This window comes from Microcebus murinus, chromosome 7 (assembly GCF_040939455.1).
Source record: "Microcebus murinus isolate Inina chromosome 7, M.murinus_Inina_mat1.0, whole genome shotgun sequence".
In the NCBI taxonomy this organism is placed as follows: Eukaryota; Metazoa; Chordata; class Mammalia; order Primates; family Cheirogaleidae; genus Microcebus; species Microcebus murinus.
Window position 1 is genome coordinate 60,034,190 of NC_134110.1, and position 72,089 is coordinate 60,106,278.

At 45.9% G+C, this 72,089-nt stretch overlaps 1 protein-coding gene across 1 annotated transcript; it reads left to right on the forward strand.

Annotated features, from left to right (window-relative positions):
* The first annotated feature begins 50,158 nt into the window (after positions 1-50,158).
* Positions 50,159-56,985, forward strand: KLF10 (KLF transcription factor 10). The gene is made up of 4 exons (XM_012784315.2): positions 50,159-50,355; positions 53,521-53,754; positions 53,863-54,772; positions 55,379-56,985. Exons 1-4 carry the CDS (start codon positions 50,320-50,322, stop codon positions 55,636-55,638), a joined length of 1,440 nt encoding a protein of 479 aa, XP_012639769.1. The 5' UTR covers positions 50,159-50,319; the 3' UTR covers positions 55,639-56,985.
* The last annotated feature ends 15,104 nt before the right edge of the window (positions 56,986-72,089 follow it).

The window sequence follows — 72,089 nt, forward strand, 5'->3', positions numbered from 1 at the left end:
TTCATGCAGGCTGCAGACGAACTGGGTCAGCAATGCCTGGTCCTTCCTTGGCCAGCCAGGGTGAGACTCCCCACCCCAGAAAAATGCACGTACCCATGCATGCGTGGTTTCCGCACACTTTTTAGGGCGTCCACAACTCCTTGACGCCCACAGCACACTGGCAAAGCCTGGCTCCTTGGAGCACTTTTCTGTGTCCTCACCCCCAAATCTGTCCTTTCCAGCTCCCTGAGCTGATCCGTAATCTTACGGCAGCCGTTAAGGTGGCCCCTTCTTCATTCGAAAAGATTTTCATAACATGCAACAAATTCCAAATTTTCAGATTACTTTTTATCAATTGCATTCAGAATCAGCTGCTTCCAGATACCTCAGCGGGAAAGGTCCCTTAATCCCGTTTGTGAGTGTGGCTTCTCAAAGGCTCTTCCTCCTGACCCACAGCTCATGCCTGGAGTCTGGGCTCCCCAAGCCTGACCAGATAAGGACAACCTTCCAACCAACTCCCCCGATGCCGGCCTTACAGGCCTCTGGGCACGGAGCCTCCGCTTGCCGGCCTATTTTTAGGATGTTCCCTTCACCTCCCACCCATGGAGAGATTATCTGGTAAGAATTCTCTTCACTTCTTACACTTTGTCACTTAATGCATATTAATGAGGTAGAACATGGTCTTCATTGATTTAGTCAACAAATGTTTGCCAAGCCCACAGCATTCCAGGTACAGGGCTAGATACCGGATGCGGGGGGCTGACGCCTGCTCCCTGCACCCCAGGTGTGCTTCAGAGACAGCAAGATCCCCACCTGAGTGATCCCAGGGAGTTGACAGCATTTAGAAGCATTATCATGTGACTCTCCACAGAATGTTGGATTGAGATGGTGAAAAGTCTTTACTGCCATTAAATAGCTGTTTTATGTCTATAGACATGGAGGCCTGTGTAAGAGCAGGAGACCAGGGGATGGGAGGTCTGGTTACCGTTCTCCAGACAGGAACCAGAGACAGAGGCTAAAGCTGCCTCCAACCCCACAGGCTACAGGGGAGGGCCCGGGGACAGCTCCAATGCTCTACCTTCCCCATGGGAGGACAAAGAACTGAGAGGAAATAGGGGGATACAGGCAGAGAAAAAATAACCTGGAGAAGAGTTGGTGCAGAAAGAGGAGAACAGGCGATGAAGTGATGTGGGTAGAATAAGCACCAGGCAGAGATGGAGTAGAATCGTTGAATGAACGAAGACAATCAGAATGCCACTGACAAAATGAGAGAAAATTAGCCAGGTGTGATGATTCATGTCTGCAATCCCAGCACTTTGGGAGGTCGAGGTGGGAGGATCACTTGAGGCCAGGAGTTCGAGACCAGCCTGGGCAACATAAGGAGACCTTGTTTCTACAAAAAAAAAAGAAAAAAAGAAGAAGAAGAAGAAGAAATAACCAGGCATGGTGATGTGTACTGGCAGTCCCAGCTGCTTGGAGAGCTTAGGTGGAAGGATTGCTCGAGCTCAGGAGTTTAAGGTTGTAGGAGCTATAATGATGCCACGGCACTTTAGCCTGGGTGGCAGAGTGAGACTCTGTCTCAAAAAAAAAAAAAAAAAAAGAAAGAAAAAAGAAAACAACAGAGAATTCCTTGTGCGTGGGTGCCATGGCCAGAGGCAGACGCCGGATCCTTGCATGAAGGGTAGCCCCTCACAGCCCTGCCGTGATCCCATCCTGACCCCTTTCTCTCATTCCTCATATGTTCAGCCCATGTTTCAAGGAATCCTCTCCCTAACCCAGGACTCACAGCCCTGACTTCTCTCTGACCTGCATTCCCTCTGGTCACCTCCACCAGGGCTCCCAGACACCTTAATGACAACATTTCGTTCATCTATTCAAAAATGTTCTTTCAACCCCTATTGTGTGCTGGGAACTGCTGTGCCAGACCCAGAAGGGACAACCGACAGCAAGCAGACTGGTCCCTGCCCTGTGAGGAGGGAGATAGCTAAAATAAGCAACAACTTTATCATCGTGAAGTGTGAGGACCTTTTCCACTCCAAGCCTCAGATGACCAGCATTGAGCCAGCCAGAGTCCTGGGTCCCCTGCCCTCTTCTTCTCCGGCATGCCCCTTTTCTTTCCTCACAACCTCTGCTTGGACTCCCAGGCTGCTGCCACCAGTCTCCAGCTCCAAACCTCCTCTGCATTTCATCCAGAGCCTTTTATAGAGGCAGGGTCTCACTCTGTCACCCAGGCTAGCGTGCATGGGCAATTCTAGCTCACTGCACCCTCAAACTCCTGGGCTCGAACGATCTTCCTGCCTCAGCCTCCTGAGGAGTTAGGACTACAGGCATGCACCACCACACCTGGCTAATTTTTTAAATTTTTATTCTTATAGGGACAGGATCTTGCTATTGCTCCGAAAGTCTCAAACTCCTGGCCTCAAATGATCCTCCCACTTTGGCCTCCCAAAGTGTTAGGATTACAGTCGTGAGCCATCACCCCTGAGCTTTCTTTCTAAAATCCAGCATGATCATGGTATTCTCAAGATTGAGAACTTCACCAAAAAAAGCTACAAGAGACACAAGGTGAAGTGGTAAAAAATTCCTTAGTGATGGAAAAATTTAATTCAGGACTCTTGGTCCATGAGAGAATGAGTAGACGTGGATACATACCCACATATACATGAGCGAGAAGGATATGAAAGAACTAATAACACAAGTAACAAGGTAGAACTAATTTATGTACCGATATTCTTCTCTAAAGATAGATAATACAAGTGCCTGTGGAACATTCACCAAAATTGACCATATTGTAGACCATAAAAAACCTTAATGGATTCCAAAAAGTAGGCAGAGTACAATCTTCTCTAAGTCCAATGGAATAAAACTAGAATTTAATAACTATCAGAAGAGTAAAAGTCACTACCACCTAGAAATAGTTTTGAAAAAAATTTATCTAAAACAACTTGAGCTAAAGAGCAAATACAAACCAAAACCTGAAGATTATCCAGCAAATAATAATACATGCTTGAAACATCAAGAACGACAACATAGAACCTTTCTCAAAGCCCCCTTTCCCTTACCATGGTTGAAAACGCCCGGTCTGGCTTGACCCATCTGCTGCCCTCCCAGCCTCTCTCTCTGTTCCCTGTGCCTTGTTGGCTCCAGCCACTGAATTTCTCAACAGCGCTAGAAACTGCTGCATTCCTTTACCTCTCCACACCTTTGCACATTTATTTCACTTGCCTGGAATGTCACTTCCCTTCTTACCTGCTTGGCAAACTCTTGTTTATTCTTTAAGAAGCGTCTCGACTGCCCCCTCCTCAGTGGCACCTCACGTAGGACTGTCCACTCCCTTAGCGCCTTCCTCTGGAGCCTCTGGAGATGAGTGGGAAGAGACCCTGAGCCAGGAAGGCCTCAGCCACGTCCCCCAGCCCAGCGATCTCAACACTGCGGTCACTTACACCCACCTCCCCTGTCCCCTTCCCCTTCCACCCTCCTGGCAGCTGGGTGCATTCCTATTGCCTGTTTTCCTCCAGGTCAGTTAATATTGCTGGATAAAACAAAATCAAAACAAAAACAGGAAATTATGTTAATTCTGTGCACTAACAAGTTCATCTATACTTAGCAGACCCCTTCCCTGGCTGTCTCATGAATATTCTCTTCTTGAGCCCCTCACATGGTGGTTCCTAGAGTACCCAGATTTCAGGTGTCCTTTGAGATGTGAACAGTTTGGTTTTTGATTTTCTTTTTCTTTTTTTTTTTGCATGTGTTTTTGTTTTGTTTTGTTTTGGAGGAGGGTAGGGAAGGAAAGGATTCCCACATATATTTGGGAAATGCCAGGTTAAAAAGAGTTAAACTGGTCTTTTGTGGAATCTCTTATCGGAACTTTTCACCCACCTACTGACAAATGTCATGACACACCTAATAGCCTGCACATTGCACATTTCCTGAATGTACTTGAATGTGGGGTCCCTTTGTCAACCGTGCTCTATCACATCTTGAAGAATAGTTACACATTTTGAAACACAGAGTGGGAATTGCTCCACTGCCTGTCCTCTCCTTGGGCAGCTGACTTGATCTCCTAGTTTACTGAGGAAGTTGATGCCAGGCAGTACTCGCTGCCTGACACAGCTCCCTCCCCGACACACATTCTCCAAGCTCTTTCCTTTCTCCTTCCTGTCTGTGTAGATTCAGAGATGCTTCCCTCCTGTTCTTGGGGCCCCGTGTTTCCCTGGCCCCTTCGTGTCCTCATTCATCTCTCTCCTCTGCTCTCACTTCTACTTGCGGTAGTTTGGGTAGTTTGGATTCCCCTCGCAGCAGAGGCGGGAGGTGTCAGGAACATGGGTGGTGTGAAGGGGGCAGAGTGGGGAGGGAGCAGTCCAGGGAAGGAAGAGTCACCAAGGACAGGTGCAGTCCTATGCCAGGCACCCCAGTAAGCAAGGAGAGCTGGACGGTGCGGGCAAACTGGAGACCATCTGCAGACACGTTCCTTAGAAGTGTTCCAGGGAAGGGGTGAGGAAGCTCCAGTGTTTCTCTGTATGCATCAGGGTTGTCCAGACAAACGGACCAATAAGAGATGAGAGAGAGAGAATTGCCACAGGAATTGGCTCATGTGATCATGGAGGCTGAGAAGTCCCACAGTCTGCCATTTGCAAGCTGGAGACCCAGGCTCGGTAACAGTCTGCAGCCAAAGGCCTGAGAACCAGGAGCACCGACACCTGGGAGCAGGAGAAGACGGATGTCCCAGCTCCAGAAGAGAGAGCTATTTCGCCCTTCCTCTGCCTTTTGTTCCACTAGGGTGCTCAATGCATTGGATGACGTCTCCCCTGGTGGGCGAGGGCAGATCTTCTTTACTCAGTCTACCCGTTCAAATGCTAATCAATTCCAGAAACACTCAGAAAGCACGCTTTACTAGCTACCTGGGGTTCCCTCAGCCCAGTCAAGTTGACACATGAAATCAACCATCACATCCTGCCCATGCCTCTCAGGCGTTGGTCAAGGGCTGCAGGGGATTGGGGGAGTGTTAATTCCCAGGCACTCCTGTCCTCCCTGTGCTTGCCAACGTGGCTTCCACACACTCCAACCAGTGGTTCTCAACTAGGGGTGATTTTGCTCTCCAGGGGACACTTGGCAATGTCTGGAGACATTTTGGTTTGTCACAACTGGGCATGTGTACAGGGGGTGCTACTAGCATTTAGTGGGTAGAAGCCAGGGACGCTGCTAAGCATATTATAACACACAGGACAGACTTCACCCCAAACTACCTCCCAAGAATGATCTGGCCCAAGATGTCAAGAAAGCCAAGGTTGAAAAACCCCACCTTGAACAGCAATGCGGGCACTGGCGGCTGGAGCCTCTGCGAGGGTGCTCAAGACTCTGGTCTAAAACCAACAAAATTCTCCCAACCTTGCTCTACCCCTCAAGCTCCACTGCTTCTCTCTCCTTCCACTCTGGCACAGCTGAAGCGCTGCCACCCCCCGCCTGCACGTCCTCAGTACCCAGTCCCCCAGCCACTTAGCATCTAGCCTGTCTCATTGTGCCTCAGAACGCCCCCCACAACCCCCGCCAAGATCACCCTTGAAGTCATCACTGCTAAATTGAATAAATACTTCTCAGAACCTGTTTTGCCTCATCTCTCTGCAGGCTTGGAAACTCACCTCCTTGGCTTTGGGACACTCCATGGCCCTGGTTCAGCATCTACCGCTCTGGCTAAGTGAAGACCAGCCACGGCAGGCAGGCGCAGGGGAGCTGGCAAGGATTTGGAAACCGTGGAACCTGAGCCCACATAAATGCAGGGGATTAAGGCGGCCTCAGTGAGTCACAAGCCAATTCAGACAAGCGAGTCTAGAAGACATGCCCTCAGGGCAAAGCCAGGAGGCATTCCAGAGGCAAACAGCAGCCTGGTGAAGCTCCCAGGAGCACGTGATGTGCTGTACCAGAGCTGGACCTGCCCTGACAGCGAGTGTCGGGGACCAGGCCACCAGGAGTGTCACCGACTGAGGGAGCAGGGTGGGTGCCGGTTCACATACAGAGCGGTTCACTCATACAGAGTGGTCGTGATGTGCTAGACACTGGTGATGCAGAGATGATTCTTGGGTGGGCGCAGCAATGTAATATCTTATTTTGAGAAAAAAAGGAAAGATAAAACATCTTAGGGAAAAAAAAAAGGAGAAGATCCTCAGGGAGTCACAGCCAGATAGAGAAAGCAGTGAAGAAGGCAAGCGATGCCACCAAATGGGGCAACAATAAAAGCAGGCAGTGCCCAGGTGGCAGATGGGTGGAGTCAAAGACAGAGCCCGAACTGAAAGTCGAAGAGGCCATCAGAAGAGAGGACATGGGGTGCAAAGGCTGAGAGCTGGGTCAGAGCCGGTCCTGAGGCCCGAGCAGAGGGAGAGGCGGAGGGAACGCGCATAGCAGTTCACCGAGGTCCTCAGCGCCACGCCAAGGACCCAGGATGAACCTGCGGAAACTTGTGAATGACTTTTAAGCCCAGGGGAGGTGTGACCAGATTTGACCCCAGACAGTTAAAAGGCTGCGTAGCCTTTTCTGAACAGGCAGAGAAAATGAAGGTGTTCTTACAAGAGAAAGGCGCGGGGAGATGCGGGACACAGAGACACACCGAGAAGAAGGCCACGTGGAGATGGAGGCGGAGGCTGGAGTTCTGTTGCCCCAAGCCAAGGAGGGCCTGGGCATACCGGAAGCTGGAGGAGGCAAGGGAGCATTCTCCGCTAGAGCCTGCCCAGGAGTGCAGCCCTGCTCACGTCTTGCTTCTAGCTTTGTGACAATAAATTTGGTTTTTTTTGTTTGTTTGTTTGTTTTTTGAGACAGAGTCTCACTCTGTTGCCTGGGCTAGAGTGCCATGGCATCAGCCGAGCTCACAGCAAACGCACACTCCTGGGCTCAAGCGATCTTCCTGCCTCAGCCTCCCAAGTAGCTGGGACGACAGGCATGCACCACCATGCCCGGCTAATTTTTTCTATGTATTTTTAGTCGTCCTGCTAATTTCTTTTTATTTTTAGTAGAGATGGGGTCCTGCTCTTGCTCAGGCTGGTTTCGAATTCTTGAGCTTGAGCAATCCGCCCAACCTGGCCTCCCAGAGTGCTAGGATTACAGGCGTGAGCCACCGCGCCCGGCCTGTTGTTTTAAGCCACAGAGTTTGTGGTGATTTGTTATGGCAGCCACAGGACACTAACACAGACCACTCCACGATGAGTACAGGGAGCTGAATGGAGGTGTCACCTGGGCAGGTGGAAGTGAGGCGCTCTCCCAGAAGCCCACAGGTGGCCATCTAAACTAGTGTCATTTCTGAGGGGGAACAATGCCAGTTAGAAAACCCCTCTAGAAGCTCTTTTTCAGAAGCACAAAACAAAAAGCTTTTTAGATTCTTCTTTTAACAGATTTCACTCACTGATGGAACCAAACACCCACACTATCTAATCAATGAAATGCAATGTTCATATCAGAGAATATGTGTATATGCCTTTTAACAGCTCCCGATAAATTACATTTTGTCAGATTACTTTCCTAAATCAGTAGCAATTGCGCCTCCTTGCACTTCCTCTGGCCTAGAGCGAGGTCGGCCCATTTTACATCCGACACAACTGAGAAGGTGTAAGGAAAGGCTGGCAGAGGCGAGCCTGGAAACTGTATTTATCAGTATTAGCATTGTGTCGCATAAATTCCTCCCAGCGCCTCTGAGTGGGCTGAGGAAGTGCTTCTGTTGCACAAACTGCCTTTCCACCTCCTTTTCTGTCACTTCCTTCAAAATGTGTCCACTCGTAACTATTGCAAAAGTGTCAGCCCCCTTCACACCTGGCCTGCGCTTAACACTTGCCAGGCCCAGGGCAAGAATATAACTGCAGGCTCATATTCCACATGCCTAAGTACGTACAGAGCATTGATCCACAGAATGTTAAACACAATATATGCTGTCTGCCTACCTTGACAAGTACCTTCCCAATGCCCGGGAAGTGAGGATCAAACAGAGCTCTCAGGTTCCTTGGAGTTCCGCTCCGGAATGTGGAGTATGGGAAACCGGGGTGGAGGGAAGAGAGGAAGATTTACTTCTCTTGTCCCTCTCAGATATGTGATAATTTAAAAAATTGACAGTGTGGTAGTGGGCGGTGTTGGTTTCCTGTCCCTCGCCCGTTCATTCTCCATCTCCCCTTCCTTCCTTCAGGTACCCGTCAGCCTGCACACAGCCCTGGGCACGTTCAGGGGAAGCTGACTGTAACTCTGCAACGTGGCTGTCAGAGAGAGGGTGGGTCCTGATTAAAGATATTCTTTGTACGTATATTGTCGTCACTCCCCCAGACCGGGGGCATAGGACCCCAGCTGATCCAGTCAAGCACCTTCTCTTTCCCCCTAGACGTGCTATAATGCCACCCGTCTCTCCCAGCCATCTTGCAACCACAAAGGAAACTAGCCGGGGACAAAGCTCTCGCTGAGGATGGCAGAGCTGAGAGAGAAACAGAGTTCGGGTCCTCGATGCCATCTCTGTGGTGCTGGTTACAGGGTCCATTCAGAAGCCTACCCTATGTCTGCATGGCTGCTTCGTTCATTCCTTCATTGCACAAATATTTATTGAGTGCCTACTGTGTGCCAGGCACTATTTTACATGCTGGGGATATTGCAGTAGGTACAAATGGATGACAATTTCTACCTTGTGAAACTTACATTACTGTGTGGGAAAAAGAGAAGTGACAGAGCTTAAAAACAGCTAAAATAAACAAGAAATAATATGTCAGAAAGTTATAAGTGCTATGGAAAAAAAACATAGCAGTTTGCCAGAACGGATTCTCAAATACTGAATTCCTATATGTATTGAGCATTCTTTTCGGTTATAAATCAAAACATCCCTTTTGAAAGTTGACAATCTTTTTGTTTGCAATGTATAAAAATGTATAATCGTGCACTGGAGATAGGCTTATGCTCGATTTTTTAAAAATTCAATTTACTCCATTGTGGATAAGTGGTTGAAACAGTGACACTTGTGATTTAGAGGGGGCATTCTTAGGGATTGATTTAAAAAGGCATTTGTCTTTGGACAAGTGTGAGAAGCAAAGCAATGAATCTTATGAACTATTAGTGTTTCAAAGGTATCAGATGCAAAAACAAATGACAACAAAGTAGACTAACACACACACACACACACACACACACACACACACACACACACACAGAGTAGTAATTACTTGAAATCTGGATTACCAGTGGACTGGCAATGAAAACGAACCTATGCTGTCATCCATTACACATTTTTAGAGATGCTCCTAAATTCTGGGATAAATTTATTCAATTTCAAGCATCATTTTGAAATTTACATAGAATACCACATAAAAACTATCAAAATAATTTAATGTTAGGACAAGAACACAGCGTATTAGGAGATAAAAATGCAAACTCTGTGAAAGCTAAATTTATGCCATCATATTTAATTGTGAAGTCTGGACCTGCTAAGTTTATTAAGTTGTCAGTTCTGACGCCAAATAAATGGGTTGAGTGATGATAAGAGCAATGTTAAGCCAAATGATTGACAAGATACCTCCGTCCAGGAGCTGCCTCATCACTGAATTACAGAGAGGTAACTTATTTACTTTGCTGCTGATATAAGGCACCGCAAAGTGAAATGAGTCATTGCAAACTGACAAATCCAATGATACTCTGAATTATTGTGTTCTGTTAGGGTCGTCAGCCATGAGCTGAGTAAAGAAGTGCATGAAGATGTTTTATGCTGCCAGCCTTTGCAACTTGATCAGACAGCCCCCTGATCTGTCACTGCATAGACTAGCAGTGAGCATTTGGGATAGGCATGGATGGATCAGCTGAGCCTCTGGTTGGTACCACGAGAAGATCTGTTTCTGTAGTCGAGCTGTTACACCAGAACTGTATCTCCCTCCTCAGCGTCATTCTGTGCATTGAAACAGACACTCTCCCGAATAGGAATGTTGATTTACGACAAGTACTTAATGAAGCCCATGAAATTGTCAATCATGTCATGAGCAGGCAGTGAAATACCTGACCTTTTTTCCTAGACTTTGTGAAGAGATAAGCCATGGCTACAAGGCACCACTGTTTCAAGTGGAAGTTCATTGTCTTGATTAGAAAAGATTTTGTTCATTTCATTTAAGTTATAGGAAGAACTTCATTTTTTCTTAGAAAACTTTCCCTTTGTGAGATATTATGACCGAATGCATCTGGCTTTACAAATTAATCTACTTGCTCATTTAAACCCCTATGTATATTGTCACGAGGCAAGTGTAGGAGTGTTCCATACTTAAGACCAAGAGAGGCAAGTCTGGCACCATGGGGCAAAGACTTTGATTTGGGGGGTTGAGATTCTTTCCATTGCCTGAAAGATTGGCTATTAACTCATCTGAAGACATGTTAGGAAGAGATACTTAAAACACTTAATAAAAAAACATTCATAAGTAGTTTCCCCAAACTGGTGGTGGTTTAGTGTATAAGAAAACCTTTATTTCCTTATTTTAGGACATCACCAAATAACTAGACCTTCTTCAGAACAGATTCTGGAGACACTTGCGGATGGTTTCTTGAAACATTTTTTTGGTTTGTTTCTTTTCTTTCTTTCTCTCTCTCTTTCTTTCTACAGTCATTTACATCATTTTATTCCACTTACATCATTTTAAATGGGAATCATTTCTCAGTAACTGAACCTATCAGAGAAGAGGATTAAACATAGTAGTAGTCAACATTGACTAGCACTTTCTTTGCATACAGCCCTGTTTGAAGTGCACGTATGAACTCATTTAATCCTCAACAATCCTATGAGGTAGGTATTACCTACTAACTAAATAAATGTTATTGTGTCCATTTTATGAATGATGAAAGTTAGACACAAAAGGTTAAGCAACTTACCCAAGATTGCATAGCTAGGAAACCCAGGATTAAAACCTAGACAATTCTGGCATCCAAAGGCAAGCTTTTAACTATTACACTATATATTTTAAATATATAAATGTGTATGTGTATTTAAAATGACACCTTATTGCTGTTGCAATAAATTACTACAAGCTTAGTGGCTTAACACAATACCAATTTATTATCTTAGATTTCTTTCTCTTTTTTTTGAGACAGAGTCTTGCTTTGTTGCCCAGGCTAGAGTGAGTGCCATGGCGTCAGCCTAGCTCACAGCAACCTCAATCTCCTGGGCTCAAGCGATCCTACTGCCTCAGCCTCCCGAGTAGCTGGGACTACAGGTATGGTGGCGCATGCCCGGCTAATTTTTTTGTATATATATTTTTAGTTGGTCAATTAATTTCTTTCTATTTTTAGTAGAGATGGAGTCTCACTCAGGCTGGTTTCAAACTCCTGACCTTGAGCAATACCGCCTGCCTCGGCCTCCCAGAGTGCTAGGATTACAGGCGTGAGCCACCACGCCCGGCCTATTATCTTAGATTTCTGGAGGTTACAAGTCTGAAATGAGTTTCACTGGGCTGGAATCAAGGTATAGCCAAGGCTGCGCTCCTTCTGAGGCTTGATGGAATCCTCAAGTGGGAGGATGGGAGTGAAGGATGTTTGAGCATCCTTCACTCCCAAGGATGCTTGTGATCACCCTGGGCCCACCCAGGGTAATCTCCTTATTTCAAGGTCAGCTGGTTAGCAACCCTAATTTCATCTGCAACCTTAATTCCTCCTTGCCATGCAATATAACATATTCACATGTTTTGGGGATTAGGACGTGAACGTCACTGAAAGGTCATTATTCCGCCTTCCACAATTTACCTAGGTCAAAATTCAAAAATTACAAAAAAAAAAACAAAAAGGATATAGAGTGGGAAAAAGTCCCCTCTATGTCTGCCTCCTAGCCATACAATTCCTTTCCCCAGAAGCAACTGATATCATCTGTTGTGTCCTTCTAGATTTATTTTATACATATAAGAGCAAATATGCATATTTGCTTTATTTTATTTCTATTTTCACTTTTACTAAACACACAGTTCTACATCTTGCTTTTTTTCGCTTAAAAAATAGGTCCCAGAGATCATTTGGGTTGACATATAAAGATCTACATCTCAGTGGCATGTGCCTGTAGTCCCAGCTACTGGGGAGGCTGAGGCAGGAGGATCGCCAGAGCCCAGGAGTTTGAGGCCAGCCTGGGAAATGGCGAGACCTCATTTCTTTAAAAAAAGGAAAAACAACAACACTGCATCATCACAGATCATATTCCTTGTCTGCATCGTGTTCCATTGTGTGGGTATATATCATAATGTATTTAACCTCAGTTGTCACACTGGACAGTTGGGGGGGGTCTCCAATCTTTTAGCTGTTTTCCATCTTTTGCAATACAGACTATGCTGTAACAAACAGCCTTGAACCCTGGTTATTTGGCAAGTGTGTACTTCCGTAGGATCAACTGCTAGCAGCAGAATGTCAGGGTCAAGGGGTGTGTGCCTTTGTCATTTTGACAGCTAGTGCTAAATTGCCCTCTTTTACTCTTTCCAACTAGAAACCTTTAAAAAATATAGAACCTTATGTTTAGCTAACAAATTTAATAAATATTTCTTGATTACTAGATATGCATTTTTGAAAAATAATTTACTGTATTTTTCCTTTTCATTGTTTTCTTTTAATACCTTTTAATTTTTAAAATTTAACAAATTATTTTTATTATAATATTTAAATTTCCTTTTTTATGGCAAATGATACTGGTTTTCCACTTATAATGTACTATAAAATTCCATTTAAATATATTTCTTTACATTAAAAAAGGTGAGACAATTTAAAGAAAAATAATATGTAATTAATAATATAGATTACACTGATACAACAAAAATTATGAGGGAGCTATCCCAGGGCTGCTCCATCACACCAAACAAGCAAGCATCATTTGTTTAGTTTTTGTGGGTGTTTTTCTCTTAACATAAAATCATTGTCAACGACAAGATCCTCAATCAAGGGAGGAAGAAGTGTCAAAGAGGCAATTTTGCAGAAGCTGGCTGCTTTGGGAGCAGATTGCCATTTTCTCTTGTGATATTCTCTAAGGTTTTTAGAGCTCATATCTCGTGGACAAAAGCCAGAAATTTAGGCAACCAATTGAGAAAAGTCAATTCCAAATAGATAAATTGAAATAATTAAAATCAGACAGTCCTAGAACATTAGGCTTCCTGCACCTGGGGAGGTGACAGCTTTTAGGAAGATCTAGCCTTGATTCCTGTGCTGTAAATGTGCTCATCTTTTTTCACCCTTTATTATGTTTCTGTAAACATTTAGCCTGTCTTTCTTACCCCAGTTGTACATTGTGGGTGGCAAACTTTAATAAGGTCTTGCAGGAGTAGGGAACCTGTGGCCTCAAGACCACATGTGGCCCTCCAGATCCCCAAGTGGAGACCAAATCCAAAATTCACAGAACAAATCCCTTCATTAAAAAGGTTTGCTCTGTAAAATTTGGATTCGGTCAAAAGGCTACACTCAGGGATCCAGAAGTCCACATGTGGCCCCAAGGCCACAGGTTCCTCACCCAGTCTCAGAAGGGACTAACCTTATTCACATTTGCCTAAATCGGCATTCCCCAAGAGTGGTCTACAGAAAATAGTTTGGTAGCACTTCAATGAGTATTACTTTAAAAAGGTAATTCAATAATTGTTTGGGACAGTTTGAATTAAACAGGTTTCTTTATTGCCTGCCTGCTCAAAGTATTTATTATGCTCTTTGGCTAGAATAATGCACTTGCAGATCATCTCAAGAGTTTCATGGACTAGGCTTTCAGTTGTACTAGCCTAGAGGAAACATAATTAGGAAAGTAAAACTTCGCCTAAATCTGAAATGCATGTCTATTTGGGCTGCTATAACAAAATACCATAGAGTGGGCAGTTTATAAACAACAGAAAAAAAATTACTCAAATAAACCAACTGTTAAAAGGCATTTTTTGAGACAACTGGAGAAGAGTGAACCCAGACAGGGTAATGGTAGGTGTGATGATAGTATTGTGTTATTAAACTACCTATTGGATAGAGATAGATCCTGAAGTATTTGCAGATGAAATGACATGTCATCAGGAATTCACTTTAAAATACTCCAGCAAAAGCAAACAAACGATGAAACAGAATTGTTTGGGGAGGATAGGGAAGGCGAAAGGAAACAAATAACCTGGAAAAACGTGGACAACGATGGTTGAAGGTGGGTGTGAGTACCCGAGGCTGCACTGCCCTTCCCTCTATATTTGTGTAGAGACAGTTGCTTACAAGTGTCCAAAAAAGAGTCAAATGAATAAAATCAGTTCAAAAAAAATCTTGAAAGCCTAACTGAAAAGTTTGCTGAGTTCAAATCAGATGGAAGACAGGTAGCTGGTGAGATTCTAAGAAGGTTTCCAGCAGCAGCCCTGGGGAGCCCCGCTGGGGCTCCCCAGGCCTCTGCTACCCACGAGCACGCATCGGAAGGCGCACGCACGGTGACCGTAAAACTGTCTATTTGACACGCTGCGCTGGCTTTGATGACGTCTAACTATCTGTGGAGCTATTAAATTATTAGACTCAAAGCTGTGAGATGGCCCAGTTTACACGCGAAGAATCCCTCTTCCAAAGCTGCAGCGGCTCCGCCAATTCCCCTCGAAGTCATAATTACTCATCCGGAGTTGTTCCCAATCAAGTTGTGTTTCTGATGAATTCCCAGTGCAGTCCTCACCCTTCCCTGGCGGTGAAGCTGTTTATGTGGTTTCAGCACGAGCGGGGGGGGGCGGGGCGGATCAGCACTGCCCCTCGGTCCGGCCTGGAAGGGTCTGTGTCTTGAGTTCAGGTGTCTACTAAGAGGGGCCCCTATTGGACTAACGGGACTAGGCTATTCCTCTCGAAAGGCTCTGATGAGGCCCAGAAACCCCCAGTCCCTGTGTTGAGGAAAATGCGCCGCCTGGTTCTCTGCCAGCATCCGGTAAGGTCAGAGAAGAGATCTCAGCGCCCCAAGGGGCAGGGGTCCAGCCCCCTCGAACAGCAGTGAGGGGAATGAACAGCTGGGGGGTGAAAAGCTACTGCGCTGAGAACCAAAGACCTGGGCTCTGGGCAAGACCCCAAATGCACCCAAGTTTCAATGTCCTCATTTTAAGATGGGAGCTGGGCAAAGTGCTTTCAAAGACTCCTTTCCAAGGGGGGCTCGATGGCTCAAGCCTGTAATCCCAGCACTTTGGGAGGCTAAAGCGGGAGGATCGCTTGAAGCCAGGAGTTTGAGACCAGCCTGAGCCAGAGTGAGACCCCATCTCTACAAGAAACAGAAAAAGTATCCGGGCATGCTGGCTGTACCCCTAGTTAATCAGGGAGGCTGAGGCAGGAGTATGATTTGAGCACAGGATTTTCAGGTTGCAGCGAGCTGTGATGACGCCACTGCACTCCAGCCCAGGGAGACAGAACAAGACCCTATCTCAAAAAAAACCCCAAAACAAAAAAAAAAAAAAAAAAACAGAAGAAGAGAGGAAGGAAGGAAGGGAGGGAGGAGGGAGGGAGGAGGGAGGAAGGGAGGGAGGAGGGAGGAGGGGAGGGAGGGAGGAAGGAAGGAAGGAAGGAAGGAAGGAAGGAAGGAAGGAAGGAAGGAAGGAAGGAAGGAAGGAAGGAAGGAAGGAAGGAAGGAAGGAAGGGAGGCTGTGGCCAGCTGGCTTGAGTCCAAGTGCGGTTACAGCACTCACCTGCCCATGGCCTTGGGCCTGTCTCCTAACCTCTTGAACCTTGGTTCCCCTTCTGTAAGAGAACAACGGCAGTACCTTCTTCACAAGTTTCATGAGAACTAGGGAAATTAATACATGTGAAACACGAAGAACCTAAAGGATAAGTACCATATCAGTGCTGCTATTATTTTTATCAAGAAAAGTAACTTTACATGCCTTTACAGCCCTAGGAATCCAGCATGCGCTTGTTGAGCTTTTAGAAATTAATGAGTTCTTCTCGTTAATTTTAGAGTTTAGAAGAAAGGTGGTGCTATTAAAACCCTGGCCCTGACAGTGATACTTTTATGATATTGAGTAATACACTTTATTTGCTGATCTTGTTTTTGAAGTTGGGGGGTTGGAAGGACGTAGAGTTGAAAGGACCCCTAGGATTTCCAGCCCAAGCCTCAGTCAGAAGTTCAATTCCCTCTGCAACATCACTGGCAAGTGACCCTCCACATTCTGCTTGAATTCCTCCAGGGACGTGGAGCTTACTACCCCCTGACAGAGCTGCTGTTTGAAACCTGCCCTAAGCAGAAAATGTTAAAAGAACTGAGGGCCTTTAAACTGTAAAAAAAAAAAAAAAGAATTTCATGGCAACTTAGCTGACTTCAAATATTTGAAGAACTGTGATTATAATTACTGTTAACCTTAATAAGATTAACATTAGGTATTGTCACTGATATTTTGTTATGGTGATCATTTATTGATCTCATGCTATAGGCCAGACACCATGCAAAATGCTTTCCATGCCTTTTCCTTTAATCCTCCAACACTCTCATAAGACAATATTATTACTTTGATTTTACAGTTGAGGCAATTGAGGTAGAGAAGAGTTAGGTCAAACTCTGCCCAAGGATATACAGTTACTGAGGGATAGAAATAGGACTCAAACCTAAATTAGTCTGACTTTGAAAGGTAGAATATAGCACATCTTATATTTTCCTGGATAGAACTGGAACCCATACTACTAAGTAAAGTATCCCAAGAATGGAAAAACAAGCAGCGCATGTACTCACTCACCAGCAAATTGGTATTAACTGCTCAGCACCTAAGTGGACACATAGGAATTACATTTATTGGGCATTGGGCAGGTGGGAGGGGGAGGAGGGGACGGGCATATAAATACATGATGAGTGAGATGTGCACCGTCTGGGGGATGGTTGAGATTGAAGCTTAGACTTGTGGGGGGTAGGGGGACAAGGGCATTATACGCAACCTTAAAATTTGTAACCACATAATATGCTGAAGTAAAAAAAAAAAAGAATAGTTTTGTGGAATTTTAAAGGACCCAAAACGGACTGTCTCAGAAGAGAGTTTTGGGTCAACATGATGAGAACTTTCAAATGAGACTGGACTCACTCATTTCAGGCAATGGAGTATTAACAGGGCTTCTCTCTCTCTCTCTCTCTCTCTCTCTCTCTCTCTCTCTCTCACACACACACACACACACACACACACACACACACACACCATGCTCAGACAAGTACAGCTTCCCAAAGGGGCAATGGGTGGAGAGGCAAGGGCTGGGCCCTGGGAGGCTGGGAAGGAGAATAGGGTGTCCATGCCTGGATAGGGCATTTGCTGCTGCAGAGAAGACCCAAGTGAGACAGGGTGGTGCTGCTGCGAACGGGTGGTCTCCAGTAGCAGCCGGCCTCCCTGCTGCTCGCTCAGTCTTGTCGGTGCTGCCCCACTCCTTTCAGCAAGTTGCCCTTTCACTGGCCCGATCTCTTAAGACAGTGACCGCACTTCCTCCTTCACAGAGAAAAAGCTTACTGGGCATGAATGACCTCCACGGCCAACCTCTGTGCTAAAGAACACAGCTGCACCTTTCTGCGATCCTGCCTCCTCCAGTGAGAGCCAGGCACCCCCTCCATTCGACCCAGACAAACCCGGCTGCCTCCACTGTGGGCCCTGCATTCATCCCATCCCCTGTGGCCTGCCCGGGGCCTTCGCTTTAACACTGTCCACTCTTTTTCCTGATCCTTTCTCTCCATGCCTGTCCTTACTCCTTTGCACGGCCCTATAACCACACTCAAGAATCAGGTGCTTTAAAATAAATGACCCAAGGAAAAATAACTCTTTGACCCTGCATCCAGCTCCCAGTAAGTATCGTAGGTTTGCTTTTCAAAGCTAAACTTCTCAAAGAACAGTTGGCACTTGCTCTTTCCACTCCTTCTCCTGGCATTTGCCCTCGTGCCCCTACCTGGTTTCCAGCCACCCCACTCTAGGGAAACCAACAGCTCCCACCTACAACACCACTGACCTCGCGGTTACTAACATCCAATGGACACTTTCAGGCCTTTATCTGACCTGATCTGGTCTGTTATTCACTTTCTTTTTATGAAACTCCCATTTTTCCTGGTTGCTATAAAACATTCTTACCCAGGTGCCCCCCTCCCACCTTTCTAGCTCTTTCTGGATCCTCTTTCACTTTGGGATTTATCAGAAGCCACGTGAGGCCGTGTTCCAGGACTATCCACCCAAACGGGGCCTCCCCCACCACGTCCACACTGACCATCCTCTCAGTCTAGAGATCTGGTCCCTCCCATGGTCTACATACAACTGCCGCCTAAGGCGGTGCTATGGCTTGACTATGTCCCCTCTAAACTTCAGATACTGAAACTCAATGGTCAAGGTGATGGTATTAAGAGGTGGGGCCTTTAAGAGTTGATTAGGTCAGGAGGGCTTCTCCTCTTGTGAATGGGATTAAGGCCCTTATAAAAGAAGCTTCAGGCAGCCTTCGACCCTCTTCACTTGCCCTTCCGCCCTCAGCCGTGTGAGGAAACAGTGTTCCTTCCCACAAGAGGGTACAGCAAAGAGCCGCCATCTTAAATGAGGAGAGAGGCTCTCACCAGACAACCAAACCTGCTGGCACCTTGAGCTTGGGACTCCCAGCCTCCAGAACTGTGAGAAATAAATTTCTGTTCTTTATAAATTACCCAGTCTTGGGTATTTTGTTATAGCAACACAAACAGAATAAGACAGGTGGCTCTGTACCCTCCTTCCAGAAAAATCACAAATTGCAACACATAAATCTTCCACCAACTTTAAGAAATTCCTGAAAGACTCTAGAACATTTCACAGCCACCCTACATGCTTTGAAGTTTCACAGCTTAGGAGGCTCCAGGCTCAGCAAAACCTAGTAGGCTCCTCTGGCCCAGCTCCCTCAACGCCTCCTCCACTTCTCAGGATGGAGTTCTAAGGCCCCCGGTTTTGACCTAGCCTCATTCCTCCAAGGCTGCATTGTGACACATTGTCTTTCTTCCACTGCTTGCTTTGCTTTGGTCCCTTTTCTCAACCCCCTATTTTCTCACTTTTCCAATATCTACATTCCCACACAGTGTTCTTTATTGTCACCCTCTCCCTTTTCTTCTTCTGTACTATTTATAGAAGCCAAACAAATTATTACATATCACTTATCTTTCCAGCTCACTTAAAGTTTTGGGGAGAATAGAAATGGCTCACAAAGAGACAATGGAATGTGATAGATCAAAGTCACCAGCGAAGATCACACATCGGTGCTTCCCACCCCTCAGCACAGACTCTGAGCTGCTCCAGGGGCTGCATAGTGTGGGCGCCAACGTACAGACTGCGTAGAGAAGAAAACAGTGGCCCTTCTTGAAGAGGAGTCCCAGCAGAGCCAAAGCACCCAGGATCTCATAAAACCAGCACAAGCCTCATGGCAATGCTGAGGGTGGGGGAGAGGAGGGTCGCTTTGGGCCAGCTTTCCCTGTTCCCCAAGCCTCCCTCTGCGCCCTTGTGCTCTGTGGCCTTGCCTTCAGTGTCCGTCCTGTGTCAGGAGCAGTTCTGGCGCTGTGGATCACCTGTCTCATTTCCTTCTCCTCAGGCCCGCATCCCCGCACGCCCCACCCTACCCGCTCCACCCCTGCCTGCTCAACGGGCTCATTTCAGCCCTGGGCAGCGCTCCTGCACTGGGCTGTACCCTGCCTGCCCTCTCCCTCTCCTGAGTCCCAGAAATATACTTAGAAAGTATATTTTTAGATGGTGTCCCTGGAAACTGCCCCTCTGTCCCCTAAGCCCCAGGGGATATCACCAGAACAGTAACCTCAGGCCAGACAATTACTGCCTGGACTCCCCAGATTATCACCTAGCTGGACCCTTGACAATGCCATATGGATGGTCTGTGTTATATCTGAATGGCACTTAATAAATTACATAATGAAGTTTATTAAAACTAAAAAATTACTCAATTTATTTTTAATAGAAAATTTAAATTCTTCCATTGTCTGATCCCATTCTTAAATCTTGCTGAAACCCACTGTGACTTGGACGGCTTCTAGGGGCAGCTGCGTCGGTCCTTTAGGTCCCGCCCCTTGACGCAGCCCACGTGGGTCCCAAACTGAGCTGGGCCCATCAGGTTCTCTCCATCATTTCTGTTCCTTCTGAAATTTGCAGGTTCATTCTTCCTGAGATACTCCCCCAAATAACAATGACATTATTATTATTTTTTGAGACAGAGTCTTGCTCTGTTGACCTGACTAGAGTGCAGTTGTGTCAGCCGAGCTCAGAGCAACCTCAAACTCCTGGGCTCAAGTGATTCTCCTGCCCCAGCCTCCTGAGTAGCTGGAACTACAGGTATGCACCAAGACACCTAGCTAATTTTTCTATTTTTAGTAGAGTCTGGGGTCTCTCTCTTGCTCAGGCTGGTCTCGAACTTGTGAGCTCAAGTGATCCTACCACCTTGGCCTCCCAAAGTGCCAGGATTACAGGCATGAGCCACCTCTCCCAGCCAAGCCAGGAGATATTTATTCTGCTTTATTAACTCATTGTTCAATAAACCAAATCTTATTTTGCAACAAAGTCTACCTTTCTCTCAGAGTACCGCTCACATTTCCTCTCTCCCTTCATCCCAACACTTGACTTGAAGCCTGTCCTCAAAGCCTGCAGTGTCCTGTCCAAGACTCTCTGGGCCTTGGAGATGATTGTCACGTTTCTTCTGGCATAGGATTTGTGTCCCCACACAAGTCCCTGAAAATAAGTAGTAGTTAATGGACTCAAAACAGCTTTGGAGATGCTTTACCAACATCCCGTGTATTTGATCCACGAATAATCCAAGAATAATTACTGAGTGCTTACCACGTACTCTGCTTGAGTTACCTCATTTAATCCTTATGCAATTCCATAGGTAGGTAATACTGTTATCCTCCTTTTACAGAAGCAGAAACTAAGGCTCAGAGTGGCTAAGTAGCCTGACTCGTGTCACAGAACTAGGAACTGGTAGAGCTGCGTCCAGAGCCTGTGTGCCCAACCGTCAACGATGCTAATTTACCAGGCAATTTACCACCTGACAATAACTCTCTGGCCTGCCCTTAGTGCACCAGGAGGCAGCCCTTCATCCTGGACCCTGCACCTATGGGGCTCAAGGGTCCTTCCTTACAGCGCCTGGGAGCAGCTTTTCTCCCAGAAAGTCCCAGTTTGTGCTGCCTACCCCTTCATTTAGAGTCACTGCTCCTTCCTCACTGTGGCTCATTCGCCTACATACCATTTACATCCTCGGCTGCTTTGACTTCTGGTTATTGAGCACCTGTGCTGTGCTGCATAAATGACCAGAGTGTCATTCACAATAAATACTCGCTCCTGTTTCCATCATTGAGTTACACACATACACACACACACACACACACACACACACACACATGCCCTCACAATGGCCCTCATGGCCCTGTGTGATCCAGCTCTGTGCCACCTCCCTTCCTCACAGGCTCCAGCCACAGCGGTCTCCTTGCTGTCCCGAACACCGTCTAGCATGCTCCTGCCTCAGAGACTGGCCCCCCGCCATTCCTCCCGCCTGCCTTGCTCACCCCCCTTCTTCAGTTCTCTGCTCAAATACTCCTTAAAAATTGAGCTGTGCCCTTTTCATAAATGATCGCATTTCATCCTCATCAACCCTATGACGTAGGCACCGTTGTTAGGTTGTGCCCACATGACATTGACAATACTTGGCAATAATTTGACCATTACATGAAAGCAATTTCATGCGGTTCAACCTAATCATATTCCTAGTTTACAGACGAAGGAATAGAAGCTTAAAGAATTTGGCGAAAGTCACACAGTTATTAAGTGGCAGAGTCAGGGTTCCATCTTAGACCTCTCTTATCCTTAAGTCCATGCTCTTAATGTCTAAACTGCACCATTTTGCCTCCCAGACCTTCACTATTTTCTTCTTGGATTTTTTTGTCCTTTTATTTTGTCCAGGAATATGTCACACACTCTACTAAGCTGGGGTACAGAGATGCCGAAACACTGACACTCCCTGATTTAAAAACCGGGAGCCCTTCCGTCAACACAGGTGCTGCCTACCTGGACAGCCCCATCTCGGCCACTGCCCCACTCCAAAGCCCCTGGCAAGTGAGCGCCGTCAGCCAGAGGATGTGCCTTGCAGACTAGATTTGTACTTTCTGAAAAGGGAAGAGGAATTATGAGCTCTTAGGTGTTGGGCGCCTTGCCTAAAAACAGAGAAATGACTCAGAAACCATGAAGGGAAAAGAATGCCAGAGAATTAAAAACCGCTTAGAAGACAAAAGCTCTGTAACTCTGTCTGATGTAACCCTCTCACCTGTTCAGAAGAAACCTCCTGAAGTAGTAGGCATAGAGCCAGGGGTTCGCAGAAGTCTCTGAGAGTCATTATCAGAACAGTGCAGCGGCAATAAACATAAACTTAAGGCCTTTAGGGAACACCAACCACCATCCACATCTTCCCCCACAATCTTCTTGTTGTCTGGAGGCCAGATCTGGCCTTGGGTTGATTTTGTTGATGCCATTTTGACCATCACCCCCAGATAATATCGTGCAGGACAGAGTTTACAAGTTATAGCAAATCTCCTCAGGAAAAAAAGTGGCTCCCATGCTCTGTGTACCTTGCTGGGTTTCCAATTTTATCAGATGATTCTTTATTGTCCTGCCAGGTCTTTGACACCTTTAAGATTTGGAGTATACGCTGTACCGTGGAGCTCAGTCCGAAACCTGTCTCACCATATTACATGAATGCAAGTCCATGACATGTTTTTGAGCGCAGGAGTCACAGAGTATCAGACCTTTTGTTTTGGGTTTTTTTTTAAAGATAATTCTGTAACCCTAGCACTTTGGGAGGCCGAAGAGGAAGGATTGCTTAAGACCAGGAGTTCAAGACTATCCCGAGCCACATAGTGAGACCCCATCTCTACAAAAAATAGAAAAACCAGCCATGCATGGTGGCACATGCCTGTAGTCCCTGCTACTTGGGAGGCTGAGGTGGGAGGATCACTTGAGTCCATGAATTTGAGGCTGCAGTGAGCTATGATCTTGCTACTACACTCTAGCCTGTGCAACAGAGTGAGACCCTGTCTCAAAAAAACAAAACAAAACAAAACAAAACAAAACAAAACAAAACAACTCTGGCAGTTAGGTGGAGAATGAACTGATTAGGGCGTGAAATCTGAAGACAAGGACCATTTCAGAGCCCACTGCAGTACTCCTAGTGTGGACTAGTATTAACTCGGCCTGGCCTGGAGAGGTGGCAGTGGAGGGAAACAGAAAAGAACCAATTCAATACGTATTCCCTGGTGAACTACTGATGGCTGCTGGCCACCTGCCTCTGTGGGTGAGCTGAGCAGGTGCTCCAAGAAATCCATCCTATTATCTCAGCCAGATAACTAGTTGGACCAAATGACCTCTGAAATCTTTTCCAACTCAATGATTCTCAGATTTTATATAGAATAGCAATTTAATAGTTATGACACATTTCCACCTACATGGTCTTGTTAGAGCCTCATCGCAACTCTGGGAGGTACATATTATTTTTCCTATTTATAAATTAGGAAATTCAGGGAGCTTTCATTCTATTTGCAGAATGGAGGCTGCCCTGATTAAAAAAGAAGAAAAAGAAGGAAATTCAGGCTCAGAGAGTCTGAAGTTTGAATGATTGATTCAAATTAGAACCTCTTCAAATCCAGGTCTTCTGACTCGAGAACCCATCTGTTTCCTCTCTGATGACAATTGATAACTTCTGAGTAAAAGTGCCAAGGAGACCATACAGTTGAGATGAATAAAATCAATGCTGTTATTTTTAAATAAATAAGCATTCCTTATTAGTAAATTGATACATGTATAATGATAACAGCAGTCCATAATTGAGTGCATACTATGGGCCGGGAACTGATCAAAGCACCAAGTATATGGTCATATTTGGTCTTCAGAACAACCCAGAAAGATAGGTACTATCATTATCTCCATGTTAGATATGGAGAACTACACCACAGAGGCTAAGTATATTGCCCAAGTTCACCTGTGGAACTGGGATTAAACCCCAGGCCACCCTGACACCTAAGTCTGCACTTAAACTATTGGAGCTACATGGCCTCTCAAGAGAGAACATATACATATGTGCTATTATTTGCACAGAAAACTTCTGAAACTCCCTTTAGGGAGAAAGACTAGAAGCCAGAGTAGGAGGGAGGGATGCCAACTCTCACTGTCTACTCTTTTGTATCGCTTGAATTTTTTACACTGTAGTGACCACAACTGTTGGCTAGCCACCAATATCCATTTTCCCTTTCTTCCTTTAATCATAGAAATCTTGAGTTTTAGCTAGGCACGTGGGAGCCTGACTAGATATCATACTTCTCAACCTCCCTCGTACTAGATATGGCCAAGTAACTATGAATAGGTTCTAGACAATGGAATGAGAGTAGAAAGGATATGTGTAGCTTCTGGGCCATGCCCTTAAAAGGAATGGATAAAGCTTGCCCTGCCTTTTACCTCTTCTGCATCCTTGGGATGCAGGCATAATGGTGGGAGCTGGAGCAGCTACTTTAGACCTGGAGACAGAAGCTACATATTGAGGATAACAGAGCTGCCTTATCAACTCTGGGCAGCCTACCTCTGGACCCCTACCTGAGAGAAAAATAAACTTCTATTTTATTTAAGCCACTCTATTTTTAAATCCACTTTTAACCAAAGTTTCTACTGAAGTCTAACACACATATGTATGTATGGCTTTTTCAATTAAAAAACTAGTTAATTAAAAAAATGTCATGATATGGGAACACAACCTACAATTATATGATATTTAAGATAATTGTTTGATGGGTTGGTAGTAAATGTTCAAAAACAAGCTCTCCAGGAGAAAACAAAAATCCTGATTTATAGCATTTGCCAATTTTCCTGGTGTAAATACTCCACCAGGGCTGATATCAAACCACCAACATGAAGTCACTGAGCACAGGGCTGGGAAGAGAGGCACATAGCTGGCTCCTGGCAGCTGGTATGGGCCACCTCCAGCAAACCGCTACAGTTATCCTTGTGACCTTTGTTATTAATTGCAACAAACTGTGGGCATGATCACATAGGAGTCTCAGGAACCTCCGGTACAGATGAATTAGAATGATTTTTTAAATTAGAATGATTTTTTAAAAGTGCTTCTTTACCTGTGACACATGCTCAGGCTAGAAAACTTTATAAACCATCAAGGATATTTAATTTCAATTATAAAACTATGGGTTTGTTTACTGAGGGGCTTTATATATAAAAATGAAGAAAAAGCAAAGTATGGGTTTGGACTCTTTTAACTTTCATACTTATTGTTAAAATAGTAGCACAATTATATGAAGGCTAGAAAGGATGCTTGAACACTTGGTCATTCAACAAACATTTATCATATTCTCTGGCATGGCAGGGAAAGAGATAAATCAGATATGGCCTTTGCCCCTGAAACATTGTTGGCTTTAACATTCAGTGCCTAGAAGTGAAGCTACATTTATGAGTTGTTGAGATTTATGATAGTTACACCAAAGAATATTTCCCTCCTTCTAAAAGTAATTTTTTTTTTTTTTTCTGTCAGCTGGGCTAGAGTGCAGTGGAGTCATCATAGCTCACTGCAACCTCGAACTCCTGGGTTCAATTTGATCCTCCTGCCTCAACCTCCTGAGTAGCTGGGACTACAGACACACACCGCCACTCTCAGCTATTTTTTAAAATCTATTTTTAGTAGAGATGGGATCTCACTCTTGCTCAGGCTGGTCTTGAACACCTGTCCTCAAGCAATTCTCCCAGTTTGGCCCCCCAGAGTGGTAGGATTATAGGTGTGAGCCACTGCGCCTGGCCCAAAAATGCAAATGAAAACAAAGTCTTCCTTATGGATGATTTAAGTCAATTTTACATAAGTCAAATCCTCCTGATCACAAACAAACAGTGCCAAAGTCTGCCAGGGGCACACTCCACAGGACAAACTGGACAGTGGGTACCTTGGGGAAGGGCTGACTGCACAGAGCAATCGCCACAGTCGCAGCATTTTAAAATCTGAAGGACAGCGAGGTTACAATAACACACGGTGGAAAGCCGCGTGGCTTCAAAATTGAGTAACCTTTTCCCTGGGGATATGGAGGAAGCCCTGTTGCCACACCAAGTCTTGAAGATAAATTCCAAAGAATCTGAGTGCACAAACATCAGCTGCTCAAATTTCCACAAACCTTTTCCCAATGGACCAGTTTTGAAACAAAACAACATATATCTATGTGAGACAGCTAAAGGAAATACTATATCCATGGTCTGAATTCTTCTTTTACTTAAAACAATCCTCAACGGCTACAGCTTGCTTTCTCTAGACCAGAATCAAGTATTTCAGTCCATAGCTCTGACAACCATGTCCAGTTAGGACAACGTTCAAACATCAACTGCAATCCGTGGGAACAGATGTCCTTTATGTCATCGCTGCACTCGGAAGGACAGGAGCTACCTCTACTCTCTAGGAGTCCCAAAGAGAGGGAGAAGCATATTGGATCCCAGGCTTTCTTGCTACTGGTGTCTGATGTATTGCAGGGGTCACCAGTGGCCCGGAGTAGCTCCAACTGGCAGATGGTTGGATAGCCTGCGGGGCTGTCCCAGACTTATCTTCTTGTTGGCCACGAGCCTCCCGCTCCTGTCCAGGGTTGCGCTGGGGCTGTGGGCCTGTGTCCCAGCTGCCTGATTCCATCCCCGAGCCAAGGCTACCCACCACTGGTAACATCCAGCCGGTCAGCAATGAGCTTCCAGGAAATTCTTTCAAGAGACTAGATCGACACCTGGAGCCAGACTTTATCAGACTTACCTAAGTTTGACCCTTACAAACAGGTCAGTTTTCCAGAGTTTTCTGGCTGCACGTGGTTGAAAGCAGGACTCTGCCAAGTTCTGAGTCTAGCTTGGAAATGTTTATCTGCTACCACTTGCTCCAGAACACGAGGTGAGTAAGTGGCCAAGGCGTGTGGCCAGGTATGTGTGGGGCTGCCTGACACCCCAGGGCATGTGACCACACAGATGGCCACCAGCTATGCCTCTGGGCTTTTAGCCCCTGTAAGTTACCGTGATGGCTCCTCCGACAGGCTGTGGCTTTGGATAGTTTTGGGGGACTGTGTTTTCTTGCTCCTGTTGCCACAAGGAAAGCATTCTATATTTTGTGCATATATATAACACTGTTCATCAGAGTTCCTGGGGGTTAAAGTGCAGTCATAGTGATAAAACCAACTTGCAGTACAAATAATTACCTGAACCCTGGTCAACAAAGTTACTAAAGCCTTATAAAAGCGAGGTGCTCTTCCAGGAACTGTGATATGGGGGACGAAAATACAAAGAAATTATAAAGAAAAATGGTCCTAACGAGTAAGATGTGCAACGTTTGGGGGATGGACACGCTTGAAGCTCTTACTCAAGGGGGGAGGAGGGGCATGGGCAATATATGTAACCTTAACACTTGTACCCCCATAATACGCTAAAAGAAAAAAAATTTTCAAAGACAGTGTCTATAATGTGACATTAAATTACATAATACCCTTATAAAAAAAAAGAAAAAGAAAAATGGTCCTTATTTTTAGGGAGGGACCACACAGTGGAGACCTGAAACACACGTTTCCTTTGTCTCTCCTCTGTGAAGTCTGAACGTTGTCACCCCAACCTAGTCCAAGTATGTAGGTTAAACCACATTTTGGGGTGAACCATACAAAACTGCTGTTTTTCCAGTCAAAAAGGTATAATGTCAACAACTTCATTTGGTTCAACCTAATAATCAGGTCTCCCAAGGCACTGTGCCCATCCTCCATGGTGGCCCTGCTTCAACTTGTCTTGTGAATAATTAGGTATTTATTAATACATGACCTTTTCCTCCATTCGATTACAAAGCTCCTTGACAGCAGGGACTTTAGCTTTGTGCATCTCCAGCTACGTATGGCACTTCACAAACATAATAGATGAATAAATGAATAAAAAACCAACATAGGTGTAGATACATAGTTTATACATACATACATACACGTGTGTGTGTGTGTGTGTGTGTGTGTGTGTGTGTGTGTGTGTGTGCCTATGCTTCTTTGCTGTGTGCTGGGGATGAAAGGCTGAATCAACAAGGTCCCTGTTCAGGACGAGCTTGGGCCTCAGTGAGACCCAAGGAGAGACTTTCACTCTGTCCAGCAGGGTTTTTCAACAGTGGCACTACTGGCATTTTGGAACAGATAATTCTTTGTTGTGAGGGGTGGCTGTGCTGTGCATTGTAGGATGTTCAACAGCATCTCTGGTCTTCACCCACCAGATGCCAGTGGTACATCCTCTGTGCACCCTACCACCCAGTCATGACAATCACAATGTCCCAGACATTGCCAAATGTCCCCAGGGAAACAAAATCCCCCCAACTGAGAACCACTGCCATAGATATGCTAAGGCAGCAAGGCGCTGCTTAATCCACTGTGGTGGTTCAGAGGAACTTCCTGGAAAGGATGACACTTAGCGTAGGTGTTGAAAGATGAGTAAGAATTAGCCAGGTGAAGCAAGGCAGAGGCTACTGCACAAGCAAAGACATGACAGCTTACCTGAACTTCACATTATGAGGCACAGGAGTAACCCACACAGAAGTGAAAGGCAGGGCATCCAAACCACAAAATCACTACACGTACTCTCTTCTAGAAAAGTAGACCCTGCCAAGCCTCAGTTTCTGATAGAACCTTCTTTCCATGAATTCCTCTACCTTTCAGCAATGCATGGCCCAAACAGAAACCGTACAAATTAAGTGAGATGACCTAGAAGAGTTTCAGTGCTAGTGCAGAAGCAACATCAAGAGTTACAATAATACTGTTGTCTTCCTTTGTCAAGATACTTCACAAGGGTTTTCTCTTTCTACTTTTTCTCTTTGCATTAATATTTAAAAAGTGCTTTCAATAGATGTCAAGTATGTACAAAAGAAGATTCAAAATACAAACACACAAACACACAGAGTAGCAATAAAGCATGTACTCACCCTGCAGCCTAAGAATACCACCTCCACCTCTGAAGCCCCCCGTGTGCCCCTTCCTGATCTCATTCCCCTCACCACCCCCAGGAGAATAAGATTTTTGTGTTCACTTTTATTCATTCGACAAACACTTTACCAAACACCCCACTGTACTTGCGGGTCAGCCTATAAGGTAGTGCTATAAAGCAGTGAACAATACAAAAACTTTCCCCTCCCTTACTCAAAGCACTTTCACATTAGCCCTTTCAATTTTCCTATGTTCTCAATATCCCAGTGAGATACATACAAGCAATTAATACCTGTAAGACTACCCTCCACTTCCTTTAACAGATGAGGAAGTGGAGGCTCAAAAATGCTGACTTGTCCTTGGTCACATGGTTTGTAGGTGGCAGAACAGAGGCAAGAAGCCAAGCACTAACCTCTTGTCACCTCCTTCCATTGTACCACGGTGCCTCGTCCCTTGTCACCTCACCTGACAGCATGCCAGGGGTTCAACTCACTGCTTCCCAATGCCAAGCTCTACAGGTGAAGCCAGGAAACTGCAGGGCAAGGGGATGAGCAGGATCTTGAGACCCGAACAGCCGGCATGTGTATGTGTGTGTGTGGGAGGGGGTAGATTTCTCTACAACAAAACAGTCCCCAGTGGGGACAGCCCTAGCCCCAGGCACTTGGATCCATTCTAAACCCCCATGTTAAAGTGGCACCACGTCATACAAACCAAACCATCTTTTTGCCTTTTCCGCTTGATTGGGGAAAAATATGTTTTGTTTTGTTTCCTTTTTTTGTGGTTGGCTTATTGGTTGCTTAAGCTGGATAAACTTGGCCCTATTTATTTACAACTCAATTTCTGCTTCCCTTGTTGGTATGCTTTGGTAAAGACCTCCCCATAAACAAAAACATGGAAGCCTCAGATGGTGCAGATGACAGCAAGACAGAAATGAGAGGCTGCCCGAGGGTGAAAAATGGCTTCCATTCAGTGTGGCCACTCTCATCAGACAGCAGTAGCTGTCTGGGGTGTTGTCTTGAGAACGTCCAAGGGCTGCAATAAATTAGCAACCATAGACTCTGGAGGACGAGGCAAGAGCTCTTGTATTACATATTTATCAACGCTGATGTAGCCTGTCATCAGCTAAGATTGACCAGGCGCCACTGGGGGCCTCAGCTCAGTCGCATGGTGGCCGGTAGTGGGCCTGTCTACAGCGCTGTCTCTCAGTGTGGGTGCCACACGCTCTAAGGGAAGCAAAGATCTGGTGCTTGGGTCCAGATACAGCCTGATAAGAAAGCCCTAGCTCCAAACCAAGTGTGCTCTCTGCATGGTTCCTTCACTCATTCCACAAATATTTACTGCACGCTCCTCTGTGCCAGCTGCTGTGCTGGACGCTGGGATCCAAAGGTGACTAAATCAGAGACACTGTCCTAAGGGTGCTCACAGAGCTTGTTCATGTGGGTGGTCAGAAAAAGATGGCTACCCACAGCACTGGGGCAGAGAAAAATCTTACAATGGGCCAAAGAATTCCTATCCCTCCTGGAAACATTTTGATGGGGCCATCTTGTGATCTGTCTATGCTTGATGATAGTAGGAAGAAGTTACAGGCTGGACTCGGGTCCTCCTTTCGATAAGTGGCAGGATAGGTACCTAAAACTGCCACATACTGTTGTGCAGGTTGTGGCCTGAACAAGGGCACCTGGCTTAAAGGGAAAGGCAGGAGGAAAGAAAAGGGTGACTTCTACTACTTTCGCCCAAGGTACTGTATTTGCTAGAAGAGAACTTGGGGGAATCACAATTTTCAACTACCCTATAACCATGAAAGGTAAGACGGATGGGTTGCCTTTTAGCTGCCTTCATGGTGTTTGCACATCTTAACACCCCATGGACGTTCCTCTGAATCTAAATGGAAGGCTAATTCCCAAGTCTTGCTTTAGTTCAGATGGGGGAAGTGTTTCTTGACTGATTGATCTGGGTTCAATCAGGGAAGCAGAACCCATTTGAGTTATGGGACAAGGACTTAGTATAGCAATTAGACCTTACGACACTGTGGGAGGACCTGGGAGGGGAAGGCCCAGGAGGAATCGGAGGATCAGAAGGAGTCACCAAGCAGTCAACTGCACAAGCTAAGCACATCCTGCCACCGCGGAAGGACTGCAAAGAGAAGCCCATGGGCAGGTCTTTGGGGAGCTGTCCCCTGTGAAGTCCCTCCTCTGTGGAAATGCCACCAAGCATCTGAGGGGGGCCTGGGCTGCTGTCCATCCTAGCATCATCAGTCAGGAAGGGAACTGGACGAGGAGCAGGGGAGAGCAAGGACAAGCTGGAATCTGTTGACACCACTGTGTCTGTCTGTCACCACATCTGACCCTGGCGACCTTCAGAAAGTAATGGCCACCGCCTCACATCTTCCAAATCCTGTACAAATTCATCTTCTGGCCAACTCTAACTCAAAACCACACAGGAAAGGGGATCTAGAGAAGATAGCTCCATCTTAGCCAACCTGACAGAGTGCAAACCACCACACTTGAAGAAAAGGCCGTGGGTGGTAGCAGAATATCCTGCTTTTATTAAGAAACAAACACCGCAGAAGTTCCTAGTTCAAGGAAGCAGAGGTTCTCATCCTCGTGTGTGTGTGTGTGTGTGTGTGTGTGTGTGTGTGTGTGTGTGTGTGTGTGAATTGCATGGGGAGTTGTTGAAAAGATAAATTCCTAGGCCTCATCTCTTAAGAGTCCAGGGTGGGGCGCCTGTTTTAACAAGCTTAATAGGTGACACTGATATACATAAAAGCTTGAAAACCACTGTCCTCAACCTTATTGAGCAAATAAATAGGTTATCAATCAATTCAAGTCTAATCGCTGGCTGCCGAAAGCCCTCTATCAATAAACTGCTATTTAAGGACACCGGGATGGTGACCCAGATGCCTACATTACCCCAGATTGCCTCCTCAGCTGGACTTTGGGTCCTCCATCTCCCTGCCTGGATACTTTAAAGAACAAGGTAAAATGCAGACACAAGACCCATTCCTAACTCTGCTCCTAGGGAGCTGGGTATGGCTGGACAGCAAGAGGAATCTCACGCTGACACCGCCAAGGGCTACTGGATTGGGAAAGCCAAAGGTATGCTCCATCCTGCAAACTGGGTTTACTGATAACTCACACAAGCGATTTATCTCATTCAGATGATCACCACTGAATAGTGTGCATCTGACACCCCAAAGTGTGTGGGCAGCCCCGCGGGGCACTCTGTGAAGCAAGTGAGAATAATAGGTACCTACCTTAGAGGTCAGAGGTGGCACACTTACAGACCGCCCATGTGCCTTGTCTGTCTGCCCTGCCACTGTCAGAGCCACCCCCAGCCACCCACCTACCCACGCTGCCTCCTACCCAGCACCATAGAAACTTTCGACCCAGCTGCCCCAGCAACTGACAGCGCCAGCCTCTTGCTCCTCAGGCAGGCAGTGTCGGCAACTCAAGAAGAGTCAGAGGAGGATGCGGTAGGGCCCAGAGTAGCCAGGCTAAGGTGCAAGGCCGAGCTGAGCAAGGCCTTCCTGCAGCGTGTACAGGGCCAGAGTCCAGGGCAGCAGGCTCACCTGTTACACTGCCTTCTTCCCATGCCTTCCTTTTCTGCCTTTGCAAATGGAACCGCAAAGGCACTGATGCCCATTGAAATACCCTCCGCCCTCCCCCATCCTCTTCTCCCAGGACTGGTCAGGTCAGCACTACTGACTGACTGAACAAGCCAGTGGGCTAGGGGTCCTCTACGCCTCGCCCACCCAGGGAGCTTGTCAATGATGCAGATTCCTGAGTTCTACCCTCAAAGAACCTGACTCAATACATAGGTGGGACTCAGGAAACTGCATTTTAAACAAGTGCTACCAGGGATTTCCGGGCAGATGGTCAGGGACAAGATTCCAGAAAACACTGCATGAGGCAGAATGCTTGTGGAGGTGGGGCAGGAAGAGGAGGAAGAGACAGACCAGAATAAGACTTCACAGTCTGGCTGAAAAAGCAGATCACACACAAATGAAACTGCTACCAAAGTCAGACGTGGCATCGCAGGATGGGATGCCCATGGCAGAAGCTTCCCTGATGCTGAGGACACCCTGGGGGAGTGACGATGCCCAGAGGGGAAGCTTCTCCCTGGGTCCCAACAGTGGGGCTCAGAACCTTGGCCGTAGGGTAGCGCCGGTCTTACTGCTGTTTTCTCTCAAACACAGCCTTACCCACCAGCCCCTCTCTCTTCCCTGCATCCTTTCCCAATCCTCTTCCAGCACCCCTGCTCTTCCTGCCTTCACCCCGGCTGGGGTGCCTGCTGTGTTTAGACGGGCCCCCAGAGGGACAGACACCACCGGGGCGCCCTCAGCAGGCCTCTATTCCCTGCACAAGGACAGGAGATGCCATCCTTCGTGTTGCTCTTTTAGGCAGATTCCTTGCCCAGGCAAATGACAAGGAAACAGCCGGACAAAGGGAAGCCCCTAAACTCCCAATATCAGAAACCTGCTTCATCACAGAAAAGGGGACAGCTAAAAGATTGCCTCCTCCTTTCTGTGCACCATCCACCGCCTTCCTCCTTTGTGCCCAGGGAAAGAAAGTTCCTGAGAAGCTCCTTCTTCCTCGTACCAAGCTTCTCGTACTCCTAAAAGGGAGGAGTCAGCCAGACGCTGGCTGCTGATACTCAAAGGCCATCTCTTGGTGAACCTCTGCTTTCAACAGAGGTCGGCTGTCAAAATGAACTGATTCAGAAGCACTAGCCCTGGGGAGTCTCAAACCCTGAGCAGTCAGGTCCTGAAGTGGATTATCAACCTTGTGACCTTTCTATACCACATTCTTGTTAGTAGGTTTAGGCACCTTTTACACAGGTGTCTAGGGGGTGGGAAACTACCTTTGTTTTAGAGGATTATGCAAACACATTTACAAGAGATTTATTGGCCCATGTTTAACCTTTGTTCAATTGGTCCTAATTTACTAATTGACTGCTCAGTTCCAGTAAAGTCTCTGGTCCTAGGTTTACAGTCTGCTAAAAAAGTGATTAAGATGTGTAAATCCACAGCAGGGAGCTTCTCATCACAGTGCAGGAGATAGGGCCTTCCACTATATGAAGGGTGTCCATGCAGAAAAGAAATGCTATTTGCTTGGGGTAGTAACTCCCCAATGGCAAAACTGGGATTGGCAGGATACAAGCTATAGGGAGGATGATATTCTCTTGGCACATGGAAAAACTTTTAACAATTAAAATTATTTAAAAACAAAAAGTTTCAGCCAGGCTCCGTGGCTCATACCTATAATCCTAGCACTCTGGGAGGCTAAGGCAGGAGGATTGCCTGAGATCAGAAGCTGGAGACCAGCCTGAGTAAGAGTGAGATACCATCTCTACCAAAGATAGAAAAAGTAACCGGACGTGGTGGTGCAGGGCTGTAGTCCCAGCTACTAAGAAAGCTGAGGCAGGAGGATCACCTGACCCCAGGAGTTTGAGGTTGCAGTGAGCTACGATGACCCCGCTATACTAGTGTGGGCAACAGAGGAATACCCTGTCTCAAAAATATAAATTAAAAACAATTTTTTTAAAAAGCTTCTAGCAAATGTAAAAGGAAAAAAAGAAAGAAAAAATAATAATAATAAAAAGAAAAAAAATGCAAGTCACCTCGGGAGTCGGTGGCCATCTAAGCACTAGGAATGTCACAGCAGGGGGCTGAGGGGCCTTGCTGATCCCCTGTGAGCTGATGCCAGAGGATCCAACCCAGCTCCAGGAGTTTGGGCTAGAAAGCTATATATACAGAATTAGCTTCCTGTCCAGGGCCAAGCAAATGCTTTTATCAGAATGGACTAAGGGCTGGGCACGGCAGCTCATGCCTATCGTCCTAGCTTTCTGGGAGGCCAAGGTGGGTGGATAGCTGTTGCTTCAGGGGTTCGACACCAGCCTAAGCACAGTGAGACCCCGTCTCTAAATCTAAAAAAAAAGTAAAAAAAAAAGACAAAAAAATACACAAAAACCAGAATGGACTAAGGAGAAAGGCTTTCCAAATGTGAAGCCCTGTTACAAAACACTTCCAGTTATTACTATTTCAATGGGGAGTTAATAACATAGAGCATGCATGTGAACTTATTATGCATGTTGATCACAGAGCTGCTGCCAATACAGTAATGGGTTTAGAGTGTTGACTTGCTCACTGATAGAGATTATGATTATGATTACTATACATAAAAGTTAGTGGTCACTTTCTAAGGACACAGTCACTACATTTGGTTAATGTACCCACTTCCCCAGGTACAGAAATAGTTGCATTGTTTGTAATGCCACATTCAAATACAAGATACAATAATTCTCATTAACTAGTACACTTAATGCACATTTACCTCTTTTGTGTATATATGAGGACAACATGGCATAAGTATATGTATGTTTATAATTATTCAAGCGTTCATTCTCTAATTCCTTGAAGTTGAGAAGTTGAGTAGTGAAAATTATTATTAATGATTATTTAAATAATTTATTTATTAATTATTAATTAATAAATCAATAATTTCTAAAATTGATCCCTACTAAAACATCACTTATCAGCTAACATTACTACCCCACTGATGAGGTCTCTGTGGCTTAGTCTCCTGCCATCATAAAAATTCAGCAAATATAACATAAATATTTTGCAAAATACCTACAGAGTGAAGCTGCAAAACTTACAAAAGTTAAAGGATTTCATGAAGTTGCCAAAAGTGATGTTGGAGAATTGTTGAATCTCAAGCAAAGACATTGACAAATAAATATTTGAGATGTTTAGACTGCTTAACAATGGAAGAACACAGAGTTGAGAACATTGGTGCCCCACAGGCCCTTCAAAAGAAAATGATTTAGATATCAAAGGAGAAAGAGAGGCTTTGGAAAAACTAATATACTCTTTTTTTTTTTTTTTTTTTTTTTTTTGAGACAGAGTCTCACTATGTTGCCCGGGCTAGAGTGCCGGGGCATCAGCCTAGCTCACAGCAACCTCAAACTCCTGTGCTCAAGCAATCTTCCTGCCTCAGCCTCCCGAGTAGCTGGGACTCCAGGCATGCGCCACCATGCCCGGCTAATTTTTTTTACATATTTTTAGTTGTCCAGCTAATTTCTATCTTTTTTTTTTAGTAGAGACAGGGTCTCACTCTTGCTCATGCTGGTCTCGAACTCCTGAGCTCAAACAATCCACCTGCCTTGGCCTACCAGAGTGCTGGGATTACAGGCATGAGCCACCACGCCCGGCCTATACTCTTTAATATTTTGCAAAACAAACACAAACAAAAAAACCCTACCTCTACTTTATGATAGGGCTTTAAAAGTCCAAGTAAAGTGAGCAATGTTATGATATATTAATATAATGTCAGAAAATTTTACTGAGAAAAGTAACCCATAATTCATTTTTTAACAATTAGTGCATAATTGAAATTATAACCTAGATTTGTTAAACCTAAGAAAATGTATTTTATATCTTTTAGTTTCACTCTCAGTAGGAAGCTCCAATCAAACTTTTCTCCCACTGATTACAAAGCCATGATTCTCTTTGTAAGTGGATTTATTTTAAATGTCCTTGCTGGTAGCAATTATCCTCAGATGTAGGAAGAGAGAGAGAGAGAGAAAGAGAGAGAGAGAGAAAGAGAGAGAGAGAGAGAGAGAGAGAGAGAATGAGCGAGTACCAGACATCTTTCTTGATAGTTGCCTAATTTTTTAGCTAACTAGCAATAAGAGAGAGGGACAAACAGACCCACTGTTCTTTCCTCTTATTAGAGAAAGCCCTAGAAGTTTCCCAGTTCTTCTATCAGACTTGGTGGAAGGGTTTATATACAAGGTTGAAGTAGGGAGGAACTCTCAAATAGAATACTTTAAAAAACTTCAGAATTTAAATCTCAACTTGACTTTCAATTGCCATTTGAATGGACTCAGAGTTTCAGAGCTAGAAAACGATTTTTAGAAAATGGTCCCTGGGAGTCAAAATTGTGTTGTTTTTGTCTGAATACATTTGCAAGGCAATCCTCTCATTTTTTTAGGTAAGATAACTAAAGAGAAAGTAGATAAATAACTTTGACTATGCCACACTGACTATTAGCTTAACTAGGACCAAGACACAAGTCTCCTGAATCTAGAGCCATGGTTCTCAGCCTTGGCTGCACCTTGGAATTACCTGGGGAACTTTATAAACTACTGATGTCTGTGTCCCACTACCAGAGATGCTGACTAAATTAGTCTTGGGTGCAGCTGAACTGGGGATGTTTAAGAGCCGTCTAGGTGATTCTAATATGCAGCTGAGGTTGACATCCAACCATCTTTGCTAGTTTTGCTCTTGCAAAAGGACCTATATCATTCTCCACTACAGCTCATCTCCCAACCCTTCCATTTTTTTTTTTTATCTCCCAATTAATTCTATTCCTTCTTTAGTGTTGCCGCATTCCAACAATTTTAAAGTCCAAAGCCTCAAAGGCAGAGCTGGGTGAATTTGCAGGCAGTGGGCCCAGGAGGGTGGGAGGGCTGGGGACCTGGGAGTGGTCCCGAGAGAGGAGGAAGGGTAGAAAGCAGGGGAACAGCAGGCTCCCAGCCTTCCCAGTCTGCTTACGACAGGACAGACTGCACAGACGGCGGACTTAAAAGCTCAATGCACCAGGGAACCAGCGCTGCTCTCACAGCAGCCATATACTCAAGCTTCAATTTAAACATTCTGCACATGCTTGAGGTTTGGATTCCATCCTGGACCAGCCGGCAGCAGAAGCTGACCACCCGGAGTCCCAGCAGACCGCAGACGACTTCTGCAGCTGAGAGCCACCCACTGCTGCGCTAATGGGACCTTAGGGCCAGGCCCAAGAGAGCAACCCCTTTCCCTGCCTAACTGCTCTTCCCTTAGCTGTCAGAGGGTCTTTTCACTCCACTAAAAATGAGTGTTGCACCCCTGAGAAGGGCAGTGGTAAAAAAGCAAATTTAAAAGTTAACCTTTAGAGAAAAGTGATCAGTACGACGAGAAAAGCCTGTTTCAAAAACCAAAGGCTTTGTTAAGGGCTTTGTGTCCACGGTGGTCACACAAGGGAGCGACCCTCCCCCCCATCAGGCCACACCCCTTTCAGACGTCGCGAGAGGCTGTGGCCCCGCCTCCTGAGGCATGTGTCAATCACGATGGGCCCACTGGCAGGCACAGTGTCTCCAGCACTGGATGCCGCGGTGCCTGCGTCCATCACCCCCAAGGCGGAAGCAATGCAGACTTTACCGTGAGCTACTAACCTGGCACGTGTCTGACTCTGCTGGTAATGTGCGCGCCAGATCCGACTGCACAGAAGGTAGCTTTGATTTCTCTGAAAGATGCGCGTTCTCAGTGACGTATACCCACTGTTTTCCCGCACGGTTGTTCACCTGTAAAGTTTCACCCCACTCTGCTTTCCATCCCAAAATGTGGGAATCCAAGAGTTGCACACTGTAATGGTATCTAGATTCTCTTTAACACATTAACTGCCATTGTGAGTTGTGTTTAACTCACACTTATTTTGGGGCCGGGGCCTCATGTAGCATATGTAACTCACAGGTCTCTTCACCCTGGGAGCAGGGAGAACTATTTTTCAAGTTGTATATAACTCACGCACAGAAAACAATAAAAAAATAACAAAATTTTTATTAAATTGGAAACGGTCGTTTTGTTTTTGAAGTTTCTATTCTATTTTTTTTGTAATAAAACACCGTGGCCCCAAGGAAGAAAATTTTTTTCTAGTGTGGCAGTCAATGTGTTAATTTCATTCAATCATTTCTGAAGCACACATTCTGCAGCCTCTTCAAGGAAAGGGACACAGACATGCTACTTGATGCTCAGAACACAAGAACTTGAACAACACTCCTTATTATTATATATTAATTTTGTGGCATAGTCTAGGACCATAACACAATGTACTACCCATGCGTTGAAACTTCTACCCATGAAAATTTTGGGGAATTAGATTGTGTGAATTAGAGGCAAGATTGTTCCACCATTTGGTTTAGGAAACCAGGGAATCTATTCATTTGTCAAACATTATTAGAGACAGGCCACTCATATGATTAGTTCTGGGCAGTGGACACAGGCAAATAACGTTCTGACCCTCCTAGTGAACTTACAGTCTAATGGAGAACAGAGATACCTGAATTACAGATGACCATGCTGTGTGGCATGTGCTACAGGAGAAAGAACCACAATTAAGTGACCTCGTAAGGTTCTCTATCAGATAAATCAATAGTGTCACCAAAGCTGGGGAGAGCAAACTCTCTGATCTAACATATTTTAACACATCTTTGTCTGAAGTGTCCACATCACATTGGTTGTCAGCGCCTCTCTGCTAGGGACATAGTGAAGTGAATGTAGCAAGAAGCCAAGATGAAAAGATGTTGACTGCAGCTAAAAAAAAAAATGTCAAGAGAGGAAGTCCAAGACCTGTTGTGACGTAACACTGAGGAAGATGGCACCTGAAATCGGGAGTTAGCTTTGGGCTAGGTCATGCTGGGCTGGACTGTAAAGGCCCTTGTATGTCGGTCAGAGGAAGGTTTTGGGGCTAGGAGTTGGTTTTGCTCTTATATATTTGTTTTTACTTCAGGTGAGGAAATTTGAATTAAAAGTTCAGTTTTTAAGCATTTCATTAATTCATGCAAATTTCTTATTTTATTTTTTATTTTTCCTTTTTACCTCCAAACGCTAATTATATTCCCCACCCCACAGCACATACTCTGATATGTTTAATATATCTTTAGCTATGCATGCATATGTTCTCACAAGAAGTATATTATGTGTGTCTTTACAGAAATGGTAATGTTTTATATGACTTTTTCTGTTTCTTGTGTTTTTCCCCTTACCACTAGGTTTTTAAGATTTGTAAATGTTGCTATATACTTCTGCGTGGTTGTTTCTTACTGCTATTTAGTATATAACAGTGCACATCAGCCACATTTTACTAACACCTTTCTCTAGTAATAAGCACCTAAGCTGCCTCCATCATCCAGCTACCCTAAGCAATCCCATGATGAACGTCCTTATGGACCTGTGGGAGAATTTCCTTGGAATAAATATTTATTCCAGAGTTTTTCACAGATCATAGGGCATGTACATGCTGAAACTCAATGAAGCCAGATTGCTTTCCTAAATGGTGGTACCAACTCCAGTTGACTCTCCCTCCAACAGGGCCCAAGAGTTCCATCTTCCACATTCTCAGCTGCAGTGACTATTATCTCCTTTCTCATAGTGGTCACTCTTAGACAGAAGCTTAAATTAGATGCAGTCAATAGGAGCTCTCTAAGGCTCTTCACCTCATGAGAGCCATGAGAAAGGGGATGCTTTAGAAGAATTACGTGGAAATCAATCATCGGACTCCCAAAACCAAAAGACGAAGCACATGTGTATTCTCTGGGAATTTTGTGAGATATTCAGCATTACAAATGCAAAATATTTTCTGCATATACTTTTGCACAAATATCCCATTCAATCTTTGCTCCCCCCCCCCACCTTTGTTTACTTCCCACTGACTTGGCCTGAAGCATTATTTGACTTGGCCATGGCCAGTTTTCACCATGGCCTGGTAATGGTAGGCAGGGAAGGGAGGTGGAGCTGCAAGACCAGAGTGTCCTACGGAGCAGAAGCCTGGCCTCACTAGATGAGCTGTGTCTTCCTGCCCATCTCCACCTGCCATTCTGATGGTTGGGTAGAATATTAAAGTGACCATAAGTAATAACAATGAATATTTGTAGAGTATGATGGACCCTTAGTACTCAAAGTGTGTTCCTCAGAGTAGCAGCTTAGATATGACCTGGGATGCTGCTTGGTAGAAGTGCCGAATCTTGCGGCCCAGCCCAGAACTACTAAATCAGAATCTGCTTTGAGTAAGATCCCCAAGGGATTCCATGCACATTAGAGTTTGAGAAACACTGCTTCAGTCTCTGCCAAACATTTTCACATGGATTGCCTTGTTTAAAATCTTCTCAACACTCCTGATTTCCTTGGGTATAGTTATGTAAATCCCATGTTATAGCTAAGGAAACTGAGGCTGAGCGAGTTAGCCTAAGAGTACCCAGAAGAGTCCCATGAAAACAGATTTGATATTATTATTATTATTTTTTTGAGACAGAGTCTCATTCTGTTGCCTGGGCTAGAGTGCCGTGGCATCAGCCTAGCTCACAGCAACCTCAAACTCCTGGGCTCAAGTGATCCTCTTGCCTAAGTCTCCCAAGTAGCTGTGACTAACAGGCATGGGCCACCAATGCCCGGCTAATTTTTTCTAAATATTTTTAGTTGGCCAATTAATTTGTTTCTATTTTCAGTAGAGACGGGGTCTGGCTCTCGCTCAGGCTGGTTTCTTTTCTTTTCTTTTTAAGACAGAGTCTCCCTCTGTTGCCAGGCTAGAGTGCTGTGGCATCAGCCTAGCTCACAGCAACCTCAAACTCCTGGGCTCAAGCGATCTTCCTGCCTCAGGCTCTCAAGTAGCTGGGACTACAGGCATGCACCACCATGCCTGGCTAATTTTTTCTATATATTTTAGTTGGCCAATCAATTTCTACTTTTTAGTAGAGACGGGGGTCTCGCTCTTGCTCAGGCTGGTTTTGAACTCCTGAGCTCAAACGATCTGCCCACCTCAGCCTCCCACAGTGCTAGGATTACAGGTGTGAGCCACCGCGCCCAGCTTCAGGCTGGTTTCAAACTCCTAACCTTGAGCGATCCTCCCACCTCGTGCCTCCCAGAGTGCTAGGATTACAGGCGTGAGCCACCACGCCCAGCCTGAAAACAGATTTTCAAACTCTCAATGTCATCTTTTGTTTATACCCCTTCCCCCCCCATGCCTCATTTTTCCTTACTGCAAAGTCCCATTGGAGGCTGGGCCTCTCAGTCTTGTGGTCCTCAGGGATCCAAATTGCCTGCTTGAGACCAAGAAACACTCACTGCTCTTCAGCCTATTTCACTAGCCTCTAACCAAACCTTAGCATTTTCTTCACCATAACTATAGAAAACAAACCACAGTAGGATCAGCAGGGCCTGTGACTTTGTCACTAATAAAAGAAATTGCATTACAACAGTTACATGCCTCAAAATCTCATTTATGCTCATTATAACTTCAATATTACTTCAGTTATTTGACCCACACTGGCCCTTGTTATTAAATATATTAATAAAGGAGCACTATAGTGGCAAATTACCATTTTATTTTTTGACATTTTGATCACTTTTATCAGTATAATGACTTCCTTTGTAATCTTATGAATTTCCGTTTTTTTTTTTTTTTTGAGACAGGGTCTCACTCTGTCACTCTGGCTGGAGTACAGTGGCACAATCACAGCTCACTGCAGCCTTAAACTCCTGAGCTCAAGCAATATTGCCTCTTGTCTCAGTCTCCCAAGTAACTAGGACTACAGGCACACATCACCACACCTGGCTATATTTTTCTTATTTTTTTTATAGAGATGGGGTCTTGCTATGTTTCCCAGGCTGGTCTCAGACTCCGGCCTGACAGAGCAAGACCCTCTTAAAAACAAAAACAGAAAGCAAGCTGTAAGGGCTCAACCGTTATAATTATTGATATGCAGAGAGATGCTTATGATAGATTAAGTGAAAAAAAAGGGCAGGTTACAAAATAGCATAGTTTATAAAGAAAAAGAAGTGAGAAGGCACAAAAAGAGTCTGAAAATATATACATCAAAATGTTAACAGAGGTTAATTCTGGGTAATGGGACTACAGGGGATTTTCATCTTTTTTACACCTTTTTGTATTTTTTTGGATCAGCATGTTTTACTCTTGTTAAAATAAAGCAATACAGCTATTTTCATTTTGCAAAAATCAAAATGCTAGGCCAGGCGTGGTGGCTCATGCCTGTAATCCTAGCACTCTGGGAGGCCAAGGTGGGAGGACTGCTCGAGGTCAGGAGTTTAAGACCAGCCTGAGCAAGAGTGAGAGCCCATCTCTACTAAAAATAGAAAGAAATTAGCTGGCCAACTAAAAATATATAGAAAACATTAGCTGGGCATAATGGTGCATGTCTGTAATCCCAGCTAGTCGGGAGACTAAGGCAGGAGGATCGCTTGAGCCCAGGAGTTTGAGGTTGCTGTGAGCTAGGCTGATGCCACGGCACTCTAGCCAGGGCAACAGAATGAGACTCTGTCTCAAAAAAAAAAAAAAAAAATGCTAACTATATTTACCGATACTGGGGACCCTGCAGAACCACTGAGCCACTTAAATGGCTTCTCACCTATTGGGGACTTAAAAAGAGCAAATGGAAAGTGGAGAAATTTAATCTTTTTACCAAAAAAAAATCCCTAATGAAAAGTGTTATACCATGGACTTTATATAGTGGATCAAGTTAGGGCCTTCATATTCTTAGTGAGCCAAGCAACCACTGGTGCATAGCAGGAGCCCGATCAAGATGAACTCCCTTTCTTCCTAATGCAATTTATTTCCATCTCAGAGCACTCAGGAGAGTGCTAATTGGTGGTATGGGATATTTTTCTTCCAGATCTCCATACTTCCCATTTCTCTATGTTAAAAAAATGTATTTCTTACTCTCTCCAATTTTTATTCCTTTTCTACTTTATCAGTTTTTCTAGTTCTCCTTCCTGGGGCTTTCTCCCAGGTGTTTGAAATTCTTTAAAAAAAACCCACAAGACTTATAAAGTGAGTATTTTGAAAACTGTGGCTGTCAGTCCAGAGCTGAAACACGTACAGACCCAATGTTTCAGTAATCTGCAATGTAGTAAACCACCCCAAAACCCAGGGACACGCCTGCAGACAGAGCAGGGATAGCGGTGGATGGTGGTGGGGAGGCAGGAACTGCAGCCTGGGCTGCTCTTCTATTTATTTTTCATGATTCCGTGGGTCAGGGCTCGGCAGGATGGCTCATCTCTGCTCCATGTGGTCTCAGCTGGGTGTATGTGACGGGCTGGAGAGGGTCCTAGGTAGCCCTGCTGTGTCTGGAGTGTTGGCTCTGGCTGTTGGTTGGGGTGCCTCGGTCTTCTCCACATGGCCATTCTCCTTCCAAAATGTTCTCTCATCATTCAGTAGTTTAGCCTGAGTTCCTCTGCCTAGTGGCTGGCTGGTTTCCAAGAGGATGAAAACGTTAATTTCAAAATCTTCTTAAGATCTAGCACAGAAGCCCCACAGCACCACTGCAGATTTTACTGGTCAAAGGAAGTCACAGGCGGGGCCAGCCCAGAATCAAGGGGTAGGGAAACAGACTTTATCTTTAGAAACAATTTACCCAACATATAGAATTCAAGATTTAAATTTTTTTTTTTTTTTTTTTGAGACAGGGTCTCGCTCTGTCGCCCAGGTATAGTGTAGTGGTGTCATCGTAACTCACTGCAACCTCAAACTCCTGGGCTCAAGCTATCCTTCTGCCTCAGCCTCCCAAGTAGCTGGGACTATAGGCACGTGCCACCATGCCCGGCTACTTTTTTTACTTTTGTTTTTTTAGAGGGCTGTGGTCTTGCTATGCTGCTCAGGCTGGTCTTGAACTCCTGGACTCAAGCAATCCTCCTGCCTTAGCTTCCCAAAGTGTTAGGATTATAGGCGTAAGGCACTGTGTGTAATCAAGATTTTTAAAAAATTTTTAATGGTTTAAAAACCAAGCTAGGCTGGGCGTGGTGGCTCACGCCTGTAATCCTAGCTCTCTGGGAGGCCGAGGCGGGAGGATTGCTTGAGGTCAGGAGTTTGAAACCAGCCTGAGCAAGAGCGAGACCCCGTCTCTACTATAAATAGAAAGAAATTAATTGGCCAACTAATATATATAGAAAAAATTAGCCGGGCATGGTGGCGCATGCCTGTAGTCCCAGCTACTCGGGAGGCTGAGGCAGCAGAATCGCTTGAGCCAAGGAGTTTGAGGTTGCTGTGAGCTAGGCTGACGCCACGGCACTCACTCTAGCCTGGGCAACAAAGTGAGACTCTGTCTCAAAAAAAAAACCAAAAAAACAAGGTAATAGAATAATGAAACTAGTGAATAATTAATATTTTCCAGTCAGAGGGGATATTCTTTTTTCTACTCTGGCAACTTTCACTTTCCAAATCAGACCTCGTGTGCCTCTCATCTTCACTTTATTTTGCACTAGGACACAAACTCCTGTGTATGGCATATAAGATGCAAGTCCTTGCTGTGATACCCTTTGTTATTATTTCACCATGTTCCCATTTCATTCAGTCTCTTTCCTCTGCCTGTGGTTCCCTGGAGGCCCACCCACAGTTTTTTTCTTATCTCTGGTTCTTTACTTTTCTTAGGGTATTTCATCCACTCACCTGGCTTCAACTGCAACCCATACCCTGATGACTCCCAGACTTTAGTCTCCAGCCCAGAGCTTTCTCTCCTGAGCTGCAGGCTTGAAATTTAGCATTTTCTTCTCCTCCATCCTAGCCTACTACCTCTCAATGGCCTTTTCCTTAGGCAATGGTGTCCCATTTCATCCAATGAATGAAGCCAGAAACCTGGCAGTCCTCCCCATACCTCCCTCTACCTCACACCCACATCCAATCAATGACCAAATCCCGCTTGCTCTTGGACTCTCTAGTCCCTTCTCTCCAGGCCTGCAACCAAGTCTTGGGCCGGCATCATCTTTGCTGGCCCCATGATTACAAAAATCTTCTCACCAGTGATAGACTCCTTCCCCTCTAGTCCACTCTTCATGCTGGGCCACAGTGAGTGTCCTATACCATTGTCCCTTGCTAAAACCTGTCAGTAGGTCCCCATTGTCCTGAGGATAAAAGTTCCACTTCTACATTCTTTAGCATGGCACACAAAGGCCATTTAGGTTCTGGGCTGCTTTGCTTTACAGCCTAAGCTCCTCATCCTGCCTCTCAAATCTGTGTGCCAGGCAGTTGCCAGCACCCTGAGTCTCCAGAGTTCACTCTACTCTCTACTCCCCACCTGGGGGAAGGCTTCCCTGGGCCCTCGCAGGCTCCCAGGACTCTCTGTGCACACCAGTATCTTAGCACTTACCGGATTCTATAGTAATGGCTGGCTCACTTATTTACTTCTACCGCCACACTGGAAGCTCCTTCAACACAGGAACTGTGTCCTTTTTGATGGTTGTACTGCAGTGTTCAGCTAATGCATGGCATATGGTGGGGCAATGAATGAATGACTGGTGACGAGACCCATTGACTAAGGAGCAAAGAGAAGATGACTGCTGGGTACAAAGTGTTTGAACATTTGTAATTGAACTAAGGGATCTTTATGTGTCAGCCCCCTCCTACTTCCTTCACTATTCCAATCTAAGGAGAAACCGGCACCATCAGCAGGAAGGGTCAGCGTCTACCTGAGGTACTGCTTATGACTACTGCCCAAGGACTTTCTTTTACTCATGCCCAAGATGACAATTTCCCACGTCTGGCCCTGCAATGACACACGCTAAGGAAAAGGTATAGAAGGACCCACACTTCTGCATAGGAATTTGCCCACATTCTGTCTGTAACTCCACTAGGTCTTCAGAGACAACCTATAATTTTACTTCCTCCATTAAAAAAAAAGATCTTGGCCAGGCGTGGTGGCTCATGCTTGTAATCCTAGCACTCTGGGAGGCTGAGGTAGGTGGATCATTGGAGCTCAGGAGTTCGAGACCAACCTGAGCAAGAGCGAGACCCTGTCTCTACTAAAAGTAGAAAGAAATTAATTGGCCAATTAACAATAAACATAGAAAAAAAATTAGCCAGGCATGGTGGTACATTCCTGTAGTCCCAGCTACTTGGGAGGCTGAGGCAAGAGGATCGCTTGAGCCCACGAGTTTGAGGTTGCTGTGAGCTAGGCTGGTGCCACGGCACTCTAGCTCGGGTAACAGAGGGAGACTCTGTCTCAAAAAAAAAAAAAAAAAAAAAAAAAACAGAGATCTTGAGTGCCTAATATAGAATTGGTACTGGACTGAAATGATAATTATGCCAAGGCCACCATCTTGAAGGAGCTCAGATCTGTGTGGAGCATGGGCAGAATTCAGTATTGTAATATCTGTCTTGCAATAGATGTGAAAAGTACTCTACTGCCAGCACCATGGTATGGACAAAGGGCTACGGGAGCAGAGAACAATGAATTCATCCTGAGTTGTTAAGGAAGGTTTCAACAAGGTGGCAGTAGAGCAAAGACCTTGAAGGCCAAGAAGGAAAAGGAGGCCTTCAAAGATAAAAAATGTACATTTCTCCCAGGACAACATGGCCTCCCGTTTAAAGAAAATCCCCATTTCATACCATGGCCTATAAATTCCTCCGCAGTCTGGCTCCTCCTGCCTCACTCTCCAGTCTCATCCTCTCCCACTTTCTCCAGCACCTCTACACCAGCCACATCGTACCAAACAGGGCAAGCTCTTCCTGCTGCGGGTCTCTGCCTTCACTGTTTGCTCCACTTGGGTGCACTTTCCCTGAACCTTCCTATCCTCTCACCAGGTTTTCAGCTTAGAAGTCTCCTCCTTAGAGCAAGCTTCTCCTATCTCCCACACCAAACCAGCTACCTAGGTACAATCATATCACCCTGTTATAATTTTGTGCAATGCAATGAACTTATCTTCTTAAGCGATACTTGTGTGCATGTGTGTGTATATATATATGTTGTCTCCTTATCCAAGCTTTTTGCAAGCGGGGACCTGAACTGCCTTCCTCACTGCTATCGTCCCAGTGCCGGGAACAGTGCCTCAAGCACAGAGTAGATGCTCATCAAATAGTTGTAGAATGAAGTGGATAAACAAACAAAGGCATGAGCAACGCAGTGTTTTCCGAATGAGGATGTGGCATGGAGACATGGAAATGCACCATATGTTTGAGGAACAGCAAGCTGTGGCAGCTGGCAAGAGTAAGCCTGGGAGGGACATGAGGTCGGCAGTGTTGGGAGTGTACTGTCACTGTGGTCAGAGGCAGACTTTATAGCTCAGAATGGAATGCCCTTTTATCTCCTGGCTACAGGAGCCAAGGGTCATTTTTAAGTAGGGAGTGTTGTGATTGGATCCCATGACTTTAAAAAAGCCATTTTGGTCATGGTGTGGAGTCTGGGCACTGGGGTGTGGGTGGATATTGGGAGGGGGAACTGCAGATAGTTTAATCCAAGCAAGAATTGATGACAGATTGACTTTAGAGCAGCATTTGACTGGTACAAATAGAAAGTGAAGAAAGAGACATTTCTGAGGCAACATTGCTGGGACCTGGGGACTCGCACGCTGCAGGGCTTTGAGGGAGACACCATGCACATAGGGGAAGCACTAGAAACGCAATTTTAGTTTTGGGTACATTGAGTTGGAGGTGCCTGGGGAACACCCTTCTCTGAATCTCTAGGAGTTGTGCCACCACCACAGTGTTCCTCCTACCCTTTTCTCTTTTCTTTCCTGTTTTGAATCACTTCCACAAGTCATGAATGCGCCTTGCTTCTCAGCATGCTGGGGCACTGTGCCAGCAGGCCCTGCATTCCTGAGGAAGGGACAGGGTTCTAGTCTGGACGGTTTGGCAGTGGCCACCCCAGGGGGCGGCTCCCTGACAGGAAGGAAGGCAGGCACGCCTGCTGGCGGGGCACACATAGGAGCTTCCTCTGCTGCCACAGGTGCCTAAGGCCAGCTGCTCCTGCCCTCAGGCTCAGGTCAACAGGATGGGACAGCCCAGGCGGAAGGAAGCCTACAGGGAGGGACACCCTGCAGACAGAGGCAGGGGCGTGGGGTGGAGGGGGCAGGAAGAGCTGCAGGGCAGCTGAGCTGGCGCCCCTCCAGCAGATGCAGGACAGTAGTGACAGGCCATTCGGTTTTCATCTCCGTCCTGGGTCTCTCTGGCCCAGGCCAATGGTATTATCATTACTATTGTTGGCTAGCCTGGGCCTAAGATATGCCAGAAGGAACCACTGGAAGACGGTCATAGATTTGGCAGTTTCTAAAACGATTAACTCCCTTTCTAGACTTATTCTGTGGTTTGGGGAAAGAATACTTGCATTATTAGCCTTTCAGTTACAGAGAAGTGAGATTGCTTGCAGGAAGGACAGTGATCTCTGCCTCCTGTTCAGCTTGTCCAAAGGAGATAAAATATCTGCTTTGCTTTAAGTCCCATTATCACTATTCCTCTCCCCAACAACAGCTGCTGTGAACGGGCGCGAAGGGCCAAAAGGGGGCAAACAGCGCCGAGACGGAGCCATGGGCTTTCCTGAGCAGGAGGCCCCATCCCCAGTCCCTGGCGCAGCACACGGGCGGGTTTCCTTTCAGAAACCCAGCCTGCCACCGACTGGCTGGAGGAGTGGGTGGGGTGGTAGTGGTGGGGGCGGTTTCAGGGGACAGAGTGTCTTTGACCTGGCCAGTAACCCCGCCTCCAGGCGTGTCCAGCAGGAGCCTCGAGATCCTAGGACACCCCTCCCCACCCCATCCCCACAAGCGGTTTCCAGGCTGGGCGCTTCCAGAGGCCTTGGGTAGGGGTGGGCTGGGGAAGGTGGGGTCTACCTTTGAAACAGCTTATAGACTGCAATTTAAACTTCAACTACACTGAACTCAAACTCGATTCCGCAGCGCCAGGGAAGGATAAAAGCGCGGGTCTACAGCACCCTACCACGCCATTGGTCCAGTTCTCCGGGGCTTCCTGCAGTGCTCACACCATCCTCTCGGTTGCCCAGGAGGAAGGCTAGGCTGGGCGGGGCGGGCAGGGGCGGGCGCTGCTGCCGGCGCTGCGGATGGGAGGGCGAGCCTGCGCCGACGGTCCGGGCGTGGGCGGAGGGCGCGCGGGCAGGTGTCGGCTCAGTGACTGGGTTCCCCCCGCCCCCACACCCCGCCCTGGTGCTTCCCATGGCTCAACTACGCAAAACCCAGCAAATGTCTCAGAAATGCAGCTCAGTCGAGCACCGGGCTCTGTGTTCTCGCCAGACACGCAGGAGGACGGCGCTTCCAATGCAAATCTCTTGGCTCGAGCCCCTCGGCTTGCAGCCACCGCCTCCACCGCCCGCCTGGCGTCCCGCCCACTCCGTGGCGGGCCGAGCGGAGGCCGGGAGCCGCGGGGACTGGGCGGGGCGGGCATCCCTCCCCACCCCCCACGTGGGGCCGGCCCTCCGTAGTGCCCGGGCGCGCCGCCGTCGCTGCGCCTCCGGGTTAGGACCCCGCCCGCGGCACCGCCCCCTAGGCCGGGGCTGGAGACTGGCGGCGAGGGGTGGGCGGGGGGCGAGGGGCGTCTCTGAATCTGGTGGCTGCGGAGTTCCCCCAGGCAGGGCCGAGGGAACACGCTGCCGGGGATTGTGTACACGCTCCACTGACACAAGCTTCACGCTGCCGGGCAGCCGCTGATCACGCGTGGCCCCGCGAGCCCATTGGCCGGTGCCTCACACACCTTTGCCGCTGATTGGCCGGTCTCAGGCTCCGCCCCCACCCCCGCCCGCGGCGCGGGGCTGGCTGAGCGGCTACCTGAATGGGGAGGGGGCAGACGGCGCGGAGCGCGGCGGTGGCGGGAGCGGCGTCGAGTGTCTCCGGGAGCCCGTCTGTGGCCAGGCATCCCACAGCCTAGCAGCCAGTCAGCTCGCCGCCGGCAGCCACGCAGCCAACCATGCTCAACTTCGGCGCTTCTCTCCAGCACACTGCGGTAAGTCACTTGGGGATGCCCCTGTCCTTCCTTGCCTCGTCGTAGGAAGGGGTCAGCGGGGGCGCGAACCCTGAACACCTGACAGCAGCAGCGCCTGAGAAGCGGGGCTGCAGCAGGGTCGCGGAGAGGGAAGGGGCTTCGTGCCTGCAGACTTAGGCATTAGTGAGGGCGTGTGTGGTGGGCACGGGGTCAGATGAGGAGCACAGGGATTTGGAGACGGGGGAGGGCTCTTACTCTGGGGGTACTGAGCAGGGGAAGGGGCAGCTCTGCAGAGAGACCTCAGGAGGCAGGTGAGGGGGAGGATGACTGTGGAGGGGCGGGAGCAGTGGGGAGGGGGCTGCTGCCCTGGCGGCGAGGTTAGGGGAAGGTGTGGAAGGGGATTGTGGTGGGGAGACACGCGGGGGGGGGCTACCCTGCACCTGGCACGGGGGAGAGATGCCCTCGTCCGAAACAGGAGTGCGACCTAGAGTGGGAGGGGGCTGCTTGCAAGCATTTGGGGGGCGAGGTGTCCACCGGAGAGAAGAGTGAGCTGCCCATCTTGGGGGTCTGAACAGAGGCTTGCAAGACGGGGACTGTCAGCTGAGGACCACGGGGAGGGGGCTGCTCAGCAGATAGCCCGGGGCTGGGGGAAGGGGCGCTTGGCGTCGGCGTGGGGGATGACATGCGGGCCGGGCAACCGCCAAGGGGGTCGCGTTGCCTCCCACCCCGGCGTCAGGAGGGGACTCTCAAGGCAGGGGCAGGTGGCCGCCATCTGACGACCCTTTGGAAACGACCAGAGAGTGGGAAGCGGGACCCGGGAGCTAGGGCGGGAAGGTGGGCGGGGGAGCCGGGCCGCGAGACGCGGGGGAGCGCGTCTGGAGCCGGGGCCTGTGGGGGCTGCACGTCTGGGAACCCGTGGAGACGCGCGGCGGGCGGGGGCCGGAGCTGCCGGAAGCCGCGGGGAGGGGGCGCGCTTCTGCCGGGAGAGACGGGGTGGTCTGAGGTCCCGTGGGCAGCGTGGGCGGGAAGCGCCCAGGGCTTGGCCGGGTCCCCGGGGGCTGCAGGCAGGAGGAGGGCGGCGGCCGGGTTTCCGCGGGGACCCGGCTCCTCCTCCCGCAGCTGAGCAGAAGGCCGGGGGTGGGCCGCGAGCGGGTGCGCCCGGGGAGCTCTCGTCCCCGAGTGACCCAGCCCCGGCCTCCGCCAGGGGCGGGAGCGAGGCCCGGCCCCGCTGTCGGTTCCTAAGGGAACGGCGGCTCGCGGGGAGCTGGAAGGGGCGGGCGTCTCCGGGAGCCGGGCCCGCGGCCCCGCCCCTCCCCACGGGCCCGGCGCGAACTGCCGGGCGGTTGGCGGCGCCTCCCGCGGCCCCTCCCCGGGGCCGGCGCGCGGGCGGGGGCCCGCGCCTCAGGAAGTAGGGGAAAGGTGACGGCGCGGCAATTCCCAGTTCACGTTTCCTGCGCCGCCCGGAGCAGCCGCTGATCACGCTTTGTTCACATGCCTCGCCCCCTCCTCCCCGCGCCCCCGCCCCGCGCCGCGCAGCCAATCCGGGCCCGGGCCGCCGCGCCGGCTGGCCAATGGCGGGGGCAGGGGCGCGGGGACGTGCGAGCGGCGAGGAATGTTCCCGGTGACTCACCCGCGAGCCTCAATGAGGTTAGGGCGGCCCCATCCGTCTGTCCTCGCCAGCGAGGATCTCCCCCGCCGTCCGCCCCCGCCCCTCGTCTGCCTCCGCGGCCCGCGCCTCCGCCCGCGCTTCCCTTTCCTGCCTCGCGCCCCACTCCCTTTCCTCCCTCCCTCCCCGCTTCCCTTTCCTGTGCTCCCCAGCTCCCGCTCTCCTCGCCTGCTGCCCGCCTGCCTCTTCCTTTCTGCGCTTTGGCGTCTGGAGGCTTTTACACACGCGCGCGCTGTCCATTGCCGCTTACATAAAGGCGGGCGCGATTATGCAATTGCATTGTTAGCGATATTTCAAGAGCAGTAGCTTTTCTTAGGATTTCAACGTGAAGAGATCATGCGTTTTTTTTAAAAAACAATCATTCAATAATACGTTGCAGCATAAAGAAGGTTGTTCATTATTTTTACACAATCTCTACTTTGACCAAACGAATCTGGACAGGTTTTTTGTTAATGGAAAATGAAAAAGATGTACCATTTTTTAAAAGTGTAGTTCAAAGAAATTTGATATAAAACATTAGGTAGAAGGAGTTGTACAGATAAATAGGAAGATGTGGTTATTTTCTTTTGTCATCAAGCAGTTCTTTAAGAAATTAGAATAGATTCTGTTTTGACTATTGCAGACTCTTTATAGCAGGGTTTTTGCAAATTCCGAGTAGGATATTAAATTTTCTGATTATCCGGTTTTTATTATTAATTGTATTAGCCAAAGTTAAGCATAGCATTGTGTCAGATGGATCCAAAAAAGGGAACGAACATGAAGAGGTTGAAACTTGACTAAAATAAAGCTTTGGGATTTTTTCCACATATTTTGCTTGATCTCTCTTTACCATAGATAATCAAATTATCAAATAATTTTAGATTTCCAATAACCTGATATAATTTTAACTTAAAAGAAACCCTGAGGATCCCTTTTCCTTCGACTTTTTACCCCACAGTGCAAAGTGGACTTCCCAAAGGTCAGATCCATATCAACGGGCCAGAGCTCTGTCTACTACACTTTGTCATTATAAGAAAATACTGGCTTTCTTTCCACATCAAAAGATCTCATACTATACCTATAGTATTGATAAAAGATAACTTTTTTGCACAGTCCTGCCTTAGTTATTTTGTCTGACCCCTGTTGCAGGTGTCCACTCTGGAAAGACTATAAAACAATATTTTTTCTTCTAAGCCAAATGTTTTCCTTTTTCTGGATCCCAAGTGCATTAATAACTCTGGTCTAGGTCCCCTTCCTGGTAGGTGGTAAGGTGTTCCTCTCTAGCTTGCAAGGATATCAAATGTTCAAGCTAAGTGTGAGCTGAAGAATGAGGAAGATTTTATTACCACTAACACTAAGTCAGGTCACCTACCTGACCAGTGTAGCTGAGCTTTCTAAGTATCAGAGTAGGGGCCAGAGAAAAATTATTTCAAATTTTAACTTGGAAGGTTGTACAAGTTGTAGACAAAAAGAAAAAAGAAAGTGTACATTCCTGTGTGTCAAAAAGTATGCTTATAAGCTTTAATCTTTTCTTGTTATAGGAGGAGAGAATGGAAATGATATCTGAAAGGTCAAAAGAGAGTATGTATTCCTGGAACAAAACTGCAGAGAAAAGTGATTTTGAAGCTGTTGAAGCACTTATGTCAATGAGCTGCAGTTGGAAGTCTGATTTTAGGAAATACATTGAACACAGACCTGTGACACCAGTATCTGATATGTCAGAAGAGGAGAATCTGCTTCCAGGGACACCTGATTTTCATACAATCCCGGCATTTGTAAGCACTATTATTTTTTAAGATGTAGGAAAATTATTGAATTTCATATAACTTACTTAACAAACTAAATTTCTCATGCTGTTGCTTGTATATTTCTCTTCTCTACAGTGTTTGACGCCACCTTACAGCCCCTCTGATTTTGAACCCTCTCAAGCGTCGAATTTGATGGCACCAGCGCCATCTACTGGACATTTTAAAGCACTTTCAGATGCTGCCAAGCCTCATGTTGCTGCGCCTTTCAAAGAGGAAGAAAAGAGCTCAGTATCTGACCCTAAACTCCCCAAGGCTCAGGCCACAAGTGTGATCCGTCACACAGCTGACGCCCAACTATGTAACCATCAATCCTGCCCAGTGAAAGCAGCCAGTATCCTCAACTATCAGGACAATTCGTTTAGAAGAAGAACCTACCTAAATGTTGAGGCTCCAAGAAAAAACATACCATGTGCTGCTGTGTCACCAAACAGATCCAAATGTGAGGGAAATGCAGTGGCGGATGTTGATGAGAAAACAAATGCTGCACTTTATGACTTTTCCGTGCCTTCCTCAGAGACAGTCATCTGTAGGTCTCAGCCAGCCCCCTTGTCCCCACAACAGAAGTCAGTGTTGGTCTCTCCACCTGCAGTATCCCCAGGGGGAGTGCCACCTCTGCCGGTCATCTGCCAGATGGTTCCCCTTCCTGCAAACAACCCCGTTGTGACAACAGTCGTTCCCAGCACTCCACCCAGCCAGCCGCCAGCTGTCTGCCCACCTGTCGTGTTCATGGGCACTCAGGTACCCAAAGGTGCCCTCATGTTTGTGGTGCCCCAGCCCGTCGTGCAGAGCCCAAAGCCTCCAGTGGTGAGCCCAAATGGAACCAGACTCTCTCCCATTGCCCCTGCTCCTGGGTTTTCCCCTTCAGCAAAAGTCACTCCTCAGATTGACTCATCGAGGATAAGAAGTCACATCTGTAACCACCCAGGATGTGGCAAGACATACTTTAAAAGTTCCCATCTGAAGGCCCACACAAGAACGCATACAGGTACCAACCACTTCATGTTTGTGTCTTTAATGTTTAAATGTATAAGTGTGAAGAGTGTTTAAATGAAGAGTCTTGGGCTGCGATCACAGATATACACCCTAGTTCAGTGGGTGATACTTACCAGTGCAAGGTCCTCTAAAAGACTTGTATTAAGGTGCTTTTGTTTTAATTTCTCAAATGATTCTGTAAATGTTTGAGTACTAATAGAGTGTCTTTAAAGCCTTTGAAACACAGTTGTTGAGGTCAGAAAATCTTTTCACTTTTGGCTTTTTTAATTTAAGAGACAGGGTCTTGCTGTGTTGTCCAGGCTGATGTCAAACTCCTGGGTTCAAGCCGTCCTCCCACCTCAGCCTCCTGAGTAGCTGGGACTATAGGCACGAGCCACCACACCTGTCTGGCTTCTATAAGGGGAAGATTTTTATAAATGTGATAGAGTGACAAGTTGAAATTGGAACAATACACATTTAATACTCATTTGAAAGTTTATTAATTTTATTAATTTTTATTTTAAAATGTGTCTCCTGGTATATCTTTAGATCTAATTGAACAAATCGTATTCAGCAATTTAATAAATGTATAACAATGATCTGAACTTCTTCCTTTCAGGAGAAAAGCCTTTCAGCTGTAGCTGGAAAGGTTGTGAAAGGAGGTTTGCCCGTTCTGATGAACTGTCTAGACACCGGCGAACCCACACAGGTGAGAAGAAATTTGCCTGTCCCATGTGTGAGCGGCGGTTCATGAGGAGTGACCATTTGACCAAGCATGCCCGGCGCCATCTGTCAGCCAAGAAGCTACCAAACTGGCAAATGGAAGTGAGCAAGTTAAACGACATTGCTCTACCTCCAACTCCTGCTCCCACACAGTGACAGTTCAGAAAGAGAAGAATCAGAACTCACTTTGGTCACAGCTGGCAGCCAGTGGTGATGTAAAAATGTTTCCACTGCAAGTCTGTGGCCCTCCAATGTGGGCTTAGAGCAGAAGCCCCACGGCCTGGTGTGAAGGCCCAGCCTGGGTTAGATGACAAGAAGGGCTTTGGCCACAGGCAGGTCACAGAATGGCAGGTTTCTTTTCTTATCACATAAGAGAGATGAGAAAGATTTTATTCCTTTGAATATTTTTGAAGGTTTCAGATGAGGTTGACACAGGTAGCACAGATTTTGAATTTGTGTGCACATTTGTTACTTTTGCTGTTTATACTTGAGACCAACTTTTCAATGTGATTCTTCTAAAGCACTGGTTTCAAGAATATAGAGACTGGAAATAAACATTACGGTACAGAGATGGAGGTGTAAAATCAGTTTGTATTATTACAAATATTGTCATCTTTTTCTAGAGTTATCTTGTTTACTATTCCTAGTCTTTCCAGTCAACTTTGTGGGTGTAGTTATTAAATATATCTAGAACCATCATTTTTACACTATTGTTAATATTTGGAATTGAAAGGCTGTATATTGCTAAGAGGGCCCAAAGAATTGGAATCCTCCTTAATTTAATTGCTTTGAAGTATAGCTACAATGTTTTTTTGCATTTTTGTTTTGAAAGTTTTAAGAAGTGACTATATCTAGGCATTTTATTATGCTTTGGACTTTAGTTTGCCTGCAGTTTCTTGTGTAGATTTGAAAATTGTATACAAATGTGTTTTCTGTAGACTCTAAGATACACTGCACTTTGTTTAGGAAAAAAATCTGAGGATGAAAATATATTGTAAAAAAGGGATATCAAGAATTTTAGATAACTCCTTGAAAAAGATGGCTTATGTCATCAGTAAAGTACCCTTATGTTATGAGGATATAATGTGTGCTTTATTAAATTAGAAAGTTAGTGACCATTATTCAAAGATGGACAAATGTCCTGTTAATTTATAGGAGTTTGGGTGGATTTGGAGGTAGGTGGGTAGAAAAATTATTATTAGAACATTCACTTTTGTTAACAGTATTTCTGTTATATTCTGTTATATAGTGGATGATATACACAATGGTAAAACAAAAGTAAATTGGTCAAAATATATAGTGAAAAGTGTCATTATCTCTTCCCATTTAACATTTTTCTGTATATTGAGTGTAGATTTCTGACATCAAAACTTGGACCCTTGGAAAACAAAAAAGTTTTCTCTTAAATAAAAGAAGATCCTTGTGACTTACAATTTGCACAATACTTCTTTTGTTGTACTTTATATCTTGTTTACAATAAAGAATTTCCTTTGGTATATATAATTGGTTCATTGTGTTTATTAAAAACCATTCTCATTCTCACCTTGACCTTGATCACTTATACTATCCAAGGACTTAGTATCTGAATTTCTCTAAGAGTCTCATTTAGATTTTGAACTGTAGGAATATGTCTTTAAAATGAATCAATTTAGAAAGTATACAATGTGAGGCCAGATATCTATGTATATATTTGGTGAGGTAACGTGTGTGCCAGCCAGTTTTAAGAAGCCACATTTTAATTTTTAAACATTCTTGTACATTTTGATGATTTGGGGTTGAAAGATAGCTCTGGCTCTCAGCAAAGTCATATTAAGTGGCATTTAAGTTAAAGGGAAAACCACAGTGAATAATTAGAAGCAATGACACTGCTGTGGCGAATGAAAAGAATGCCGACTTATTACATAAAAAGTAAATTGCTCACCTCTAGAAGTTAAATTAACTCAGACCATTAAGTGATACCTTAAATACAATAAACATTGGTACTTTAGCTGCATGAAAGGCAATCCACCACTGAAGACAAACACTTGTTAGTCACTCATCAGTAGAAAGAACTAGGGGGCTGTCTGTAGATGCTACTTCGTGTATGGAGTATAACTTTAGTCGATTACCATTTTAGTTCGCACTGAAATCCCCTGTGATCATGAGAATATCTTCCCCAATACCCAACTTAACCGCTGACCCAGTGTCTGGCCCACTGTGGAACACCATGGTAAAGAACAGTGTTCTCACATGGCACCAGTTGTAGGACAAGTGTCTCAAGTCATCTGTGCACCTATCGCTACTTTTCTTGGAAACTTAATACCACTTAAATACGACACAGCTGCTTAAGAGAGACCTTGCCATTCTGCAGCCCTGATGTAGCTTCCGTTGAGAACCTGGACCATCCTAATCCCTCTGGAGTTCCTTATAGGTACAAGTCTCCACAAGTGGAATGGAGGAAGATGACTGATAATACTCTCTGCCTAGCCCAATTCGCAGCCCCTTGTAATTCTGTGGCCAGTGGAACAGTGTCACCTGGTTGGTGTGCTCTTCCCAGTCCTACTTGGCATCTGAGGCTTTTCCTTAGGGATCTTATAAATAAATCATTCAAAGAAAGTTATTTTTGAGTTAAATGTGGTTGCAGGCTCTGATCTTGAAAAAATTGCCCAGAAACAAGTATATTTGTAGCATGTTATGATAATGTCATTAGCGTAGCCTTAGCATTTCAATTCTGATTGTTTCCTGTTTTTATACGTTAGGATGAACTATAAGAAATTGCTGGTATTCAGCTGTCCTCTTTTAGTAGTTAATTCCTTTTTAGATAATTTCAGACTTAGAGAAATGTTCAGAGAGTTCTAATATACCCTTTATCCACTTCTGATAACATTTTACATAGCTGTAGAACATTTATCAAAACTAAGAAATTAACCTTGGTATAATATTATTAACTAAAAGTACAGAACTGATTTGGATTTCACTACTGTCTTTTTTCTATTATAGTCCCTAACCCAGGATCTCAAATTGCATTTAGCTGTCAAATCTCTGCAACCTCCTCCAATCTGTAGTAGTTCCTCAGTCTTGTCTTTAGAACAGTACTTGTCACTTATTTTCCAGAATGGCCCTCAATTTGGGTTTGTCTGATGTTTATTCATGATTACATTGAGACTATGCATCAACTGGGGCAGTCACCCAGAGTGATAAAGCCCTTCTCAGTGCACCGTACCAGCGAACACATGAAGCCGATCTGCATTGCTGGCAAAGCTAACCTCACGTGGCTAAGGTGATGTCTGCTGGAATTTTCCACTATAAACTTACTACTTTTCTCTTTATAATTATAATTATTAAAAATGTGTGGGTTTTTTTTTCTTTTTTCTTTTCTTTATTCTTTTGGTAGAGATCAGGTCTCATTCTTGCTCAGGCTGGTCTTGAACTGAGTTCAAGTGATCCTCCCACCTCGGCCTCCCATAGTGCTAGGATTACAGGCGTGAGCCACTGCACCGGGCCTATAATTATTAAAAATTTGGAGGGAGATACTTTAAGACTATGCAAATAACCTGTTTTCTGCTTAAACTTTTCCCCATTCATTTTGTATCCTCACATCTTGCCTGAGGTGATTACTACTGTGATATGCTAATTCCTTTATTGTTTATTAATTGGAATTCTTCTGTAAGAAAGCGTTGTTGCTTCTCCATTATTCAGTTATTTATGTCAGCAGGGACTTGGATATTTATGTCATTCTCTGAGTTATAACGCTGTACTTATTTTGTGACTCAGTTCTTCCAACTTTGACCCTTGTTAGCTCCTTCAGTATTCAAGCATTTTTGATAACGGAGATGGAAATTCAACCTATCTTTTTCTCACTGGAATGAGAGTCGTTTGGTATTAGTGATTCCCCTTTTTAAAAATACCTGCATTAAACACCCTGTCTAATCCAGCATTTCTCACTCATGGTACAACTGGCCCTGACTGGTCTCCCTGCCTCTGGTCTCGTCGTCTTCTTACTGTCCAGTCTCCTGACTACAGAGTCCTGAAAATGCAAATCCAACCATGTCACTTCCCCTGTTTAAAACACTTCAGAAACTACCCAGTGCTCTCAGGATAAAACCAAGCTTCCATAACAAGATCTGGAACAGTGCTGTCTAATAGAAATGCAATGTAAACCACATACATAATTTGAACTTTTCTGGTAGCCACATTAAAAAAAGAAAGCAATTAATTTTAACATTTTTATTTAATCCAAGATATCCAAAATATTATCATTTCAACATATAATTAATATAAAATTGTTAATGAGACAGACATATTATACCTTTTTGGTACTAATCTTTGAAATCCAGTCTTTGTTATATGCTTACAGCGCAGATCCACTGGGACTAGGCTCATTTCAAGTGTGCTGAGCAGATCTACCTGCTCCACCCGGTTTCCACCAGTTGCCATAGCACCTCTACCTTATTCTCTACGCTGTGTCCAAGCCCTGAGCTTTCACACATGCTATTTCTTCTGCTGGGAAGGTTTCTCCTGCCCTTCACCTTGACATTTCCACTATCATAACAATCACTATCCTTTAATGAAATTGCTGAGTGTCTTTTACCCTTGACTGTAAAACTCCTCGAGGACACGGACCTGGGGTTCTTGCTTACTGCTATATCACCAGCATCTAGCGCAGTGCCTCACACATAGCAGGGGCTTAATACATTTTGTCAAACTGAAAATTGAGCCAAGAGGAAGCCTATGTGATTTTAGGGAGGGAGAACAATTAGGAAGTTGATATATGACCTACAGTATACCAAGGCAATGAGAAGCTGAAAACTGCCTTTTTCTTATTCCCATAATTCCACACTAGTGCTAGAAGGACCCTTTATGTACTCTACCTTCCAAACTCTTACTGAGTCTCCTGGCATTTAGGTTCTCTTCGTTGCATTTTCAAGAGAGCAGGGAAGAAATTTGATCAAGACAGACATACAGGAGGTTCACCAAGGCCAGTCATGTGAGTCTAATGCCTCAGCCTGGAATGGCTGAGAAGTGTTGCCTCAGTTCACCCTTTCTCTCTGGAAGACGTTCAGAATGAGGCAGGGATGGACATGGAGACTTTCTTCAAGGGCACTGGGCAATCAATGGAACCTTGGAGCTAGGGGAGATCTTTTGGGAGATGACATCAGGGGACACCTTAAGGAAATCGTTCTTCTGGAGATGTCCCACTGACTTGGTTCTGGTGCCTTAATTCAGTCCTGGCATTTTTCTGACCAACTTAAGACCAACTTGAGAAATGACAAGAGTTGGTTCTCAAATAGCACTTGCCTGTAATTTTCTATACTGGTAGCTGTGCCCCGGAGAAGGTATCAGTGTCAGGGAAACAGCACTGATCGAATTAAAAGACCTGGTGTAGGCCAGCCGCGGTGGCTCACGCCTATAATCCTAGGCCTCTGGGAGGCCAGAGGTGGGCAGATTGAGCTCAGGAGTTCGAGTCCAGCCTGAGCAAAAGCGAGACTCTGTCTCTACTAAAAATAGAAAAGAAATTAGCTGGACAACTAAAAATATACAGAAAAAAATTGCCAGGTGGGGTGGCACATGCCTGTAGTCCCAGCTACTTTGGAGGCTGAGGCAGAAGGATTGCTTGAGCCCAGGAGTTTGAGGTTGCTGTGAGCTAGGCTGACGCCACGGCACTCTAGCCCGGGCATCACAGCGAGACTCTGTCTCAAAAAAAAAAAAAGACCTGTTATATTGGTTAGGGTTCTCCACAGAAACAGAACCAACAGAAAAAAGAGAATGTGTATGTGTGTATATATATGTATATATATAATATATATGAGAAAGATTTTATTATAAGGAAATGGCTCATGTGATTTTGGGGACTGACAAGTGCTAAGATCTGTAGTTGGCAAGTTAGAGACCCAGGATGGCTGATAGTGTAGTTCTAGTCCAAATGGCAGCAGGCTCAAGCCCCAGGAAGAGTCCATGTTAAGGCAAGAAAACAGTAATATTCCAGCCTGAAGGCAGTCAGACAGCCTTCTTGAGTATGGAGTTCCTCTTCCTTAACCTTTAGTTCTAACCAGGCCTTCAGCCAATCTAATGGGGCCCATCCTCATTAGGGAGGCAATCTGCTGTCTTCAGTCTACCCACCCAAATGTCACTCTCATCCAGAAACACCCTTGCAGACACGCTTAGAACGTTTAACTGAATATATGGGCATCTTGTGGTCCAATGAAGTTGACACATAAAATTCACCATCACTCCTGGGTTCTATCCTGGTTACATTGATAACTGGTTTATTTCTTGGGAAAGTTGCTTTATCATTGTGGGTTTCAGTGTCCACTTTTAAAAATAGGGCTAAACACATCTGCCTTCATTCAGCTTATAGAGCTGCTGGCAAGCTTAAATAAAGTTATATGCACACAAAAACTCTTGCAAAGTGTAATACATCTGTTTTTGTTTGTTTTTTATAGTCTCCTAAGTAGGTAGGACTACAGGCATGCATCATGACCTACCTAATTTTTTTTTTAATCTTTTGTAGAGATAGGGTCTCACTAGGTTGCTCAGGCTGGTCTTGATCTCCTGGCCTCAAGTGATCTTCCTGCCTCGGCCTCCCAAAGTGTTAGGATTACAGGCATGAGCCACTGCGCCCAGCCACATTCCACATTTGTTGGCATTGTTACAGCACCCATGTCTGGAAACAATTCATGGCAGTGAATACAATAGAATGACCACCTGGGGTGGCTGCCTATTCTAAAAAAAGGGAAGCCACCCAGAATTGGGTGATTAGAGAATTTTGATACCCCAGGTTCCCACACCTCCACCTACATATCTAATTATTTGGGTAACTTATTTACAAAAATCTCATTGCAATGAGGCCAGTCTGATGCGAATAAAAGCACAAAGCATAAAGCCATGGCCATGGACATTTGCTGGTCAGAGCTAAAGCATAGGTACTTGACATTTGATCAAAAGCACAAGTTTCAGGAGGCTGAGGCAGGAAGATCACTTGAGCCCAGGAGTTCAAGGCTGCACTGAGCTATTATCATACCACTGCACTCCAGCCTGGGTCACAGAGCAAAATCCTCTCTCTTAAAAAAAAAAAAAAAAAAAAAAAAAAAAATATATATATATATATATATATATACACAGAGAGAGAGAGAGAGAGAGAAAGAGAAAGCACAAATTTGAGCAGAGTTATCATAGAAGCATCCTATACATGAACTGTTTGTCAGTTCACTGAGTTCTCTTTGTTTTCCTCATAATGACCCCAGCTTGAGTGAATTCTCCAAATCTGAATTCATTACAAAGTGCCCAATCTCAGATGTTCCACCAAGCATGGGGCTAAAAGTGATATAAAGCTTTTGCCCAGAGCTTTAGGAGTCAAAATCCCAGGGGAATGAGGATAAGCATGAGTGACAAAAATGTGTTTGCCCCCAGGAAATTATCAGACCATACCTGTGCCAGGTCTGCCCACATAGTGTGGTCTCACATTGACAGACACAGAATTCCAAAGAAGCACAACTCTCTCATCTTTGGCTTGTTACAATGGAAACAAAATTAAATGGGGTCATCTGCTGTCATAAGCTTCCCCTGCCAATTAGCCTCCTGATCTTGACAGAGGTTAAGATCAGGCCCTCTACTCAATGGATGCCAACAATCCCAGTTTGACCTTGATCTACCCACTTGGCAGTGAGATGCTGAAAGGGAAAAAATACCCCAAAATATAAAAAGGCGATAACCTTCTCTTTCTTTGATTTCCTTGCAAGTGTTTAATTTTTTATTCTAAGCTCATCCACTGGTCAGTAGAGGCACAGCCTGGGATTGGAAAAAATTCATATCAAATTCTGAGAAGAAAATTAAAAGTTAAGAAATAACATGAAGTAAAGAAAAGATGACCCAGTGGTAAGCTTTGATAGAAGCAGTTTCCTATTTCTCTGATTAGATTATCTGAACCCTGAATATCGGTTTCAAAAAGACATCCTTTTAGTTTGCACAGTCTCGTTGAAAAGATAAAAGCAAGTACTGTGTGTTTATTACCACCAGACAAAGTAAACAGTGTGGCCTTGTGAAAGGAACCTTCTCCTGGGGTCATGGGCCCTGTGTGCTGCTATCAGCTCTGAGCTGGCCGTCATGGTGAGCTAAGTAAGCGATTTAACTATTTCATGGCTCTGTTTCCTTATCTATAAAATGGGGATTCTAATGGTCATTTCACCTGGTTTCCAAGATAGAATTAAATTTGAAAACTGGAGGTGGAGGGGACATTAAGAAGGCTACCCAAATGCCAGTAGGGGGTATTGCATTGTCACAACTCAGATGAAATATTAAGACAGAAAAGGACCCTATAGGTGTGCTGGCAATCTGATGTCAATATAGAAATTGTCGTACTGGGGTCCCTCTTAGGAAAAAAGCTCAAATTTCAAATGTTGACAAAATCGGGATGGAGCAATGTAGTGACCACTTCCAAGATGGCACCCAGGGAATTTTGCTCTTCAGTATTCATGCCCTTGTGTAGTCTCCTCCCATGCTATCTAGGGCTGATCTATGGGACCAAATGCTGCTGAAATGATGGTGCGAAATTTCCAAGATGACTCAGATGACACTGTGGTCTCTAACGTGCTCCCTCTTGGATTGCTCACTCTAAGTGAAGCCAGCTGCCACTCAAGCAGGACACTCAAGCAGCTTTATGGGGAGGTCTACATGGGGAGAAAATAGACATTTTGTCCACAGCTTGTACTATCATGCTAACCACATGAAAAAGCCACCTCCAGTCTCAGTCAAGCCTTCAGATGACTGCAGCCCCAGCTGGCATCTTGACTGCAACCTCCGACAACTGTAGCTGAACTATCCAGCTAAGCCACCTCTAGATTCTTGTCTTACAGAAACTGTGACAGATAATACGTGTATATAATTATTTTAAGCTATTACATTTCAGGATAATTTGCTAAAACAAATTTACAGCAAATAATACAAGCAGTGAAGTATCCCTACAGAGTAGGCAGTAAGACCCCAAGTCCTAAAATAAAGACCACATTCAGTTTCGTCCAATTTCCAGGCTGACTTTAGCTCTCTAATTGGACAATATATTTTGGGGAGAGGCAAGATACAGAAACAGTGGGCATATAGGTTTTAAGGATTTCTACTAATTGATACAATAGTATCAAAACTTCTAAGATTTGATTACTTTTTTTAAAATAGAAAAGTGTCTGATATACTGATAGTATTATTAATAGTTTGCTAGGTCTGCCATAACAAAGGACCTCAGACTAGGCAAGTTAAACAACAATTTGTTTGCTCAAAGTACCAGAGGCTAGAAGTCCAAGATCAAGGTGTCAATAGGGTTGATGTCTTCTGAGGCCTCTCCCCTTGGCTTATATAGGCCTGTCTTCTCCCTGTGTCTTCATATGGTCTTCCTCCTCTGCCTGAATGTGCCCTAATTTCTTCCTTAACAATGCTACTCATATTGAATTAGGACCTGTCCCAATGACTTCATTTAACCTTAATTAACTCTTTAAAGACCCTATTTCCAAATGCAGTCACATTCTGAGGCACTGGGGGTTAGCACTTTAACATATGAATGTGTGGGTGGGTACACAATTCAGCCCATAACATTAGCCAACACACATCAGTCTATATTGTTCCATCTTAATACACCAATAGCAGTATTGTCTAAACTGGTCTGAAGTGCCTATTTCTAGCATCTGGTAAATTCCCTATGAGAGCTAAGTGCCCCCACCCCTTTATCCCATGTCACGAAGTGACATCATACCCAGTGCAATGTGTAATTCCCAGCCAATAGGGAGACATAATTATCAATTGTGCACTCAGGTATTTCTTAAAGAATAGAGAAATATTCTTTATCTTCAGCAAAGTTTTCCTTCATTACATACTTAAAAGCATTATTTGTGACAATCCCTTTTTTGCCTAATTATCCCAAAAGATAAGCTTGTCCTGCCTTGGACATAAATCAGATTCAGGATCCTCTCTCTGATCACAATATCATTCATGGCATCATGATGATCTTTTATTATCCATGTTTAGGTCAGTTTGATTTTTCTAAGGGATTATATATTCTCTTCCCAAATTTTAATTTAGTTCAACCAGGAAAATTCAATCAAGGCTCTAGTCAGCCTTGCTGGTTATAGTTATACTTGGCCATGATGACTTCAGACACCATTCATCATATCCATTCTATTCTTCATCAGTTTGATTGTAATAAAGATTTTCAAGCAGAAAGGGGCCTGGGTCCCCACACCTGTAGAGATCCTAAGACTGAGTCCCTCAGATAGTTCAGACGCTGCTTTTCATACACATGGTGGCATTGACTTCCCCCTTGTGGCTGGGTGGGGCCATGCATTAGGGCTGGCTAATGGGCTACAAGTGGAAATAACATGTCCACTCCTGGGCCACGGTGTGTAACTGCTAGTGTCAGGCCCTCCAGAGCTCTCTGTCCCTCTACTGTGGTGACCCACAATATTCTGGCTCACCAGCCTTTGTTCTGGAGCAAGTACAACAAGGAATCATGAGAGAACTAAACCTTTGTGGTTTTAAGACATTGTGATTGGAGGGATTGTTTGTTACTGCAGTATAACCTTGACTTCCATGATGTTGTCTGACTAACACAATCCCTTTTGTCTGATGAGGCTGCTATGCTCCAAGTGAATTTATTCCCTTCTACCAAGGACCACTTCTGCATGTCAAGAGGTATTGAAAGGGGTGACTTTAGAGGCCAAAAAGACTTATATAACTCTTCCCCCACCACAATGGGTACCTTATATTTGCACAATTAAGAGGGAGCAGCTTTGCATATTTGGCAGTATCATACCCAATGAGGTTTATCTGAGGTGCAATTATTGCTAATGGGGTGGGGGGAGAAGGAACAGGTTCCAGTTCACTGGATCTTGCACAAAGAAGCTGTCTCTGCTGCAGGGTTTGGGAGTGTTTACCTGGTCTACCCAGACACAGAAGCAAGCTGCCTTGGCCTCCCCCTCATACTCTGCCAGAACCATGGTTGAGCTGGTGGAGACAAAGTAAAGCTTATGAACCACTCTTTTAATAGTTGCAATGACACTGTCTAAATAACACATGAGGCCTTCCTGAATTAATGGCTTAATTTGGGGACTCGCAAGTATTTCATGGTGATAATCTACTCCTCTCTCCTGAAGCATCTTATGAGTACAACAGACAACTGGAAGGTGAAGCCCTCTGGGAGGTGCTGAGGGAAGCAGGGAAGGGCAAGCAGGTAGCCTAGAATTTTGTACTTAGCAGCTCTATAGAGTAGGGAAGAAAGAACGTAGGGCCAGCAATTGCTGCCTGATGCCTGGTTTTGATGGTGAGGATATTATTAATACAGATACTAAACAGGTAAAATGCTGATCTTCTCCCCCAAATATTTTAAGAAAGGCAGAGTAGTATGGTGGTTAAAAGCACAAGCTCTGGACCGTTGGGTTTTAAACCCTAATCCCACCACTTCCTGACTTTGGGCAAGTTAGGAGGAAATATGAGGATGGAACGAATTAGCACATACAAAACACTAGGAACCCTGGCACGCAGCGAGCACCACGTGGAAGTGTTCATGGGAACGACCATGTCTGCATTTCAGTAGCCACAGGGATCTGTCTGGGTTTAAGGTTGACCTATTTGGGATCTATGCCTCCAAGGGCAAAAAAGGGCTTCCTGTTGGAAGATTTTATAGGTACAGTTCTTAGAGTGACGCATGTGCTGTTCAATCATAAAAATTCCAGGGTTAGGCAAGACAGCAGAGTCTCTGACTGTCTGAACTAGGGGGAAAAAAGCTGGAGCTTTAAGCTGGCTCCTTCTCCCCAGGCCTGTTGCTTGGGTGAAGGTTTCAACCTTTTTCCCTGAATCTGAACATTTCTGGAGACTGTTTGATTTTGTTTTCAGGCTTTCTTCAGCAGCTGTGTAGCAAATCCTTTTTAACAGGAGTAATGTGGCTGTGCCCGAACCTCCCTGCATCTCTTGGCCAGTGTGCAGGCACCCTGGGAGGTCTGCAGTGGCCAGCAGCCACTGTGGAGAGAACTGGAGCAAGAACTTGGCTCCAGCCCTGACTCCTCTGCTCCAGTTTGGCTGGGTTAGCACAGGGCCTGCCCAGTGGCCACGTCTGGAATGGAGGTTAATGGGCAAGAACTGCTTTAGGTCAGGCTGCTCCTAGGAAACCAACCCAGCCCCAGGCTAAACAGCCCCAAGGGAAGATCAGCATGTGCCTTAAAGCACCCAACTCCATTCTCTGCTTGTAAAGTTGAAAACACACCATTGCGATCATGGATTCAAACTATGGCTTCCCCACCCACCTAATCTTGGACATGTTGTTTAACTTCTCTGAGCCACATTTTTCCAAGGAGGTGCCCGATAAATGTTGGTTAACATTGCTATCCTAACTCCCACCTTTCTCCCCACTGCAGTAGCATCCCATCAGTGCCTGTCCTGCTCCTGTTGATTCTCTTGTCTAGAACATCTCTTTCCTCTCCACTGCACACATACCAATCTCGTTCCTAATTACTGCCCACTGCAGGGCAGGGAAAGGGAAGGGCCCACCCCGGAACCACCTGGAAGGAGTCTGTGTCAGTTAACGTGCTAGGGCTGCCGTAACAAAGAACCACAAACCGGCTCCTCAGGCCTGACAAGAGAAAGGAGAGAAGGAAGTAAGAGATGGAAAGAAAAAACAAAACTGCATTCTAGGCAAAGTTCATTGGCCTGAAATCTCCACATCAGTGGACAGGTAGAGCTGCCTGGTGACTGAGGCACCGGCTGTCACCTTTGCTCAAAAGCCTGGGCTTGCCCTCCTAGAGCGCGAATGGAGCATACTGGGACATTATTGGGGGTGGGGGGAGGCCAGACACGGCCCTTTTTCTGACATCAGACATGGCACTTCCAACCCTCATCCTCAGGGACCTCTGTTTTCATTGGCGGGTCCTTGTGCCACAGAACGCTGCATCCAGACTGCCTCCCCTGTGGGGAGGCCACAGGGAGCCAGCTGTTCCAGATATTTCTTTCAAAATTCTGTGTCTATAAAAAATGGAACTATAGACAGCAGAATGTTAATAGGACTCTAGGTGGTGGGATCATTAGTGATGTTTTTCTATTTTATACTTTATTTTGTATTTTTCTGGGATTTCCAAATTTTCTAAATGAACATGCATCTTTATAATTAGAAAGCAAGTATGCGAAGATTTCCAAGAGGACTAGAAGTGAGCAAAACTGAAATGTTGAGGGAAACATCTTAATGACAAGCTTTTCAGGAGTGAACCTGCACTACATTTGAAGGAAGAAATTGACGGCAGATCACTTTATTTATTTATTTATTTAGAGATAGGGTCTCACTCTGTTGCCCTGGCTAGAGTGCCATGGCGTCAGCCTAGCTCACAGCAACCTCAAACTCCTGGGCTCAAGTGATCCTCCTGCCTCAGCCTCCTGGGTATCTGGGACTACAGGCACACACCACTGTGCCTGGCTAATTTTTTTCTGTTTTATTTGTTTGGCTAATTTATTTCTTTTTATAGTAGAGACAGGGGTCTCACTCTTGCTCAGGCTAGTCTCAAACCCTTGAGCTCAAGCAATCCTACCGCCTAAGCTTCCCAGAGTGCTAGGATTACAAGCATGAGCCATTGTGCCCGGCTGAGAAATTGATGGCAGATCACTTTATTAAACCTAAGGCTAGGCACAGTGGTTCATGCCTGTAATCCCAGCACGTTGGGAGGCCTGGAGGTGGGAGGATCACTTGAGGCCAGGAGTTCAAGACCAGCCTGAACAACATAGCGAGGCCCTATCTCTACAAAATATTTTAAAAAACCAGGCACAGTGGCACATGCCTGTGGTCCTAGCTACTTGGGAGGCTGAGGCAGGAAGACCACTTGAGCCCAGGAGTTTGAAGCTGCAGCGAGATATGATTGTGCTACTGTACTCCAGCCTGGGCAACAGAGGGAGACCCCATCTCTAAAAAAATAAAAAAATTCTCAGATGCACCAGCATCTCTGTAGATCTGTGAGAGCTTAGGAGACACAGTCAGAGCTGACTTCCATTTTCCTTCATTTTCCATAACTATCATCTTGTCACACGCACTCACTTGAGGAGCATCTTATGTAGGAATGGACCTGAAGGGAAGTACAGGCTTGGAGGCACCATTCTGCACCTTCCCCACCTTAGGGAGCATTCAAGGCAAGTGACACACTGAATAAAAATACGCTGCATGGCCTTAGGTGGGGTGGGTGGCAGAGCTGGCTTGGGCCCCAACTTTCGGCTGTGGAAACGATAGCACCATTCAAGTGGGACGCAGGTGGAAATAAACTGACTGCTCCAATTTGAGCTCCGAGGCATTTTTCAGTGTGAGAAAGAAAAGGTCAAGGAATTTAAAAGACAGGGGAAAAAAATTGTGGCAACTAAAAGTGTTTTTAAAAAATAGCTAGAAGCAAAAATGAGGCAAAACTCAAAATTAGTGTAAGAATATACAACCAGAGGTTGCTGGCATTGAAGAGAAGGAAGAAGACAGCAACACTTGTTGAGTACCACCAATCTGCCAGGCAGTAGGCTAAGGGTTTTAGGGCATATTTGTCTCCTTTTAGCAGGTTAATCACTCTGATGAGGGCCCCAGTGCAGCTGAGGCCAAGGGCCTGATGGATTCAGGCACAATTTTCCTTTCTAAGGGCTTTCAAATTCTCACCAATAAGATTATTCATTTTTGCAGACCACATAAATGGGTGAGGTCTCCAAGAGTCTGTTAAAATGCTCTGGTCATGCCAGTGGGAAGTGTTTATTCAAATGCAGATTCCTAGGCACACTGAACCCACAGAATTCTCTGGGGAGGGTCTGGGGGTACCGGGTGAGCGTTAAGCACAATCATGGTTGAGAGCCATGTGGCCTGCTGCCTTTTCCCAGGTCTGTCCAAGGTCTGAGCAAAGGTGCCAGCCCTGACTTCAGTCCTGGCGCTGGCTCTGCCACTCAGGCGTACAACCTTGAGCCCTGGCTCGTCTCTCTGTACTGTCAGGAAGGGTAATAATAATTTCCATGCGAGGCTGTCAGGAGAACGAAATGAGGTGATAGAGATAACAGAAATGAAGGCGTGTTGAAAGTGAGCTGCTCTCCGCAAATATGAGGCTGTGGGCCTGCATCCAATAATTTCATTAGCTTGGAAGGTTCAAGGCTTCCTGTTCTTGGGAGGGTTAGGTGAGGTTGTGGGAGAGTGGGAAGGGTCTGCAGGTCTGGAAGCCAGAGGTTGTGAGCGGGTGGCCAGAGGCTTTGGCAAACTAGAGCGAGCTTGGGAAGGGCAGACGTTACTGCTGGGAAGCCTGGATGGCAGCTTCGTGTGGTTTAATTGGGGTTAACCTGCCAAGAGTTCCTGTGGCCTCTCTGGGGGCTGGCCCCCAGCACCACAATCCCGGCAAGAGGCGATGTGGCTGTCTGCAAGTCTGAGGCTGGTTCCTAGTCTGGCAAGTTCCAATCCTGAGAGCCAAGCTTGGTTGGTCTGGCAGTTTGTCGGAGAGAGAAGTGTCTGACTGCAGGGTGGCCTTGCTGGGCTTTGGGCCAGAGCTGGGCTGTGCAGATGTGGCTGAGCTCTAGTGAAGGGCAAAGGGAGGTGAAAGGGACAGACCCAGAGATGCCAGACCTCAAGCCAGAGTCCCTGAGGCCTTGCCCTGGCCTAGGCAGGCCTGAGCCCTCCTGGAGACCCTTCCTCTTTGAGCTAACCCTCTACCCCCACCCCCAATGATGGCAAAGCAGCCTCTGGTATTCATTCATCCATTCATGCAGTGATTGCCCATCCCTTACCATTCGTAGACCCTGTGCCAGGCGCTGGGAAGACTGCAGTGAACAACACACCATTCTTCTTTTTAAGTTGTTTATGGTCTAGTGGTTTTTACTCTTGGGTGTATATGGGAATCCCTGGAGAGCTTGTTAAAAAGGCTGATGCCTGAGCCCTAGCCTCAGAGATTCTGAGTCAGCAGGTCTTGGAGGAGAAGAAGGAACCACATATCAAAGAGCATCTCAGAGGACGGTGCTATGGGAGGTCCTCCCCCGCCCCCAGGCTTGCAGAAATGTGGCTCTGGCCTCAGATCCTTAGAGGAGAACCTGGTGAGATTCAGCCTTTGAGAATGTCACCTTTGTTTTTTTGGTTTTTGTTTGTTTGGTTTTTTTTTTACAGGGACCACCCAGGGAATTAGGTTTAGAGGGAGAAGAAGAGGGTGCCCCCTGGTGACCTGGTTGTTGGGAGTTGGAGAAGCGCTTCCTCTGGGTGGGGAACCCGCTTTCCACTAGGAGGGCTCCTTTGCCTGAAGCCTGGCCTCTTCCCAAACGGATTTCCAGCACTCAGCCAGGGAGTTCACACCGTGAGGCCCCTCGCTTTCCAATTGTCAGAGCTGGCTCTGGCTGGTGCCTTTTGGTTTTTTTCCTGGACATCTTGCCCCTCATTTTCTGATCTGGTTTTCTGGCAAACTGTGAGTCTAGGTAATTTTGTAATTCCCACCACTCCAGAATCTCAATATTTCTTTTCAGACTCGGGAAGCTATTGTGATTAATTAACCACATCCACCCTCAAAACCATTTTAATTCAGAATATAATTGGGACGCCTGCTAAGTGTGCACAATGAAATCAGGACTCAGCAAGCTTTAAAATTCTGCATCAAAACTGGAACAAGTATTTAAAAGGT

Coding starts and splice junctions, on each gene's coding strand:
- KLF10 (XM_012784315.2), top strand. CDS start 50,320: ATGCTCAACTTCGGCGCTTCTCTCCAGCACACTGCG. Junction 50,356..53,520: donor CTTCTCTCCAGCACACTGCG/GTAAGTCACTTG, acceptor TTCTTGTTATAG/GAGGAGAGAATGGAAATGAT. Junction 53,755..53,862: donor TTCATACAATCCCGGCATTT/GTAAGCACTATT, acceptor TCTTCTCTACAG/TGTTTGACGCCACCTTACAG.